Raw genomic sequence first — 65,004 nt, forward strand, 5'->3', positions numbered from 1 at the left:
ATGGATAACTCTCACAGAGTGTAAATTCACCAGAATTGAAGCAATTGAGTTTTGACCAGATGGCTACAGCTGGAATCTTGGTCATATAGCACCCTCACCCTGTACTTGGCCCCCTCTTTGACTACTATGCCACATTACATTACTGTTCTGTTTGCCGCAGAAGGCTGTCTTTCCCTCTCATGTATTTGAGAGATTATAGATAGATCAGGGAGCATGGTCACATTTAGTTACCTATGCTCCAGGAACCTGTGTATTTACGCGGGGTGTCACCATTTCCAACCCTTGACTTTGTATAACTTTGATATGGATGGTGTCAGTTCCTTATGAGCAGCAGAGCCATGAGCCTGAATGGAATGTTTCTATGGTTTTGGTTTTTGTAACTGGTGTGTGAATCAGATGTTGGAGAAATTGATAGATAAATTAGCAACTTGGCAAGATAACACAGTTGTTGTAGTTGTACCACATTATAAAGAAGTGTAGGTTGATGATTTAAGATCTTGGAGGATGAGTGGTACTGGTGGCCTGGTTGGGGTCATCATTTGATGTAGCTGGATGTCAATGAAGAGTGAGGAACCACAAGAAGCTATGGGGGGGCTTCCTATGCTTGCAGTAACAAAGTGCCCTTGGTATAACCATAATTAACTTTTCAATTAAATTATGATTGGGAATCAAATTGGTTCTATATATACAGACTGGTGTACAATAAAGAGTGAGTTGTTTTCAAGATTAATATATTGAAATAAAAATGTGAGCTTCTTGAAAATTCAACTTTGACAACAAATATGCAACTTGGAAATTAAGCCCAAGGTGTTCTGCTAGCAACCATATTTTTACTGAGTATATCAGGTAGGAATCATCAGGGTGAGCTTTGGAGTCCACTGGTACAAACCATAGACTTACAGCCCATATTGGTTGCAAATTGTCAGGTTGCAATTTGGACACTTTGTAGAGGACTTTTTTGTGATCCTGGTCAAATGCCACTTTGATTTTGAGCTGTATTTTATTATGATATTTTTATCTGAATGCACAGATCATTAGAGGAGTAATTAAACACAGGTGGTGGAGCAACTGAACATTGGATTTGCAGCGGCAAAGCCGCCTTGGCCTCTAGAACCAGGAAAAAAAAATAGTCACTTGATGGCAAGTGAAATGATGCAGCTTTGGTTTCTGCTCCAGAGCTACTCCAGCGCTCCTCCAAGTCTGCTCCACCATCACTTGTAGAGCTTGCAGGACTGCACCAGAGCACTCAATTTGGCACAGTCAGCTGATCCTAATTTTTCCCCAGGAACAGCTGATGCTCATCATAAGCTGAGCAGTAGGCATTGACTGAGGCTGGGCCAAAGCTGAGCATTGGCTGAGCCTGGGCCACAGCTGAGCATTGGATGTTCAAATCCTGATACAAATCCAAGTGTCAGCTGGACCAAGAATATTGCAAATCTGAGCATCAGCTTAGCAAATGCTGGTACAAAGCTGAGCATTGGCTGAGCCAAGGCTGTTCTAAAGCTGAGTATCAGATGTTTTGAGACTATTAAAAAGATTAATATCACCTGAGCCAAGGCTGTTCCACAGCTGAGCATCAGCTGAGCCAAGGCTGGTCCACAGCTGAGCATCAGCTGAGCCAAGGCTGGTCCACAGCTGAGCATCAGCTGAGCCAAGGCTGGTCCATCAGCTGATCCAAGGCTGGTCCATCAGCTGATCCAAGGCTGTTCCACAGCTGAGCATCAGCTGAGCCAAGGCTGGTCAACAGCTGAGCATCAGCTGAGCCAAGGCTGGTCCACAGCTGAGCATCAGCTGAGCCAAGGCTGGTCCACAGCTGAGCATCAGCTGAGCCAAGGCTGGTCCACAGCTGAGCATCAGCTGAGCCAAGGCTGTTCCACAGCTGAGCATCAGCTGAGACAAGGATGGTCCACAGCTCAGCATCAGCTGAGCCAAGGCTGGTCCACAGATGAGCATAAGCTGTTACAGGAGTGGTCAGACTCAGAATCTGAGCATTGGCTGGGCCAAGATTTATCCAAAGCTGAAAATCAGCTGAGCCAATACTGGTCCAAAGCTGAGCATTAGCTTGGCCAATGATAGTCCTAGTATGAGTCTAAGATGAGCCATGAGTGGAATAAAGCTGAAACGCAGCTGGGCCAGGACTGATTCTGATCTGGGCAACAAAGCTGAGCATGAGCTGGGCAACAAAGCTGAGCATAAGCTTGGAGCTAAAGCTGAGTATCAGCTGACCAGAAATGGGGATCAGTGGTGCCCAGTGAAAACTGAGGATCTCCTGTGGAAATTCTGAAAGTGGTTAGATGGTGGGTAGATGGTGGGTAGATGATGGGTAGATGGTGGGTAGATGGTGGGTAGATGGTGGGTAGCCTGCTGGAGCTGGCATGATGTCACTTGTCATCAAGTGACTATTTTTTTTTCCTGGTGTAGTTGTCTTCAATTTGTGGATATCTCATATTGACAATGCAAATCATTTGAACAATCAGCAGAGATCAGTCTTTGATCAGATCATCAATGCATGCTATTCAGAACAACCTGCTTGAGGGGTTGATATCTTGGGGCATAGGCTGATTTACTGGCCTAATTTTCTTGTCTATTGTTTTATATTTTGCCGCGTGCACTGATAATTCTGCCATGGTGTGTGTATTGTATATCAAATTGATGAATTTTTTTGTAGATTCTTTAAGTCTTGAGGCAGCTGAAAGGCTGGTTTGCAGTTTTTGGTCATACAGGACCATAAGAAATTCCTAACCCCTATTGTTTTGCCACATAACTGTGGCGGAGGCACTATCAAATGTGGTGGAGGCACTATTAACTGTTGCTGAGGCACTATTAACTGTTGCGGAGGAACTTTTAACTGTTGCGGAGGCACTATTAACTGTTGCAGAGGCACTATTAACTGTGGCGGAGGCACTATTAACTGTGGTGGAGGCACTGTTATCTGTTGCAAAGGTAATTAGTAGCAGATATGACCAAAAGCCCCAGCTGCCTCAAAGTTATTTTATGCTGGTGTGTTACTGCCTTGCAGCTAACCATTTGGGTACAGAGTATTTTATTTCATGATCTGAAAATTTGGTGAGCTTTGGGGCACTTTGGCAAAGGCTTTGGCGGATTTCCTTAGTAGGAAATGAGCCCCACAGTAGCACACCCCTTTCCTGGGGCTTCCTACTGCCAATAAGTTCGCCATGTGCCTTTCAGAGGCTTTTATGCCCACTGGAAAATTTTGGGGGGCTTTGGGGCACTGTAGCTAAGGCTTTGGCGGATTTCCTTAGTAGGAAATCCACCAAATTAGACCTACAGTAGCACACCCCTTTCCTGGGGTGTGCCAATGCCATGAAGCTCATCAGGTGCTATTCAGAGTGTTTTATGGCCGCTGTAAAATATTGGGGGGCTTCAGGTGCCCCAGTGCAGAGGTATAAATTTTTCTTCATTTTCCGTCATTTTTTGTGAAATTAAAATTCCAACTCCCATTCTGGAGAGTAGAATTAATTTTCCAACTCCCAAAATGCGCGCGGGTCAAACTTTGGGTACCGCGGACCGGGGACGGACGCCCAGAGGCGGTACGCACAACGTAAACAACTTTTGGGAGTCCATTTATTGATTTATGGGAGTCAATTTTCAACTCCCTATATTTATTTATTTTGGGCCCTGTTTGGAGCCGATATAATCCGGGCAATATTTGAGTTTTTTTGCCTGACATCCTATGTGACATCTGATTAGGTCCGCCAAAACTTGATCAGATGTCACAAAATTCCAGATTATATCACGCAATTATATCGGCTCCAAGTCTCCAAACGGAGCCTTGGTTGCACAAGCTAAGAGCATCCGCATCGGTTGCGGATTAAGGGAGGATTAGCGTAACTAATCCTCCTCGGCAACCACATCAGGTCCGATTTAATCGGACTAAACTCCTCCCGGGAGTACGATTTGGAGTAAGCGGGAGTAAAGTTACTCCTCGCTAATCCTGGGAGTAAGCGCTGCATGCATATTCACATGCATGCAGACACTCCTCCCCACCCAAAAGTATGCACCAAACACAGCTTACATAAGCTGTAGGTGCATACCACATACTTACACAGCTTTTTATCCCGCACCGATGCGGCTGCCGGCCGGGATTAGCGCTAATCCGGGAGTAAGCAGATCTGTTACTCCTCGAGTTACACCCGCACCGATGCGGATGCTCCAAAAGGCTGACTTCCGCAGCGCGCCTGGATCGCTCTTGTTCGCCGCGGCAGCTTTCACAGAGATGACATTTCAAGCGAGCTGCGCCAGGCCCGTCGAGCACCCGCTGCGTTCAAAGTAAAGCCCGCTCCGACCTCCACCCGCCGCTGTGCCACAAATGCCCTCCTCCGCCGGCCGAACCCACAAAGCCGACGTTCTGCAGTCCCGCGTCTTGCCGAGATTACACGTGCTGCTTTTGGTAAGTATTGATGATGTGCTTGGCTTGTCAGCGTGTTACTAATTTTGACTGTTGTCCTTTGTTTTCTCGGGCTCCGCCTGGTTTAGCTATTGTCAACCTCGTATTCTTTCATGTCACCTGAACCAACGGTCTCGATCACCGCGCGTTCCTCATGGTCCTCGGCGAGTCCCACCTGGTTTTGTTGTTATCCTGGCGGAGCTACATACACGCTGATTGTTGGCATTCAGTCACCACCCGACGTGGCTTGAACGGTTAACGGTCGCCTCCACTCGCCGTTTTACTCCTTTTGGGCCATCCGCTTCCCCTTGGCTTGCTCAGTCACGTATCTTCATGTCTTCTGGGCCCGAACGTTCGGTCCCACTGCGTGCTAATTCAACCATTCCACTCTGCAACCTTGACTAAGTCGACTCCGCGCCTCCTGCTACCAGTGTGATCAAACCCGACTTGTTGATCCTCCCTGCTGTCCAGCGGGACATAAAAGCAGCTTTGGTACGCTAGCCTTTCCTGCTTCATCTCGCTATCGCTTCAGGAAATGACTGAATACACTGAAGACTACATTATATTGTCTGATGATTCTGCGTCTACCGTATTTCTTGACGCTCCTTATGTCGCGGATACCCCTTCTCCAGTCTCTGATGACGAAGATCCATACTCTTATCACAATATTTTCATGGCCTCGTCCGACGAGGCAAGTGATGAGGCACCTAGCTCTGATGAGGATGATCAGGGTATGTTTTTGATCATGTCTTTGTACTTGTTGTGTTCTATGTTGAGTTTTACATTTCCACACCCAGACCTTGATATCCTCGCTGCCCATGCTGTGATTAATGATCACTTTGATACTCTTGACTCGGACATGATGGACTGCGGTGACGAGGGTGACAGCGAATCTGATAGCGGAGCCTCCAAACAATCTGATATTCCGGGTAAATTGGCCATCCTAGTCTATTCCGTTTTATGTATGTGTTGCTCATTGATCTTCTGCCATATTTTTCTCTAACTTGACTCCAGTTCCTGTTCTCAACGAGATGCGGACTTCCTCCCCGGACGTTCAAGCTTATCAAGCTTATCCTGGATCTCCCCATGGTTTCCCCCGTTATAATTATGCTGATTTTACTGTGGCAATGCTGGTTGATCCTTGTCTCCGTTATAATCTGTTCCGCTTGTTCCCCCAACACCAACTTCCTACTTTTCCCCCTGCAAGACCCAATGCTACTGTGACAAAAGTTCAAGGCTTCTTTTTGTTACCTAACCACCTGTCTTGAGAATCTCATAACCCAAATTGCCCAAGGCCATATGGTTTATAATGAACTTAACTCCGTTGAGTTCATTCTGAATGCTGCAAACAATTGGTATTATGTATACCAAGCCTTTGAGTTTGTCTTTTTTTCCTGTTAAATAAGTGGAATTTTGACTTTGGTTTTACCTTCTCTTCACTTCTCTAGAAATGGTGTTTATAATTGAAAAGCTCCTGTTCCCAATACTCAAAAAGAACTTTTTTTTTCATCACGTCTTGCTAGAAATTTTGTGAAAGCAACAACTGTCAGCTTTTTCACATTTTGTTTTTAGAAAAAGCTGACAGTTCACAAAATTTCTAGCAAGACATGATGAAAAAAAAAAGTTTTCTTTGGGTATTAGAAACAGGAGCTTTTCAATTATCAACACCATTTCTAGAGAAGTGAAGAGAAGGTAAAACCGAAGTCAACATTCCACTTAACAGAAAAAGAAAAAGAAAAAAAAGACAAACTCAAAGGCTTGGTATACATAATACCAATTGTTTGCAGCATTCAGAATGAACTCAACGGAGTTAAGTTCATTATAAACCATATGGCCTTGGGCAATTTGGGTTAGAAGATTCTCAAGACAGGTGGTTAGGTCACAAAAAGAAGCCTCAACAGTTGTTGTCGTAGTATTGGGGGTCTTGCAGGGGGAAAAGTAGGAAGTTGGTGTCGGGGAACAAGCGGAACAGATTATAACGGAGACAAGGATCAACCAGCATTGCCACAGTATAATCAGCATAATTAGAACGGGGGAAACCGTGGGGAGATCCAGGATAAGCTTGATAAGCTTGAACGTCCAAGGAGGAAGTCCGCATCTTGTTGAGAACAGAAACTGGAGTCAAGTTAGAGAAAAATATGGCAGAAGATCAATGAGCAACACATACATAAAACGGAATAGACTAGGATGGCCAATTTACCCGGAATATCAGATTGTTTGGAGGCTCCGTTATCAGATTTGCTGTCACCCTCGTCACCGGAGTCCATCATGTCCGAGTCAAGAGTATCAAAGTGATCATTAATCACAGCATGGGCAGCGAGGATATCAAGGTCTGGGTGTGGAAATGTAAAACTCAAAATAGAACACAACAAGTACAACGACATGATCAAAAACATACCCTGATGAGCCTCATCAGAGCTAGGTGCCTCATAATACCAATTGTTTTCAGCATCTAGAAAAGGCCTCCCTAACACAGTATGAACCAATCCTTTGACAATAAAAAGGTTTGCCAAGTGCACATATCCCGGAAATATGGTCACCGGTATATTTTCAGAAATTCCAATGATTGGTGTGAAATGCCCTCCAATTCCTCTTAAGAGCATAAATACTTCCGTAGTCAAAAGGACTAACTGGTCCGCAAGATGGTCAGGAATAATACTCATTTCTGCGCCAGACGTATCAACTAAAGTTTTAATTTTCCAGTTGTTGATAGACATTTCCACCTTGCCAATGGGGCAAGCATACGTAAGCCTTGAGTCTTGTTTGTCGCCTTCCATTTCCAAGCTTGTGGAACCATTAAAATTTACGTTGTTTACCCCCTTCTCTGCTGGATCCTGGTTTGCTAGACCTTCACCAAGCGTTTTGAGAAAGTGAGGTGCAATCTTTAAAATCTCCTCCAATGTAAGTGTGTACATCTGACGAAAAAAATTGTTTTGAATTGACCTGTCCATTGGGAGTTCAGGTTGCTCTCTTGGGTTTTCTTGACGGACGTTCTTGGTCTTGCTGATGGTTCTGTGGATGGTTTAGACCTGACAGGGACAATGACACTCTCATCCTCATTTTCCTCCAGCCACAATCCAGGAAAGCTTTTCCTCCTACTGGGTTCTTTTTGAGTTTCATGTGCTTTGGATTTGGGTTGACTTTCCTTCTCTGAATCCCTGTTTTCAACAGGCTTGCTTACAGAAGTCCCATTCTTCTCCTGTAGTTGCTGTGATTTTTGCAGGCCAAATCCTAAATTATTCTCCAGCTTGTCCTCCCCACATTAAACTGTGGTGGAAATCACAATCCCCATTCTTTGAATTCCACTATTTCTGAGGTTGGTTGACGCCTTCTCTCCATTCCCGGTCTCTGAAGAAGGTTTATTTTGTTCTTCCTCAAACCGCCTGACAAAATCCCTTACTGAGGAGTCTTTATCCATTATTATTGGATGGTTGTTGGGATAGTAGTGTGTTCTTTGGTGTCTGTATACATTCTGTACTTTCAGGTCTTGCTGAAGGTATTTGTTGGAATTCTGTCTCCAATCATCCCTAAAAAAACCCTTCTTCACCATCTCCGCTCACTTTATCCTCCTCTACGGGCTTGTTTTCAGATCAAAGATATCCAAAACTTATCCAAGTATATTAAAGCTTGAGAATCATGGAAAAAAAATTCAAGGGTTCCCCCTACAAAATACCAAAATCACAAAAAAAAATGCCAGGGATTCCCCTTTACAAAAAATCATAAGAAAAAGGCCAGGGTTTTCCCCTCATAAAATACATGGCACAACAAAGTCACATTACAACAATTTATTCAAAAAGGCAACCCGCAACCTGCCACCTAATCCAGCAAGCTGAGATATCGTGGCCCACTGTCCATCCCTGTCTAGCAGGGTCAAAAAACAAATCGGAGGATGACCCCAAGCGGTTAAGCAAAGGGGGGCCAACGGATAATCCCCGCCAGACTGCGCAAGTGCAACAGCGGACGGGGTGAGACAAAACCCCCGCTGGAAACGCAGCCAGGGGAGTCGCCTGGCTTTCATTCCACACTCCAGAGGCTCTTTATATACTCAACACCCGCACTCACACCACCACTGGTGTCTACGCCTCAATAGGCCTTGATGCGCAATACTCGGTTGCTACCTTGTTGAAAATTCCACGCCGCACCGCCCTTGGTCGTTATGTTGTTGCAAGTGCCACACCACATCATTGCCAACCGTAGCCAGCCAGTTGCCAGGGGCTCACCAGCCACTAACCCAAAGCTAACATGCCCGAACCTCCAACCATCCTTCCCTCCCAGCAGTCATCACAATAAACAGACCCTCAGCTCGACACATCTCACAACTCACCCGGCCCAGTCGAGACGGACTAAAAAAAATATCCAACTGATCCTCATACCGGTCGCCTCCCGTCTCGTCGCATGCAACGGCTCTCACAACAAAATACACCAAGCCACAACAATTGACCGCCTGTCGAAATCGCAACCAGAAATCTCCTTGCGCCAAGGTTCAGGCACCTTTAGCCGCACTTGGGCTACACCTAGCGCACGACTTGCGAACAAATCTTGGGATCTCGCTGAGTTCGATACTGTCCGTCATTTCCTCTTTATTTATTGTTTGTCTCCTCCAGGAGGAGACTTGGTCAATCAGACTAATGCTGAAGCGACTTCTCATCTTTATCTACCTTCTTTTTCCTAGAGGGTTGCTTTGAAATCAAACAGAGGCAAACATTACAAGGTACATAGACAAATACTCAAGACAAGAGAAACTCAGACAGATCGCCCGCAGAGCAACACTGGGTCGCTACGCTAACCATAGCGGTTAGCGTAGCGTAGCGCAGCGCAAATGCGCTATTTTTTAGCGTAGTGTTAGCGCAATTGCACGCATATGCGCTAACGCTACGCGCACGCGGTGCGCAGCTATTTTAGCTGATAGCGTAGCGTTAGCGCAGATGCGCGCAATTGTGCTAACGCTAAACATGCAGGGCGCAAAAGAGCGCGCGCTACGCTGCGCTACAGCGCCTTTAGCGGGAAAAAAGGGCTTTTTTTCCGCTAAAAGCGCTGTAGCGCAGCGCAGCGTAGCGTAGCGTAGCGTAGCGACTGTAGCGGCGCGCTAACGCTAACAAAGAATTGGCGCGCTGTTAGCGCCGCTGAAAATTAGCGTAGCGTAGCGGCGCTAACAGCGCGCTAACGCTATGCAAAATAGCCGGGCGCTTTTTGCCGCTACGCTAACGCGTAGCGCTGAAATAGCGTAGCGTAGCGTAGCGACCCAGTGTTGCGCAGAGGTAACCTTCCGCAACAGTTGTTGTGTTTCTGCAAGCAAGGCCGCTAATTATCATCCGCTTCGTTTGTTGCTTGCACAGATGATTCCCAAGATTGACACTGTATTCACCAACATTGAACAGTGTGAGATGAAAACTGAGTGGCTGACTGTAAGTCTTTTTTTATTTTCCTTGCGCCTTCCAATCTTTTTTAACATAATTTCTGTTTCAGTTGAGCAAGCTGGGCAAGGTCCTGAAACAAGTTCGGGTCCTCAAAGAACGGAAGATTCCATTGGAAGCTCAATACAACAGTCAATGAAGGCATCTGAGCCGGACGATGTGATGATGGATGAGGACAATTCAATGCCCGTCCAAGTGACCAACATTGATGAAGAGAGACTAGCGTTGTTGAGGCTGCTCGCGCCGAAGATGCCAAAATCAACAAGCCTGAAACCAAGGCCCCAGAGACGTCTCCCCCTCAAGCCAATGATGATCAGAATGCTATCAACTTTCAGTCCAAGCCAATCAAGGCTGAGCCCAAAACCAACACAAACTCACGAGATCCAGCGTGAACCGCCCAGTTCTTCGATGCCTGTGCGATCAACCATCTGCCGCCCACCTAGCCCGTGGCCGTCTGGCAGGCCGTTGGCACCAGTAAAGCTCGCCATTATTCAGTGCTCCATGGTTTCAACCCTATACGTCCCTGCTAATCTTTAAATATAAGTATACCCTGAACTACTGTTGACCCAATCATCACCAACAAAGAAAACAAAAGGGCAAATTGGACCAATAAAATGCCAAATCATCTCTTTTATTCCTTGTTATCTTAAAGAATGACAATTAGGGTTCTCAGTTTTTAAAATGTACAAATTTTGAGCCTTATGATTGCACCTTCCCTGTTGAGAAAAGTATATGAAATTTGTTCCTGGAGGTAGCTGAGGGAAAAGAGAAGATCACATTACACAAACATATATATTGAACATATTACTCTTAGTTACAGAGTAAATGATGAAAAGATTGCATGTCACCCAAATTTGAGAAGCCTAAATGTACATATGATGCTCCAGTCACAGACATAATGGGGGTTCTCAAAGTTGCAACATAGTGGCATATGTCAGGAAACAATACAACCTTATTTGCGGGGCCTGTCAAATGCTTCCCTGCAAAAACGGTGTGTATGGCAGTATGTCACATTTGTATGTTTTCAACTTTGAGAACCCTGAATGATGACTTAATGAAAGATAAGCTCTCCTCAGACTCCTCTTGGTGTGCAGTGATATCAGTGTTGGACCACCATTACCAGTAACAACAATGGTGACAGCCAAATACATTATGTTCTTGTTACTTTAAGGATTACCATAGCAATAACCACCACTGCAGAAAAAATTGTGTCCACCGTGAGCAGTTGGCACGTGGTAGCTTTGAGGAAGCTTCTGGTGTTACGGACAGTTAAATCAGCCTTATTGAAAGTTTGACTCAAACCAAGATTCAATGCACAGTGACTGTGCCAACAAAGGCACCTGTGCATTCAGGTGTAGCTAAAATGGCAGCTTGGCTTGAGTATCCCACATTTCAACTGCAAAAAGTTGATCCAGTTTTTCTTTGCAGTGCACCCACCATTGCTTATACTCTTCTCAGGGTGCAGATAAATTAGCTACCACATCATGTGATCAAAAAAGTTCTGCATTTGAGCTAACAAATACAATGTTTTCTTGCTGGCTTATGGTATATATTTTTCCCTGGAAGTTACAGCGGTGCATACTGGTAAACTGTTTCATTGATCTATTTCAAAGTAAGAAGAATAATGTACAAAATCTTGCCAGGAAAAGGCTCAAACTGAAATATACATTGATCAATTTTTCATATCGGTGTTTTGATATGCCTGTGTGACTGAACATGCAGCGGCGCAGCCGCCTTGGCCTCTAGTGAGTACATATATTATGGCCTGTTTGTATTTAGTGTTCATGTTTGCCCACCGTACTAGCCTTGTTGACTGAGTTCCTTACCTAGATTAGTTTGTCAAACTTTCCCAAATCCTTCTTATCCTCTTGTGTGCACACTCTCTGCTGGGGATAATGATGTACTTTTTGACATGTTACAATGAGTCAAGAAGTTTCTTACTCATTATCATTTTTTATTCATTTTACTCTCACCCACAAGTTGATGCCATGTACATAGTCTATATAACCATAGCCTAGTACAGAGTAATCAAATCATTGGTTCTCTCCTTATTCTTCCACTCCGCATCTGAGCCGCATCCGGTGTTCCATCCATCATCACCGCCCCTTTTCTCGAGCACCCTCAAGAGCTCTTCTCTTTCTCCTTGCCGGAAAAGAGTTGAAATCCCAACAGTATTTGCACTGAGCTACCAGTTGTTTTTCTTTACAATAAGAACACTCTAAAGGACCCAATCTTGCCCTCCCTTTGGGAATTCCTGGTGATGATGGCCTACCAAAATGTGGAGGAGCTTGCCGCTTCTGATTGTCCAAGGGTATGGTTAACTTTGTAATCTTATCCTCAAGTTCTTCTCTGGAAGAGGGTGGCTCCTGTATTTTTACCATCTTTCTTGCAGTTTCTTTGGGAACCAATGTCTCATCTTTGCCGTCAAAATCCACAATAACCAGTGCTAGTTCCACATAGTTCTTGAGAGTCTTTAGGTTTGGAGCAATATTCCTCCCATCTTTTGTTGTATGCAGCTCCTTTGCATGAGCTAACTCCTTAGTAACTTCCTTCTTTAGCTCCGTCGGAAGTTTCTTCCATAATAGGTCCCCACTTTCCAGGTTCAGGTTTCTATAGTCCATCCTTGTAAAGTAGTCCATGATTTATTTGTAAGTGCCCATAAATTTCTCATACTCTTGTTGGATACTGATTCTGCCATTTCCTTGAGCCTTTTGCACAAGTGTTGGTATTGCATCCTCCTTATAGCGTCTTAATGAAGGGGTGGGTTAATTTTACAAGGTAAAAGGCCTTGTAAAAAATGTCCTTGTGAAATTATACATTGGGGGGGGGGGGGGGTGATGTGTAATTTTACAAGGAGTTGTCCAAATCTTGACCTTGTAATGGAAGTCCTTGCAGAAAAGACCTTGTAAATTTCCACCTCAGATTTTCCATGTCAGAATCTGAGCTTTTCAGTCCGCTCACTTTCTATCTTCCCAGTTCCAGTTCCTGTTCCCTGTTCCTGTCCCAGTCCCAGTACCCATTCCCTGTTCCTGTCCCAGTCCCAGTACCCGTTCCCTGTTCCTGTTCCTGTCCCCTGTCCCAGTTCCTGTTCTGTCCCTGTCACTGACTTCTTACAGATGTTAGTTTAGTTTGTCTTGTATGTTACATGCTGTTAGGCCCCCTCTGGATCTTGTGCAGGGGGCTCTCTAGTTGTGTATACGTGTCCGCTCCTCAAGTATGAAATAAATCATCAAGTCTGAGCCAAAACAACTCTAGCCCCACCTGAGCCACCAACCTTCAGCAAAGCTCCTCTTTCAACCCCTCCTCCTCGCCTCTCAATCCCTCAGTCCTCAAGTGAAACCTCAACATTCCATGTGTAATTTCACAAGGTATATTTTTGCAAGGGGCGACCTTGTAAGAAAATGACCTTTCAAAATTGCACAATTTTAGCAAAATCTTAAATTTTACAAGGGAAATCTTGAAATAGTAAAACACCTTGCAAAAGCACCTTGTAAAAATCAATGACAGTGGTTAGCCAAGTTAAATCTACAAGGTTTCAAAAAACATTTACAAGGTCATTTTCCCCCCCACCTAAGGCTGTAACCCGAACCCATGCCCCGGGGTCCAGGGTTCGGGATGGACTCTGGCTATGCCCTGAACCCTGGGGCATGATGAATATGCTGGAGGGGGGGGGGGGAGCATGCGGAAATGGCACATGATTGAGGTTTTTAAGTTTTTATTGGGCTGCTTGTAGTCGTGTATGCAGATTATTGGCCATTGGGTGTCTATATACAATGTAGTTTGTGTTTATATGAGTGAAAAGGAGACAAGATGAGCAATAAAAGTGGCTATAAAGGCCCACCAAAGGCCTGATACCAGTCCTTGATGCACAAAAGCTGCTCGATGCTGCTTGGTGCCACAGCAGATCGCTGCCAAGAAACAACGCGTCGGCCTTTTGAAAACACGCGCTCGGAGGAGCAGCTTGTCGCAGGAATAGCGAGGAAGCGTCGCGCCATCAACACCAACTGGGGGTAAGTTTTTTGTTGTGTACGCCAGTAGTCGAGTATCTTGATTCCTTTGGGTTCAGGATCTTCATTCAAATAGCAAGATATCTCGGCTTGAATTCCATTTAAAGGGCCGGATCTGTTGCATAGTGATGCACCAAAAAAGGTTTTCTTCTTTGTTGAGGTCGACAGCATAGGTTCAGGACTCAGGGGAGTTGAAGACGGAAGGTTCTTCTCAAAATCGGCGGCGGTTCTGCAGAAAGTGGCCTGGACTGGTATGCCTCGGGGCTTGGGGCATACTTTGGGAAATTCGGGGTTCAGGGTGCAGGCTGAGCCTCATGCCCCGACCCGAACCCCGGGTTACAGCCTTACCCCCACCCCTCCTTTTTTTTTTTTTTTTCTTTTTGGAAAAACAACTTCAAACTGCAAAATGTGCCTAAGTTAACTGGGTGCCTCCCCCTGGGGATGACTTAGAGCCCTACAGGTAATGTTGTCCCAAGAGGTTGTAAGACCCCTGTGCAGCAATGGGTAGTTACAATACGCTACGATAACCAGCGTTATCTACGTAACAGAACTTCCATTGTTACTATCCACCCCTGTTAACGCTACTAGTAACAGTCAGATTTCTCTGTAAATGGTATTGTACCGCGACCCTATTTTCCTTTTAGAAAAAAAAAACTGTATTGTACTTTTTTGGTGCTGGTTAATGCGTTAACCGCGATAACTGGTGATGTGTTAACTGCGATAACCGGTAACGTGCTAACCACGCGTTACTGACACGTTACCAACGCTAACCAGGGGTGAAACACGCCAACCTACTACTTTATACACAGGGGTGAAACACATCACCTTTCCTGTATAGATCCTGACCTTGGGTTCCACGAGTCTGAGGCCTCCTTTGTCCTCTTGCTCCTTTTTTAGTGTCGCCCCTCTGAGTCTTATTGCTTCTAAGTTTTCAGTGCTGCTTTTGAATTACTAAGTGAGTCCCATGGCCCCTCAATTAACTCAGTCCAACCTCAACAAGGACAGTGAACCCCATGCCGGCAACATAACCAACCAATCACAGACACACCGCCGCCAATCGAGATGATCTCCCTCAATAGTCATTGCACCAGGCATGGTGCCTAAACCAACCAACCCTTGTGTAAAACTGACCCGGCCAGCTCCTTCAAAAAGGGTTTTAGATTCTTCACCTTCATCAGATTCCTCAGATCCGTCTGTCCAAGGAAAGAAGAAGAAAAAAACTAAAAAGCAACGCAAACGCAAATCTCCTGCAAAGGAAAACTCGCCGCCTTTGGATCCTGATCCAAGTGGGAAGACTCCCAAACAAAGCGGGACAGGGAAGAAGAAGAAGTTGGGAGGCGTCACAAAAATGGGTGCCAAAAGAAAGCTTGAATGCTTCTTAAAAGGATGGGACCTAATTTCTTCAAAGAAACTCATGTTTTTGATTTTGAAATGTCAATTATGTCATCAAAAATTAGTTATAATCTAGCCTAAGTTACCCAGATAACCAATTTTTGATCTTAAAATTGATATTTCAACATGAAAAATAGGAGTTTCTTGGAGCAAGTTAGGGCTCATCTTGTTAAGCAACCTTCAAGCTTTCTTTTGAAACCCACATATTCTATTCATGTTGTTATTCAAACCACATAGGACCTGATAACTAAATGACATCCAAGCAACCTGGATAGCATAACTTCCCATTTTTCCTCCTAGCTCAGCACACCCAACCCCAACTGACTTTCTCTCTGAACTAGGTGATCTTTCCAATCTTTTCTCATTCCCATTTTTCTTTTATCCAGTCTTCTATATAGCAGGGAACCAAAACCAACTGACTGTCTCTCCAAGCTAGACCTACATTGTAATTCATCCTAACCGTTAGCTTCAGAAATTGCCGAGACCCCATCTCCACTGTTCCGTTTTTACCAAAAGTCAAATCAATTTTCTAGGTAGTTGTGTGGCTCTGTTTGGATAGAACAGAAATAATCAGAGATAGCAGAATGGACAGCTGAACTAGCTTAGAGAGAAATTCAGTTGAGGTGGGGTCTGGTGAGCTAGCAATTAAGCGGAGGAGGGATCTGGGGATCTGAGTTGGGTCTTGTGGAAGTTTTATGAAACCCAAGGCCCAGGGTCTTACAACCTCTTGGGACTAAATAACCTGTAGGGCTGGTCTTACAACCTCTTGGAAAAAAATAACCTGTAGGGCTCTGAGTCATCCCCAGGGGGAGGCACCCAGTTAACTTGGCACATTTTGCAGTTTGAAGTTAATGTTTTTCCAAAAAAAAAAAAAACGGACTTACTTTGCGCTGGCCGGTGATGCTTTGCAGACAGTTGTGCCTGGCACCACTGGATGCCAGGCTGTGGCAGCCCGTCACCTCCAGCTGCAATATATCGCCGCTTGTAAATCCCACACCACCAGGCACCGCAGAGCCACATGGATTGTGGGTCAACCCTCAGAGACGCGATCAGCGCGCCATTTGACGTACTAAGAATGGTATCCCCGCCGCGCAACTGATGCTCACAATCCTCTGAGGTAAGCAGCAATCTCAAGTGGGCTCCTTGGCCCGCTGCTTGTCACCCTTCACACTACTTGGTTGCGCCCACTCGCCCAGCAAGATGTCCACCCTCTGGTTCGCCCGAACCAGAGGTTCGACACCACAAATTGCACCCACATTAGTCACATAGCACTCAATTTCCCCAACTCCATCCAAGGCCTACACATGTCCAGTCCTTTGCATGGATAAGATCCTAAGAGCATTCCCACCGCGGGCCCTAAATTGGGTCCCTATTTGGGATTTACCGACCCAACGCGACCCACCGCGGGCGCTAAATATGTCTTAAATTTGAGGCCGGCCCTAAATTTCGTGCCCGAGTCCCCACATGTAGGGACTCGTAGGGACTCTCCTAGGGACTCTCCCTCCTGGTCAAAACCTACTGTCACATGCCAGAGACAGTGAAACTCCAACCCGACCCATTCGATCTCACCCCCGATATCCTTTGATATCAATATCCGACCATGGACAACATCCCTCTCAACCCGGCGCTTGAAGCGCTCATGCCAAGCACTGACGGTGAGATTTTGACTAGTTTCTTCTGCAGAGTTCAAAGTTTTTATTGATTTTTTTTTGCTTCTCGCAGACCTGATGGAAATAGATGTACTCTCCGCTCCACAGAATGAATCGAGGAAGAGAAGCATCCCGTTGCCAGATGGTCAGTTGAGTACTTGATCTTCTTTTAACTTTTACTTATTTTTCTTTTTGTAGTTGCCGGTCCGAACCCAAAGAATGCTAGAAAGAAAACTGTGAAACCAAGACCCAAGAAAGCCGTCAAAAAGAAAAATCAAGAGCCTCCGGAGCCTCCGAACAAGATGCCGCCGATTGAGGAGGACCACCCACCAGCGTCTGTTGAAGCAAACGAACCCGACAGCGGAGACAGCAGCGAGTCCGAGTCTGACGGAGACAATCCCCCCAAAAAAAAGAAAGCGCCCAACTATCTTGAGCACGAGGATCTCCAGCTCTGTACCTCGTGGCTTGAAACAACCGAAGACGGTCGGAAGGGTACTGATCAATCTGGAACGGCTTTTTGGGAAACCGTAACAAACCACTATCGATCGAGGATCTCTGAACCCCTGCGACCCTTAAAGAGCATCAAAAGTCATTTCAGCATCATCCAGCATGCGGTAAACAAATTCCACGGGTGTGTCAACCAAATCAACCACCGAAATCCGAGCGGAACTACTGCAACTAATCGGATCAGCATGGCTCTCACACTCTACACCAAACTTTATGACAAACCCTTCCGATACATTTCCTGCTACAACCTGCTCTCAAAAGCGCCTAAGTGGATTGATTACAACGCAGCGATGAACAAGAAAGCCGAGCTTAAAAAGCCAGAAAAGGTGTCGGGCCCCTCCTCAAAAGTGAATACCTCTGTCTCCAGCCCATTGCCCGGCTCATTACCCAGCTCAACCCCCGCAGAAACTGCCCAGTCGTCCTCAGAAGCCTCCGGTGATGAGACAGCTTGCACTGGACCAACTCGACCAATCGGTCGAAAGAAGGCTAAATTAGCATATCAAGAGGAGAAACTGGACGCTTCAAACCACGAGCACCTCAAGAAGATGGCCGGTGCACATGTTGAAATAGCTGAAGTGGTCAAGAAGCAACAACTATTGTTGCAGAATGCCATGTCTGCTCAACAGAAGACCCTTGATCGCCTTGCGGACGAAGCAATCATGAATAAGGATCTCACTGGCGCTGATGAGGATGTTAAACGGTACTACTCTCTCGAAAGAAAGTGGATCTTAGCCCGACGTGAGCAAGAAATCGCGACACCGGCTCCAGCTCAGGGTCCAACAACCTCGTCATCTTCAGCTCCTACTCCTGCACCAGAGCCGGACCAATAGTTGTCTTTATCGCTCCTACTCCTGCACCAGAGCTGGACCAATAGTTGTCTTAGACTTTATCCTGACTTAAAAATACTCGGATCGATCTCTTTCCACTTCATATTGTCCGGTTGTTTTTCCTTGGATAGCCATGTCAAATTTTTACTTTCTCAAAACTGTCTCTCTTGCGATTTCTCCAAAAAATGAATGCATTGTTTGTTTCCAAGCTGAAAACCAGAAAATTCTTTATATATACATATATGAAATATGCAAAGCAATAAAATGATATATTCTCATCATAAAAACAGAGAAAAAAACAAATTTATCAAGAGTTGGAGTCGTCCGAGTGAGTTTCTTTTCCCTTCCGAGCCCACAGATGGGCAATGATATCGTTGCGGAGAGCGTAGTGCAAATCAGCATTCCTTATTTGCTGAAGATTCTGAATGAACGTTAAAAAATCGGCCCGACGCTCTGAGATTGGTTCGATAGGGTCAGTTGGGGTGTTTTGTCCTCTGGCTGTGTTCGGATCATAGATGTTATCGATATTAATGTTTCTCTCATCCTCCACAATCATATTGTGGAGGATAATACAAGTTTTCATTACTAAATGAAGCTTTTCAAGACTCCATGTCAATGCTGGCCGAGCGACTATTGCAAAGCGGGCCTGAAGTACCCCAAAGGCTCGTTCCACATCCTTTCGCGCAGCCTCCTGCATCTTTGCAAAATGCTAGATGTATTTGGTTGTCAGTGTTGTGTATACCAGAATATGATGAATGAAAAAGCAGCATACCTTCCTTTCCAGCCCTTCTGGCTGTGAGATTGTCTTGATAAGGGTTGAGTAGTCCGGATAAATTCCGTCTGCAAGGTAATATCCCTGGTGATATGTCGTTCCGTTGACTTTATATTCGCAGCGAGGGGTGACACCATTCATCAAATCGGTGAATACCGGAGATGAATCCAAGATGTTTATGTTGTTGTTGGCGCCGGGCATACCAAAAAATGCATGCCAGATCCATAAGTCGTATGAAGCGACCGCCTCCAAGACAATGGTTGGAACCTTCCATGTAGAATGATTAGACCTCATGCAAAATAGGCAAGAGCAAGCAAGAGAATGAACTGACCTTTTCTTTGCCTTGATACTGACCATGCCACTTGGTGGGACAATTTTTCCATTCCCAGTGCATGCAGTTGATTGAGCCCAGCATGCCAGGGAAGCCGCGTTCCTTCCCGATAGCCAACAATCTTTTAATATCGTTCTTGTTTGGAGCTCGGAGATACTCGGTGCCGTACAACGCAATGACAGCTTCACAAAATTTATAGAGGCTCTTCGTAGCCGTAGACTCTCCTATACGGACATATTCATTGGTTGCGTCAAATGATCCACCGTAGGCCAGGATTCGAAGGGCTGCTGTGATCTTTTGAATTCCTTGCAAGCCAAAGTTCCCTAAGGCATCGGCCCTGTGAGTAAAGTAAACGTCGTGCTGCTCGATGTCGTTGACAATCTTCAAAAATAGACTTCTGTGCATTCTGAAACGTCGGCGGAACTTATAATCGGGGTACCTTGGTGATTCGGAGAAGTAGTCCTTATACAAGAGCTGGTAGCCACCTTCAAAGTCTTGCCGGATGTTAGGGGCTCTTCCTTTTCTAGATCCGCCTCGTTTTGGTGGTTTTTTTTGATGTCTTTTTCTTTCTTGTCGGAGGATTTCTTGAGCAGCTGCCCCGCCACCTTGAAGAACAACTGCTATATGTTGTGTCGAATCGATTGTACTTGAGATTATGTTGTTTTGAGTGTTGATAAAGTTCCGGATAATCGCCAGTCAATCCATGAGTGGTGGTTGGATAGCAAATGGTGCGTAGGAGAGTTGTTGGCGGGGGAGTGAACCAGGGGGACCGGGGATGTGCCTTTCATCAATTTTTAGAGGCTCATATGGAGGCTAGCGGTGTATGCCGCAGCAGTTTCAGGCGCTAAATCTTGCTGCGCAGCCCCAAGCCGTGACATTTAGCAACCCAAAGATAGGGCCCGCGGTGGGAATGCTCTAACAATCCATGTGAGTTGTCCACGCTCTGCCACTGATCCAAGCGCCACGCCCAAAAAAGAGATTTCAGGACCGTCCACACACTGTACCTGAGCTGTTAAGGACTGCGCATGAGGAGTTTGTGGATCCAGTTTGCAGCGTGAGGTCGGATGTAACCGCGGTTATTGCGATGCGTTTGATATGCTACTGTGCACCCTCTGGTTTGCCCGAACCTGAGGGTGGACATCTGGCTGGTGAATACAACTGAGAAGTTTAATCGGTCACTAGCATGACAATCAGGAGCTCGCTCCAATTTCCTTGCTCAGAGAACAGCTAGCATTGTCCGCGGAGCAGGGATTGCATTGTCGGTCATATGGGGAGGGAGTGATTGGTGCCTGTAGGGGTCATGTCCTCACATAGCACCAAGGTTGAACTTGCAGGACCACACCACCTAGGTTACACAATTGCTGCTAAAATCACTACATAGACCACCTCCCCCACGGACTTTCAAGCTTAATACGCTCGCAGCTGGATGACACAATCATCATCAGCTGCCGCATCCTGCTCAGTGTGCGGCCCCATTGATGCATCAGTGCACATCCTCTCAAAGGGGAGTATGAATGTGGCCACACAAAGGCCCTCTGCGGCGGGTCCCCAAAAAGAACCACCAACTCATTGCCTGCTCCCCACATAAATACTGGCCCCTTGCCCCGTCTGTCGCTTGCTTCCATCTTTCTCCCTCGCCCTTACAACTCATTGCTCACCGCCGCTTCAGCAGCGCCAATCTCAACATGGAAGACCCTCCGCCCCCCACCGATTCTGCCCCACTTCCCTCATCCAATGCAGAAAGAGATTGCAACACCCTGTCCCAGACTCCACCCCCAAGTAAGTAGGCCCCCCAGACATCAAAACTGGCTTGTGTTCTGATCTTCTCATCTGTTGTAACAGCCGAACAGGACATCACTCGGAACTTGCCCAATGGTTCTCTCCCTGCCCCATCCTTTGAACAGTTTGTCCTTCAGAAGGTCCCCTCCGCGCCTCCTGCCTCCCTTGATCCACTTGAGTCTATTCTCCCAACCAAACTTCAGGAAATTACGGCCGAGGAGTTCGACCGAAGCATTGCAGCAGCAGAGCGATCAGCTCAAGCAATCCTTTCCCTAAAGCTCCCCCGCAGCTGCAAGCGCAAGGCCCAAGACCTGGCCTCTTCTCTCACTCAAAGCAAACGAAGTCAGTCCTTTATTTTCCCTCCCTATCGCCTGCGCGACCAGCTTTGCACTGAACGGGACACTCTGGCCCTCCTTCAACAGCGTGGGTGGAAACCGGGATTGTCCCAGACGATGAGGACATCAAAATAGCCCAACCCACCAGCCCCTCACGTCCGCCAGTCTCCATGGGGAAGCCCTTTGGAAAACTTCAGACCTCTCGAAGAACCGCAACAAAGCCATTGGTTAAGCCAGTTGATCTCCTTCACAAGCCTCCAGCATCCACCAGTACACTCCCAGCCCTGAATCCAACTCATCAACCGAGTATCCCAACCACCAATGAGCCCTCTCCCTGGGCAGACGGCCCGCAACCAGCCAGCAGCAACGTTCCATCCTCTAGCACACCTGGCATTCAGCAGCCCACTATGGACATCACTAGCACCAAGCAACCACCCAAACACAACAGTGAACAAGCCGGGCCCAATGTTCCCCTTCACCGTGAGTGTCCACCCGCCTTCACCGGGGCTATTGATCCCACCACCTTGTCCGCGACTCAAGAAACGGCATCGGCCCCCGCAGGCACCAATGCTCCACCACGCTCACCTCACTCCGATCATGGCCCAGCTGCACCAACACACCACACATCTAGCCAACATCATACAACCGGGCCGATCAATCATGACCAATCCTCATCGGGCCAGACTGGCGGCCCTGCCAGAGTTCCACAAGAGCCTGCAACCTGCAACTCCAATCGGCCGCAAACTGGATCACCCCTAGCGCGAGAGATTGCTTTGCAGCCCCAGCTCACAATCATCAAATCCAATCAAATCCGCACTCAATTACATCTGATCAGTAAAGAATTTTCTGTGACTAGACCATCGTGGTCAAAGTATGTCGCCACTTGGGAGGCACTTGCCCCTTTGCTAAATAACTGCGCCCGTGCCTGCCAATATCCACCTCCAGCCCCTGACCCAATTTGCCTGCAACGTACAGCCTGCTCCTACGCCACCTGGATCCAGACAATTCACTCTTTGGGTGAGTTTGCCCCCTAGCCAAACCAGAAAGACCGTCTACGCCAACTGACAATATCCACCCTCCCCTACAGGTGATAAATTCCTGACCTACTTGAAGAATGAGCAATGGTATTGCCTGGACTTGGTTGAATTTCCATTGCTGACAAGTTTTGGTCAGAAAGACGACAGTCTCCGCCCAGCATTGTTCATCCCCACTACCATAAAGTCGGATCACCCCGAGTCCGCCCTTGTTTGTTGCCTGTATCAATTGCATTCCTGTCCCCAGCACATCACTTCTGATTGGGCAAGGATTGTCGCCACCTCCGTCAAACTGATGGCTGACAACTTGTTCAACCCACCACCAGTCCGCCCCAACCCCACTGATGATCAGATCACCAGAGGTGTTCAAGCTCTCCTGTATCTCGACACTCTGAAGAACTCATCATCCAGTTTTGATCAAACCTCAGACCAGTCTGAGCCGGGCCAACAGCAGACCCAGCGCATGCACTCTGTTGACGTGCTTCATGATTTCCGCAACGTCATTATAGATGTCTTAATGGCGTATATCATCCTTCAAACCCACTCCCTCAGCGAAGCGCCATTGAAAGCGGCAAAGAAGAAGGCAACCAAGCGCGCCAATCAAATCTCTCCCAGCAACTCCAACCAGACCGTTTCTGATGTCAATGCATCTTTGTCCGCTATCAATACCGCTCCGCCAGACGCCACCCAAACCCTGCAGAAATATCAAAAAAAAAAAAAAACTTCCAGCCTCTTGTATACTTCATCCTTGGCGGAGTTCAAGGGCTCTTCATCACATCAAGGGACCACCGGGTTGCTGGAGTCACCACCTGTATGTCGTTCATCCAAGCCATATCCCTCATCAAGCGGCACTCCACCACACAACACATCTGTGAAGAACCAATCTGGAAAAATCTCTTGGCATACCTAGTCAAAATGTTTGCTCCGGTATTTCAGTCTCCAGATAAAATTTGCTCTGTTGACCTCGTCAAAGTCCCCAGTCGATTTGAGCTCGCCGAAGCGATAACCAATGACTTCATCAATCAGTGGAACACCCTCAATCCAACCTCTCCCTTCCTGATCCCTCAGACACCTGGGCCAATTACAGGTCATTGACGCATTATACAGCTTCACAAGAGGTTCAGTCATGTTATGCTCCCGAATGTGGTTGTGTGAATGCTTGTATTCACCATCCGCCCTTCTTGTCTTAGCTCTCCTCCAGTGTATCCCACTCTCTTCTCCAAGCTAAATTGGAACACTTTCATGTTTGTAATACAGCTGGTGCTCTTCAGCTGTGTCTCATGAGCAAGAGGGATGTTTCATCCATTTTTAGCCCCGAAAAACACGCTTCAACTCTTGCAAACATGGTCTGAGCTCGTCCTAAATTCAAGCTTCCTGGGTACAAAACTATAGGGGCATTGTTGTAGGTGCTTTATCCTTTACAAGAGTTCCCGGCAGCGATTGATAGTACATGTATTGAAGATTGATAGTACATGTATTGAAGCTCAGAGTAACACAAGCGCACATTGGAGATGGCTTCAGGGATAAATCTGTGAAAGATAGTACTCAGATGGTTTTCTAAGCTACAGAACATTGAGATTGTTAAACTACATCTAACGGTGTTGGAACTTTTTTTGTTGTCTGGGTTTCTGGGATTTCTTCCAATCCTTCACGAGAAGTTCGAAACGCTTTTTTGGGTTTTCCCTCAATCTGTATGTGGTCTTCCCCAATCTTTCCAGCTTCCGAGAATGCTCAACCTGAAAGAAACACATTGAGTCAGACGTTGATTACTGGGGATAACCTGAACCATGTACACCTAGGGAAAGATTTCTGTTTCCGGCATTCAACATGGCTTTCGCCACACCACCAAATCTGATGGTATCGCCTTGACAAAGATCCTGAAAACACTCATGTGCTTGTGCATGTGTAGCGACAAGCTCAATGTGACCAAACTTGGCCTTCCATACCATGTCAGTGCATCTTTCCCCGAAAAGCCATCCCACGGCAGAGCTGACGGATTGTAGGAATACTGAGTTGAAGAAATACATACTGTCTTCATTTCTGGATCAACAACTTCCACAGACCCAACACAACCTACGATGTGATTGAGGTGTACCCGAACCACATAGGCCGTACCAAACGCATGGGTATCTTGAAATTCAGCGGCCAGCGGAAAGTGTCCCCGGTGCACCTGCCATTTGAACCGTTTGACAAGGATGGTCGGGGGACTTGAATCCGCATGAACAACTAGTTGGCCGGTAAAACAAACTTGAGTGCAGAAGTCGTACAGTATGGCTGGTACAGGGGCCCAGGTTGACTTGAGCACAACATTACACTCTGGGTAGGCTGAAATGGATGCATCGGGGGGAAGCTGATAAGAAACTATACAAGTCTTAATTTGGATCTCGTCTCCAGTGCTACGTATATTACCAGGTCTGGTGTTGGACATATGAATGTTTCCGGCAACCTCAATCATGATCCGGATTGAAACTGAGGTGTGAGAGGGTTAACAAATCCAGCCAACGTGGACAGATGAAGCCAAAAAACACAGCCCAGGTATGATCAGTACCTCGGTATCAGTATATAAGCCCAAGGGTGCTCCATGCTGCCTCAGACAGTGGACACGACATCAAAGGGAAAGCTGGTGTTTCTCGTCAGATTATGGTGTACGTCAGCAGTCAGTTATCTTCCCTTTCTGCAAGCAATGCAGCGAGGCCCTAATGCCCTTTGAATCACTGCACACCCTGCCCCACTTCACAGGATAGTGTTGTAGATTGGTCTTGTTTGACAGTAATTTGTTGATTTGTTGGTTGATGTTTGGATTTCCTAGATTCCCCGTTGGCCCCACATTCCTTTCAGGGTGGAGTATTAAGTGTGGTCTTCATGCCTCGAATTAAAGACCTGCCGATTGGTGGTATGCCTTGCCATGTACGGCTTTTGGTTAAGGTCAGCATCTGTTTCTGAACCAAATAGGGACTGCTGTGTAACGGATCCCATGGAGCGCTGGAGTTTAGCCACCCCGGAGTTCCATTACTGCCGGCTCACTCAAAAAGTCACACATTCCAACCCCCCTTGAATGGAGCAAATTGCCAGGCAGGGGATGACACAAGCTGATCATGATTTAATTGGCTCACCAGAAGTTGTAGCCCTGCAGCATCCGGGGCACTTCCTCTGGTTTGGGTATTCTGATGGGGACCTTGGTTAGCAAGCCCAGGCTGAACATAGTCCTGCAAGTCTCAGTGCCTTTGCTGGAAGGCAACATCTGTTTGCCCCAGACCTCAAGTGCTCCTCTTCCAACATTCCATCTCCAAAATCACACACAATGACATTACTGGGTGTGGTTAAGAGACTCATACATAGATCTCTACGCATCTTTATATGCGTGAAAGGCCACCTATGTATCAAGATTTCCCCTTGTGGGCGCGACTGTTCTGAGCCTTAAGTGCAGAGGGGCCCACAGCGTGGGCATTGTTATGTTCATAGCTGACTCATGTTTTGGAGGCACTCCAAAAGCCCTCCCCTACCAGGGAAGAGCCCTGGTGTCACCATTGCCACTCCAGTTTAAGGCAGTCTGGGCTGCCTGGATAAACACCCGCATCATCACCAGGTCCTACCTAGCCAAGTATGCATGTACGGGCCGCATGTCTATATCTACCTTTACCAATTGTGCTTGACCACCCCTCCTCTGTTTTCTTCAAGCCCAGTGAGGAAAGTTGAGTAGCAGATAGTGTTGAGGTGATTTGGAGGTGGATGGAGGTGGAAGGGATGAAGTACAATTCAGACAGGTGTTGTAGGTGGAACTGACAGCAACCTCTTTACAATACGTCACCAAACAGGTTGAATTGAAGCAGTTGTATGAGCAGATGGCCAATATAAATCTGTAAATGCAGGCTCAATGTCAGGCTTGAGACCTTCCAAATGAGCAGAAAAGCTGTATTTTGGCCATTATGCCACCCTGCCCAGGGTCAGAATAGGTCACAAGCTCTTGAAATTCTATCTTATTGTGATAATTCTATCTTATTGTGATAATCTGGGGGAAAATGAATGCCACATACATCACCAGGAAAAATCAGTAGTCACTAGATGACAACTGACATGACACCTGCTCCAGCTGGCTATCCAGCCTCTAGTGCAATTTTCACAAGCTGATCCTCAGCTTTGTCCCAGGCCCAGCTGCTGCTCAGCCTTGGCCCAGGCCCAGCTGCTGCTCAGCCTTGGCCCAGGCCCAGCTGCTGCTCAGCCTTGGCCCAGGCCCAGCTGCTGCTCAGCCTTGGCCCAGGCCCAGCTGCTGCTCAGCCTTGGCCCAGGCCCAGCTGCTGCTCAGCCTTGGCCCAGGCCCAGCTGCTGCTCAGCCTTGGCCCAGGCCCAGCTGCTGCTCAGCCTTGGCCCAGGCCCAGCTGCTGCTCAGCCTTTGCCTGAGCAAGAACGGGCATTGATAAATGCACACCCGTCCCCCGGGGGCACGCCCACGCCCACCCCCTTTGAAAAGCTTTATCAAGGGCGTGCGAGGGCGTGCACGCCCCCACATAGGCGTGACAAGCGTGCACCGTGCCTGCTCGCCGAGAGCCCCTCGGTGGGCAGGTGCATGTACATACATATACCTGCTCGCCGAGAGCCCCTCGGCGGGTAGGTGTATGTATCCCTGCTCGCCGAGAAGGATAACTCTCGGCGAGCAAGTATACAAACACCTGCCCGCCAAGCCTGCTCACCTAGAGCCCCTCGGCGGGCAGGTACAGATCCCACCTCGCCGAGAGCCTTGCCTGCTCGCGAGAAGGATAACTCTCGGCGAGCAGGGCATGTATACCTGCTCACCGAGAGCCCCTCGGCGGGCAGGTGCATGTATACCTGCTCGCCGAGAGAAATTATCGGCGAGCAGGCATACAGATCCCACCTCGCCGAGAGCCTCTTGGCGAGAAGGTATACATATACCTGCCCACCAAGCCTGCTCACCGAGAGCCCCTCGGCGGGCAGGTGCATTTATACCTGCTCGCCGAGAGGAATCCTCGGCGAGCAGGCATACAGATCCCACCTCGCCGAGGGCCTCTCGGGAGCAGGTATACTTGAACCTGCCCGCCGAGGGGCTCTTGGCGAGCAGGCTCGCCGGGCAAGTGTTTGTATACCTGCTCGCCGAGAGTTATCCTTCTCGGCGAGCAGGCAAGGCTCTCGGCGAGCGGGGATATGTATGCCTGCTCGCCGAGAGGTGTATGCCTGCTCGCCATGGATTTCTCTCGGCGAGCAGGTATACATGCACCTCCCGCCGAGCCCGCTCGCCAAGAGCCCCTCGTCGGGCAGGTGCAAGTATACCTGCTCGCCGAGAGGCTCTTGGCGAGGTGGGATATGTATGCCTGCTCGCCGAGGAGGTATAAATGCACCTGCCCGCCGAGGGGCTCTCGGTGAGCAGGCTCGGCGGGCAGGTGTATGTATACCTGCTCGCCGAGAGGCTCTCGGCGAGGTGGGATCTGTATGCCTGCTCGCCGAGGATTTCTCTCGGCGAGCAGGTATACATGCACCTGCCCGCCGAGGGGCTCTCGGTGAGCAGGTATACATGCACCTGCTCGCCGAGAGTTATCCTTCTCGGCGAGCAGGGATACATACACCTACCCGCCGAGGGGGGCGGGCAGGTGTTTGTATACCTGCTCGCCGAGAGTTATTCTTCTCGGCGAGCAGGCAAGGCTCTCGGCGAGCAGGTGCATGTATACCTGCTCTCCGAGAGGCTCTCGGCGAGGTGGGATCTGTACCTGCCCGCCGAGGGGCTCTCGGCGAGCAGGTATACTTGCACCTGCCCGCCGAGGGGCTCCCAACGAGCCATGGTGCACGCCCGTGAACGCCCATGTGGGGGCGTGCACGCCCGTGAACGCCCATGTGGGGGCGTGCACGCCCTCGCACGCCCATACAGCGGCGTGCATGCCCTTCGACTCGCACACCCTTGATAAAGGGCGTGCGGTCCACCTGACCGGTCCGCATATTCCCCCCTTGAAGGATTGTTCCCGCGCGCGCGGGAGACATCCTTCAAGGGTGTGTTACACCCAACCAGCGCCACACGCCCTTTTCGAAGGGCGTGGGCGAGGGTGTGCCCCCGGGGGACGGGTGTGCGTTTATCAACACCCGTTCTTGCTCAAGCAAAGGCTGACTCAGCAGTGGCTTTTCCTGTGCCAAGACTGAGGGGCAGCTGGGCCTGGGCCAAGGCTGAGCAGCAGCTGTGCCTGGGACAAAGCTGAGGAGCAGCTTGTGAAAAATGCAAGCTAGAGGCTTCAGCTGTGCCAAAATGGGCACTGAGCTGTGTGCCAGCCAGCCCTTAACTAGCAGATGGAGTAGCTTTGGAGCTGAAACCAGAGCTGTGTTATGTCAGTTGTCATCAACTGACTACTTTTTTTTCCTGGTGCATGCATGTGCAAAACTCGTTGGTCTGTGGCAGTGTGAGATTGGAACCCTTCCGCAGGCCACACTGTCAGTCTCCCAGATCTCCATGCAAACAATTGCAATGGCAGGAGCTTTTGCAAACAATGTTTTTCTCATGCGCAGCTTCTCATGTAAGTCCCACCAAGTACATATATTTGCTCTTTCAGCCTGGGCAAGATTTGGTTGTATGGTCACTCAGGATCCAGGCTAGGCTGGATGAATGGGGTCAGACCAGGGATCCACCATAGGGGCAAGTGCAGGTGCTGATCTCTTTAGCAGTCCCTGCTAGCACACATTCACATACAAATAAAGCATTTGGAGAAGTTGATACTTGCCATGGGGTGGGGGCACTGCTTCATCTGTTCTGGAAGGAAGCCACATCTGGGACTTGGGAGAGTCCCAGAGGTATGATCAGGTAGGTTGCATGTAAATAAATTTGTGGACCATGGTTTCATGGACAACATGGAATCACATCTTTCAGACCATCAGCTCCCGCATGATCCTCATGAGGACAACTGACACAAAGATTACCTGAAATATATGCCATTGTAATGAGTGGGGAACTTGGAATATTGTATTTACAATGAATAAAATTCAGAGTGGATGTTTTTTTGTTTAGGGCAGGGAAGCTTTCAGCAAGAAGCAGGTAATTTCAGCTTTCGATCCACAGCCAACAGAGGCAAAGATAAGTCCCCATGTATAGTGGGTGTCACCAAATCGCCAGTGCTTCATGTATGATCCTCATGATGCATCTTTTCCTTCCTTATAGCTGTTGGAATGTATGGCAGCTTCCTCAATAGGGAGCCTGGAGTGAGGGCAAATCACTGCTGGTGTTGAAGAAAAATAGTACTTATGTTTTTACAGGAGGGAGGGTGTAAATTCAGTCGAGAGACAATTCACATCAGCCTGGGCATTTCATACCAGCTGCCAATCATGATTTAGAAAAAATCACAAGAAAGCAACATGCAGATTTTCCCAACCTGGGCTGTTGAACATTAGACTTTGGTGCATGTGGACATGTCGTGCATCCACCCTAGTTTCAGACTCATTGAGTCCTGAGGATATGATGTATCCTAAATCTTACCAGGTCTATAATGAGGATGATACTATCAGTGTAAATTTGTGTCATTGAATCATTTCCAAGGTTACTTTTAGAAACACCTCAGATACCTCAATTACTGTAGACAAAAGCCAAGAAAAAACTTTCTAATACCTCAAATGAATTCACTCCCAACATTTTCCAGGATTACCTTGCACATGGTGATATGTCCAACCCCCTGCTGGGATGACATCCACTACTCACTCCAAGAACATCGACTTTGGGGGTGATAGCAACATGCCCTTTACATGGTCTTGTGTTCAGTTGAACCCCCAAAATCCCACCAGATTCAGTTCCACAACAGATGTAGATGGCTTGAACAGAACCATAAGGCTGGATCTCCTTTAACTTAGACAAGTACCAATGGATCACTTATGGCAGACTTGCAGAAAGAAGTTACGATCTGGCACTCTCTGGAGAGTGCGACCATTCCCCCCCTGGTGAAGAGGAGTACTAACCAGCAGTTTTATCATGCTCCATACCTGGTTGGAATCCAATGCCTTTCATAGTCCCACTGAGCATTGTGGCAGGCTTGATGGGGTATCAATTCTTACCCATCAGGTGCAAGTCTTTTACAACTTGCCGGAGAGCGTTGACAACTGGATTATCATCTTCAAGGTTGTGGAACTGAGCTAAAAACAGAATCTGACTTCCCATGTTGTCTGTTGCCACAACCTTCTTACTTTCAAATGCATTGGCATGGACTCGGATGGTGTTCAGTGGCTCTTGATTCAGCCTTAGCACGTACGGTTGGGTTTGGTCTTTTGGAACAAGTGGAAACGTCTTGGTGTTGATGTTGTGCTGAACCTTGATGTTCTTTTTTTGCCGCTCAGTGAGATGATGTTTGGATCTGGAAGGCACTTTCAGGCACTTGCTAGGATAATCTCGTGGTTGATCCTCAATTGGCAAGGTGCCACAATGGCCCGTTGCTGATTTGGGGTGGTTGGATCTTGATGGTGATTGAGAGCGGTTGCGAGAATAGTGTCCAAGTTCTTGGGAGCCATTGCTACAATTTTTTCAAGGTTGATCCTCAATCAGCAAGGCACCACGATGACCCCTTGCTGATTGCAGATTGTTGGATCGGGAGCGGTCGCAAGAGTAGTCTCCAAGTTCGTTGGAGCCATTGCTACCATTGTTTTGAAGTCGATCCTCAATCAGCAAGGCACCACAATGACCCCTTGCTGATTGCGGATGGTTGTATCAGGAGCGGTTGCGAGAGTAGTGTCCCAGTTTGTTGGAGCCATTGCTACCATTGTTTCAAAGTCAATCCTCAATCAGCAAGGCACCACAATGACCCCTTGCTGATTGCGGATGGTTTGATCTTGACTGTGATCTGGAGTGATGGCTAGGATGGTATTGAGGTTGATTCTCCATCCGCAACGAACCACTGTGAACCCTTGCTGATGGGGGTTGGCTGAATCCTGATTGTACTGTTGAGAAATCAGTAGGAGAGCAATGATTGCAACGATGGGGATATTGCCATTCAGCCAAAATTGTCCAACACTTGATTTTTTGTCCTTTTCAGAAACCAAGGGGAATTACAAAAATTCAACCTCAAAGGTCATTGAAGTAAGAAGAATGAATGAGATTCTGACATATACGGCGAGTGCTTGATCAGCAAAGAGGAGAGCGACCAATTGAGCCGCAGGTAGACACGCCAAAGTGAAGGCAAGCTAAACAATGACGAGGGGGTTGAGTTGATTGAATATCCAACAGGATCCCATGATTCTGGTGAGGATGATGGTGTTGGTCTGGCCAACCAACGAAAACGCAGATCAATCAATGACTTGGCTGTTGAGTTGTTGTGGTGAAGATAGGGGTACAAAGAGCTGGGCACGGCCAGGACTAGAAACAGCCAATAATGAAAAAGACTCGGTTTTGAGATTTGATAACGTTTGTCAAGGAGTTTTTGTGAGGAGAAGACAGCAGCAATGGGGGGGAAGGTGATGAGGGTCCGGAGGATCCAAGTGACACGTTGAAGGTTCCTGAAAGATGATGATCTTGACCAAGTGATCAAGCAGGACGTCAAGAACAACTTGGGGAGAAAGATTGAGTGGGATATTGAGGATCCCTGGAAGAAAATGGTGCTCAATTGAGCGGAGGAAAATGGTGTCAAGCGAGCAATTGAGTGGGATGTTGAATGTCCCTGGAAGGTGATGGTCACAAGTGACCCAAGAGTGAAGAGCAAGTGATTTTGTGTGGTGTTGGAGAAGGATGTGACCTGCCGCCTCCCACGTCACAAAGTCTGTGCCACCAGAGAGGCTCTTGTATCAACGGCAATCAGTCTCTCAATATGTCTCCCACCACCGACCTTGATAACGAACTACCTGCTCTGCCGTTCTCCGCCCCCAGTCGGTTGAAGTCGTCCTTGAGCATCTGGTGGAGACTCTGGAGCTGGCCGAGCTCCTCGTGGAGCTCGTCAATTGGGGCCTGCTTGGCGCGCGCATGTCTTGTTGTTTTCTTGCCGGATCCCAAGCATCCGCTGCTGCAGCTACTTGTTTTCTAAGCTTGAAGCACGCGAGCTGTTGCGCAGAGACGAGAGCTGCTGGGTGAGTTTGTTCAGCTGGCCCTTCATCTCCTCCCACATCTCCGCCCCGTCCACCGTTGTTGCTGACGGGTCCGATCTTTTGAGTCCCACCAACTCGGCTTCAAGTGTGGCCATCCGGTCCTTGTACTTCACCAGCTCGTCCTTCATCCTGCGCAGCATTTTCTTGGCGCCCTTGACGTACTGGACAGCCTTACCTCCAACGCACGGTGTTTCTCCTGTAGAGCCTGGAGCTCCTCCTTGACCTTGTTTGAGCCCTGCTGCTGGCCCTTGACGGAGGCAGGTGAGACCAACAAGGCGCCGCCCAAACGGAGGCGCTGGACTTCCTTGACCAGCAATGCCCCTAAAGTCTTGTCTCAAGACTCTAGCGCTCTCACCAACGGTGCGCTCATCAACAATGAGGGCCCACCTCCACACACCATCCCCCAGCCCTTCAAGTTCCACCCATCATTTGAACCCCCACACCCACCCACGTAGTCCAGCCTGCAACACTCTTCCCCATTCATTCTGGCCTCATTATGTATATAGTGAAGTTTTCCATGACCAGCTTGAACCTGTTTTGATATTCAATATATAACCCAAGCCACAGGCTTAATCCAAGTTCAAAATTGACTAGGATGCTGTTGTGTAAATCACAGAGGGGATCAGACTCAGCTTGTGCGGCATTCATGCCGGACGGGCCCAAAAAGGCCTCCTTGTGGGTGCTAACTGGTGTTAAGGCTTCCAGCATGATTCAAGACATGTGTGTTTTGCCCTTCCCAGAGGCTGCAAACCCAGAATTATCCTCCACATCAACCAACCTGACAAACAAGAGAAAAGAGGTATAAATTGAAGGAAGGGGATAATGGTAGTCTTGCTTAATCATCCCACCTAAGGAGATGGCTAAAAGATAATACAAGTACCATGGATGACTGGTCAGCACTTTTTCTGATTGAATATTGACAAGTGTGAGAATATGCTTACAGGCTACAGTGAATGACAGGTAATTCAAAATTATTCAGCTGGTGGAGTATTTTCTGAACCTTCTTCTGAGGAGGCATATTCCGGTGATGGGGTGCGGTAGAAATTCTCTCCAAAGTGCTGCTTAAGATGTGGCAACATGTGGTGAAAAACATGCCACACATTCCCAACATTCATTTGATCAAAAGTGAAGCCCAATCCCAACATAATTTGTGTTGCAACTTCGTGGAACCAGCCAGGTGTATGAGTAAACATTCACATCATTTCTGGGTAGTCTTCTTGGAGCATGGATTGGATGCGTTCATTGGGAACTTTGACTAAATAATCCATTTTACCATAGAATTCTGGTGTTCCATATGAAAATTCTGGACTGCATGCAGTTAGGGTTGATATTGAATGGTCTCAACGCTTTTGAGAGTTATTGTTGATATCAACCCAAATGTCAACACTAGCCTGGAAAACTGGAATCCACAGAAAAAGGAAAAGAAACCTATTTTTGAAGGGGGTCAGTTCAATTTTGCAATCAATTATGCATATCCATCCACAGACCTTTGAATTTGGTCTTCCTGATCATAATTTCCTTCATCAATTTCATCAATGACATTTCCAATTATTGATTGATTGTGTTGCTTCATCATCTGAGACCAAAGTGATTCAATACGCTGGTTTCTGGTTGATTTGGTCCAATGCATACAGGCTGTTGCTTCTTCCACTGTGAGCTGTCTACCTTCAAAACTTGCATATTGATGAGAAAGATACATCATCAAGGTTCCCATGTTTCCAGTCTCAGTTCCACTGTCAACCGTCACTTTCAATGGAATGCCACCAATCTTTGAAGCAAGGTGGAGGAAGTAGACACCAATGTGGCGGGGGTCATTGTTTGTGACATGAACAAACATCCCCAAAACCTTTTGATACCAGGCATCAATGAATCCATAGACAGTGATTCCATAAGGCTTTAATTTATCGTGGCCATCACAAGACCAAATGTGATTAGGGCCATAGGTACGAAAAACACAGTGTTTGCATGTTTGTTGGAGACGAGCTTGCGTTCCTTCAGGGTCTATTTCTTTGAGGAAGCCGGCCACCATCTGCCTGTTTTGGAATAAAAAGCTCTTCAATTTGGGCTTGAATAAAATCAAGGTAAGGTGACTCACCTAGGGACATGGATTGCATATTGTCTCTTGAGTATGACATTCATTCTCCGATAGCCCGCATTTCCGTACCCTAGAAATTCTCGTGCATGTGTAATTGCTTCATAAACTTGAGGTATTGTGACCTTGCCGTTCAGGACATCATTGATCTCCAGCTACAAGTTGAGCTCTTTCAGGTATCTTTTGACTGTCCAGCAGTGAAAATCAACATTGGTCTCTTTGGCTAGGCGCGCTTGGATCTCGGCAACACTCAGTCCTTTGGAGTGAGATGAAATCAGGGATGCTTGAACTTGGGGAGTTATTACTGAAGCCGGTTTAATTTTGGGAAGATCACGTTGCTGAGGCCCCATTCTCAACATTTGCGTGTGAAGGTGCGTTCATGCATTTTTATACCATGATTGTGCAATATTTCAAGTACTTTTGGCCCTTTGAGACCCTTTAGGAGGAGCTTCTCAACAAGATTTCTTGTGAAACTTTCAGGTTCTTCATCCGAGCTGAAATCACAGTAATCAGAACCCAATTCGTCATCAGGACCAGAAAGTTCATTGTACTCTGAAGTTGATATTTCTTCTATGGAGGGCAATAGCAACTAGGGAAGGATAAGTGGGGGTTATTGCGATCACCAGTGCACCAAGGGTGAATGCAACAATTCATTTAGCAGGTTCCTCAGGTTCTGTGTAAAGGGAAGCCGATGCAAGAAGCCAACTGTACTTGGAAGATGTTTCGCCTTTTTTTGGTAAAGGTGAGAATGTCTCTCAAGACAAGTCTCGACGCAACTGGAAATCAGTTATTTTGGTGCTGTTTTGCTTGAAGAAAAGTCTTGACGCAACTGGAAATCAGTTATGTTGGTGCAGTGTTGCTTGATTTGTGTTTCACTGGTCGAAAATAACAGTTCTTTTGAATGTTATATGTAATTCTAGGGAAGCCAACGCAACTTTATGTTTCATGAAATGAACCATTTGGAAGGTATGTACATATGATAATTCTAGGGAAGCCGATGCGACTTTGCGTTTCATGAAATGAACCATTTGGAAGGTATGTACATATGATACATGTCTTGTGCATCTGTATTTTGCAAAATCACATTTTCCAATTTTTTAAATTGGTAGCCGGATGCGTATCCCTCTAGGGCTTCCATAGTTCATAGTGCAGAGCTTGGTGCAGGCACTATTAATAGTGTGGAGCTTGGCGGAGGCACTATGAATAGTACATGAAATATGTCATTGGGCCGCAGTGGTCACACCCTATTTTGTTGTGCGCAACTGTTCCCACCAAAAAAATTGCATTCAACATGGTGCACACCACTTTTTGACTAGATGCACGCCAAAAAAGTGGTGTGCAAAGCCTGTACGCCAAAAAAAATGGTGTGGAGTGTTTGTGCACGCCAAAATTCTTCCAAAAAAGAGTATTTTTGCCGTGCAGGGCTACGCACGCCAAACAAATGGCATGCACTGCTCCTGTACGCCATTTATTTTGGTGTACAGGCATGCACACCACTTTTTTGGCGTGCATCTAGTCAAAAAGTGGCGTGCATTTAGATTGACCCTTTCAGATTTTGCAGGGAAATCTGAACTCTGGAACTCTGGATCACTTTGGGGATCTTTGGGGACCCAGATTTCCCTGGGAAATCTGGAACCTGGCCGCCCAGATCTGACTTTCCAGATTGGCAGGAAGTCCTCCAGTGTTGAGAACCACTGGGATTTCTGGATCAACCAACATAATTGTTGCATCTGTAGATTGCAGCAATTGACAAGCACATGCCAGGTGCATGTACTTAAAAAGGATAATCTGAGTTTGGCTTAAAGTTAGGGGGGGACACTGCTACAAGTGCCACCTCCCTGTGTTCAGGAAACCTTGAATGCAAGGTTTGCCTGAAGTTTGTTGCAAAATGTAATTTTAGGTTAGATGCACTACAAAAGGAGGGTGTTTGGAAAAATCCAAGCATTCTACATAAGAATCTGGATAAAAATACAACAAAATGTATAGTCTATACAACACAATTCATAGCCTATACAGCAAAATGTATAGCCTATACAACATGTGTATTGCAATTGTTGGGCTACTATTAAACCATTTCTGATTTCTTCTTCTCAAATCTCTTCAAAATGAATGCAGGGCCATCCATCCAAGTGTACTTCAAAACACAATAATTTTGCTTATGATGGCTGTTTTGCAACAAAAAAAAACAAGTCACAAATTTCTGGCCACTGAGCTTTGGAGGAGTTGAAGATGTTTGGTGATTGAGTGTATCCGTGAAAAGCAAGCTATGAGGGTCATTCCAACGGCCATAAATGCAGTTCTTGCCAAATTTTGGATGATTGAACTGAATCAGGAGTGCTTTTAGTATGCAAGTGGTTAACAGAGCTAAAGAGACATTTCCAAGCTTACTCATACGCCCTCAATAGCCGGAACTCAAACTGGATCCAAAGGAAGCCTGTCAGGATGAATGATCTCAAGGATTGAGAAAAGCAGGAGAGGAGTCTGACCTGATCAAGGAAGCCAGCTGGTGGCTGTTGAAGTTTGGCTAGTAGTTTGGTTGACCATCTCTTGACTTCAGTTGCGCGTCTGAACCAGATTGATGAGTGGTGCTGGTTTTTGTTGGAGTAGATCAGTCTTGAGAGCAGGTTGACTTCCTCCCTCAGTGGGGCCTCATTCATCTTGATTCTTCTGTGAAGAGTGACAGTAGGCAGTTAATGTTACAGCACTGTTTTAATAAGCCAGCAACTGACCTATTTATTTTCCTGGTTTCAAACTTTGCTGTAGTGCGTACTGATTGGTTGTTTTGCACTCTGATGTAGTAAGGCAGGAGTGAAAATCCCCCCTGGCTGAGGTCAGAGTTGGTCCACCCTGCTCAATTAGAACTCATGCTACAGAACTCCACCTACATATGTAAACCACATACCTCACACCTCTGCCTCCAAATCCATACACCCAATTGATCAACATCTCCAGCTAACCCCAGTACCCAACTTATCAAAGTCCCTCTCTCCGTTTGGGGGAGCTCATGGGGGAACAGGAGAGTTTTGTGGGAAGAGCATTTGGCTGGTGGCAAAGCCACCTGTTCCAGAGGGAAGGGATAGGAAGGAATGACTGTTGAGGTGGGAGAGCACACACCAAAAAGTGATGGAAAGGTACTCTTTGAATTTTCCAGTCTGCAGCTTCAAAGCTGTCCCTCCCATTATGAAAGTTAAGGTGATACATATTTATGTAATGCTCATTTTAAGCTACCTTATCATCAAACCATGACATTTTTTTGTATGGATTTTTGAAAAAGGCAGCAAGCCAACCACCCTCTTATTGGGTTAGCCCCGGCGGCGCACGTCCGAGCGGAGAAATTTTCTTTTCTCTTTTTTCTCCTTTGCCTTTTTGTTCTAGTGACTCTCTTCAGAATTGGAGTGGATAGAAAGACAGACAAGATGCATGCGCATCCATCCATGCCTGGATGTAAATATGTAGCTCGCAAAACAAGCGAGCTACAGGCTCTCGAAACTGAGCCAGATCTTCACCCGACGCTCGGCGAGCACCCCGGCGGCACTCTGCTCTCCACTCAGCCCCGCAGAAGGACTTTGTTCAGTTAGCATAGTATCAGATGCACCTGGCCACCCTGCAACGATGACCCGACTCGAATGTTTATGGTCGAGAGTGGTCTCGATCAAAGCAGTAAGCTTCTTTTCTTCTTCGCTCGATGATGATATCCATCTAATTAAACACTTGTCTTACCTTGACTGGATTTCAGCCGCACCCTCATACGATTCATGCCCTGTCTGCTCGTGGCTCGTTTTGCCGGTCAACCATCGGATCAGGCAGTCGTGTGTGGTTCTTTACCCTTCACGCTCCTCCAAAGAAAGTCACTGATTATTATCTCCATTCGTGAGCTTGCCCAGCAGGAACGTGGAAACCGATCTCCAGTCTCAGGGCCCAACTCTCGCTCTACTCCACCGCCACCCCGCCACCCTCGTCTCACTCCGCCGGCTCACTCGAAGAGCTTCTCAACCCAAAACCATACTCGGAGCTGATCGCCCAAACTCAGGCCAGCTCACAGCACTCGGCACAGCTCATCCAACGGCTCGACCAACTCTTCAGCCTTAGCCATCAGCAACTCAGCACCCCACAGCAACTGGCGCTTGTCGGCCTCCTCACCGACCACCGGCTATGGTCTGCGTACCTCCATGCACTCATCCAGCAGTCGGACCAGCCTATCGGCCAACTCACCCAGACCATCCAGCTCAAGTCTCAACGACGTCAAGCCATCCTCGATCAACTCAGCCCCTGCACCCCTTCCTCATCGCCCCCTCAGCCCAACGCCCCACCAATCCAGTCGGACCAGAATACCCAGAGCAGCACCAACACAACACCAACGACCGCCACCCCTGACAGCAAACCGCACTCGATCGCGGCCTTCCTGGCTTCCTTCAAGCTCAATCCTGCCACTCTGATCTCGGCTCTCTTCAACCGCGCCGGCACCAAAGCTACCATCCAGAACATCAAGGACTCCGAGCTTCATGCTGCCAATCGGGACGCTATTGCTGCCTCCCAGCCTCGTTCCCAGTCATCGTCCCTCGATTCACAGCTGTTCCCTAATCTGAAATCGGACACTCGTGCTAATTCGGAAAATGTCGGAACCATCAAGGTGGTTGTGGAGGAACTTAGGGGGAACCCTATTCTGCGAGCCCTGCGCTTCCTTGCAGTCACCTTGGTCTATTCATTTATCGTCAGTAAATCTCCTACGATCACTCCCACCTATTCACCATCATTCTGGACTTTTTTCAATCGAACTAACTCTTCATGAAATTCGAATTTAGATGTTGACTTTGCTCAGTTTGGTGATGGACTCGTCTGGATTGCTGAAAGCGACCTCCCCGACTGGCGGACCCACAGAATTCAAGCCACAAGGCCAAAAACCAGTCACAGTCAGCTTTCTTCCCCTCTGGTTTCTCAGTTTTTTCTCTTCTTTTTGGCTATTACTCAACGACTCTACCTCCGATTTTCGCAGTTTGGTGATGTACATGGCTGTGACGAAGCTAAGGAAGAGCTGAAAGAGGTCGTCGATTTCTTGAAAGATCCTCTGAGATTTGCGAGATTGGGTGGACGTTTACCACGAGGTTGGTCACACCTTTCCTTCCCTCCAGTTTCATTACTGCTATATCTGACCACAGATTCTGGTTTCTTGCTTTGAACAGGTGTCTTGTTGACCGGTCCTCCCGGAACTGGGAAAACGTTACTAGCTCGAGCTGTTGCGGGTGAAGCCGGAGTGGTAAGATGAATCCCCCTTCCTTTTCAACTCAACCAATCACGGCACACTCTTCCTCTCACTAACAACCATGCAATCGACCTCTTAGCAATTTTTCATTGCATCTGGGTCGGAGTTTGACGAGATGTATGTTGGTGTTGGAGCTCGTCGGATTCGAGAGCTCTTTGCTGCGGCCCGAAAGGCAGCTCCCGCGATTATCTTCATTGATGAGCTGGACGCTATCGGTGGCAAACGATCACCGAAGGATCAGCATTACATGAAACAGACCCTCAATCAGCTTTTGGTTGAACTCGATGGCTTTCAACAGAGTGTAAGCAATCAAAGAGATGTTCTACTAGTTGATCTTCCAAGGCTCTGAACCTCCTCTTTGCGCGTATAGGAAGGTGTTATCTTGATGGCAGCCACCAATTTTCCAGCTTCCCTCGACAAGGCTCTCACACGTCCCGGAAGGTCAGCATTCACAACGCTCTTCTCACACGAAAAAATTGCATGATCATCCGACTGAATCTTTTACTCTCACTCCCATTTCTTTTGCCTCATTGCAGGTTTGATCGACACGTTGCAGTACCGTTACCTGATGCTAGAGGGAGGATTCAGATTTTGAAGCATCACTCTAAGAACGTGACCGTTGACCCAGGTATGTCTCATACCATCATGACAGCGATTAACAAAGACGTTTTTCCGATTTCCAGACATATCCTCCGTTAGTATATTGAATGTTCTTTTTTTTCTCTCTTCTCTTAGCCCTTGACCTTACTGTTGTCGCCAGGTCCACGCCTGGCTTTTCTGGAGCCGATTTGCAAAACTTAGTCAATCAGGCCGCTGTCAAAGCCTCGCGAGAAGGTGCCCAGTCGGTTCGGGCCCTTGACTTTGATTGGGCTCGTGATCGGATCATGATGGGAGCTGAAAACAAGAGCTACATCACCACTGCTGATGTGAATGCTCTCGATGATCAGTCTGGAACAAAGAAAAAAAAAGAATTCACCGAAGTTATGCTGATTGGTCGATTATTCTTGTTCCCTCCAGCAAAAGAAATTAACGGCCTACCACGAAGCTGGACATGCGTTGGTCAGCATGTATACTCCTGGTGCCACTCCGCTACACAAAGTCACATGTCTTCGCAGAGGGCACGCACTTGGAATTGTAAGCACACATACTTTTTTGCCCGCTTCTCAAAGAAACAACGTTAAACGCTACAAAATTATCACAGACACATTTCTTGCCGGAAATCGATAAAGTCACGGAAAGCTACAAGGAGTGTTTAGCAAGGTTAGTTCAACTCGGCTTGGAAAAAATACCTGCATTGCATCCGTTTTTAATTCCATCCTTCTTCTACTTCTAAAGACTTGATGTCGGTATGGGGGGTCGTGCAGCCGAAGAGATTTTGATGGGAAAAGAAAAGTCAGTCTCATCTTATTTTCCTCTCTTCCGATCAACCCCCTGTCGCTTGTTTCTAATGCTGCAAGATTGGTTGATATTTGAAACATGAAGCGTGACGTCGGGTGCATCGTCGGATATCGATAATGTGACCTTGGTAGCCACGGCGATGATCCGAGAGATGGGATTCTCGACCAGGTTAGGCCCCCGTGCGTACCGAACCGATGACCAGTTGGCGCCGAACACCCTAGCGTCGATCGACGGTGAGATCCAGGAGATGGTTGAGGCCGCCGCTTCGAGAGCCCTCAACCTCTTGCAATCCAAACGGGATGAATTGGATCGGTTGGCTTTGGCTTTGATCGAATACGAAACCCTTTCGGCTGAAGAAGCTTGGAAAGTGGTGAAAGGTCATAAGCTTGAACGAAATACTGTTTGAACACTTTCACATAATGGTATTTCACCCGATATCTCAACTTGCCCCACCCCCCCTCTCTGATCTCTATATATAAAATGTGAGATACCTGGCTTCACCTCTGGAGCAAATAGTGAATGAAGAATCACAGAACTTGAATCATTATAGAAGAGTGTCCATGGTTGGAATAAGCCTTTTCCTACTGGCGCAGCCCCTCTACTGAGAAAACAGGCTAAAACATAGACCCGTGCACTGCTTCTGCTTCTGCCCACCACATCGGGGGATTGAGAGAGGATTATGTAAGGGTTGGTTAACTTAGAGCTGTGAAATCTGTAGAGACACCCCCAGCCGAGGCCCTTTCACAGCCAGCCAAGCTGCCCTCGACATGAGAACGGTCAACAAAGGCAACAAGGAAACGAGAGGTTTGCCCAGGAACAACGACCGAGAACGCCCCAGGAACAACGACCGAGAACGCCGAAGCCATGGAACGAGCAGACTGGATGAGCCCTGGAGGAAGACAGAAATCAAACTCAGAGACTGGCACTGGCCCTGGCACCGGCACTGGCAGACATCACCAACGACACACTCGATCATCAACGACCTCATCATCGAACATCGGACTACAGCGAGCAGCCAAGCACTCATCCTCAAACTCAATCAGCAAGCTCATCAGCAACAGACCACCCGCCTCATCCAGCAGGTACCCATCACCCTCACAATCCTCAATGACCAACCAACCAGCCACACAGGTCGTCAAACAACTCGTCATCAGAGCTCGTCCTCATCATCCTACATACCCCTCAGAACAGTCACCGGCTGCGACAACCTCAGGTGGATTACAGGTCATGATGTGCATCAGAGTCAGTCAGCTGTTTCTTTCTCGCATTTACATTCAAGATAACTATGAGAATGACATCCACACTGACTGCAATCTGTTTACATAGCTCGCCATCCCATACTCCTCCATCCCACCACTCGGCTCGCCCGATCTTATCATACCCTTGATGTCTGACCAACGACTACGACTTGCTAAGCATACCATCTTCCCGATCACCCGCCAATCAATCAACTCAAGGCCTACCATCCAAGCCTCAAGCCATCCATCACAGGCCAAACTGGCCGCATCACTACTCGATCTATCCAAATCTTTCAGAACCAAACCTGCTAATGAAAACCTACTTCAGCCCCCTCCGATCAGCGTCGTCGTCAGAAACTTCTCCATCTCTCTCCTCATCCCACCCTCTCCTCCGTCCCCCATCAGTCTCGATCACCCCTCACCACCAATACCAACGGCCGAATACGCGATCGTGTTGGACTGTCTATCCTTATGGGCAACCGTCGGCCCAGAATGGCCTTTCTCGGTTAGTATCTCCTTGACCGATTCATCTTCAACTTACCACTGACACTTTTTTCGTTTGCCTTCAGGTCATCTTGCCAACACCACCCTGCCTTAAAAACTCATTCAGGTTGATCTTACCACCCGAGTCATCCGATGCACTCTTCGAGAATTCTCCAAAAGACGCGCTATCACCTGCCGTTCATCTCAACACCTTCCCAGCTCTTAGGCGTGAACGCATGCGTTTTTCAAGCTCATCAAGGAATATCCTTAGTGCGCCCAAATTATCATCGATCTTTCATGATGACGACCTACGCCCTCTCTCAGACGAGTCAGAACCTGAGGGAATCAGCCTATCAGATGAAGAAGACAAACAAACCCGTGATCGTCATCAGAACTGGCCTCAAGATGAACTCTCTCCTCGATTCGAAGGCGTCTTCCAAAGTACCAGAGAATTATGTATCCTTCTTGGTCCCTATCCTTCAACAACCACGACTCATACCCCGCTTACTGCCAAGCATGCATCTAGTCAGCTTTCAGTCTCTATTCACCACACACCAAGCACCCTTGACACCAGCCCTGACCCCACCTCAATGGATATCAGTTTTCATCTCGATCTTCAACACGTCAGCACACAGTCCATCAATGAGAAAACTGCGTTCGTCTTGGCCATACCTGATCCAGTCGCCAAGGATATCGTCTCAGCCCAGTGGTCGCCGTTGAACGGCGAGGGCGTCATTGAAACTCAGCTACCATTGCCGGTTCAATCAATAACCCCCATCTTACCTTTCAGTTCACCTCCCGCGCGTAGTCCACAGCTGGCTGCTTGTTCTGTTTCGACAGGTCATCATCCCTCTCTGGCTCCGTGCCCAGGATCAGATACGTCTTCGCTCGAACTTGATCTTCTAACTACCGCCGCTCCATTTTTGGATTCAACGTCTGAGATACCCGCCGAGATCATTAAAGACGACTTTGATCTAGAGCTTGATTTTGATCTCTCATCTTCAGCAGATGAAATTACTTGTAGTCCCAAAAAAACTAATCGGGCCCTTATACAAAGCTCCCGATCCACTACCCCTCATCAGTTCATTGCTTGGATTGATACCGAATGGCTTATCCGACGTGCAGCAACCACTCACAACTCAGTCCGCACACGACTCGTCCTAAATCTAAGAGGACAGCTTGAGATTAGAGCCAACTCTCTCATCTCGACCCTCGGCGAACCTTGCTCAAAATCATTCCCAATACCCTTCTTAATCCTACCGTCTGTTGAGGAACATACCTGTACATGTCGAATTTCCACCGATTTCCCATCTTCCCCAAATCTACAATTCACCCTGCCCTCATGGGCTGATTTGGTCGAACAATCCGCCGACGATCAATCTCAGCAGCTTCGACTTTCCCTGCCTCAAGATCAATCAGGTCTTACCGAGATCATCATAGCCCGTCTTGATCAGCCAGACTCTTCTCCGCAGCTTCCTGAAACCGTGTCAATAATCCCTGAAAGTCCTTCGAAGCAAGTGCCCTCATCCCCCCTCACTCGACTCACCGAACCGAGCCTTTCGATCAACCATCTAGTCATCAATTCAGGAAGCCGTGTTAAATACCATAGTCGTCGATCCACAATATCTCCTTTGAGTTTGGTCAAGAAACGACCTCGGCTTTACGGCTCCCTTAGAAACAAATCGAACAAACCAGAACCTGTCCTGGAAAACGAAACCCCTCAGTCCACTCCTTTTGACGAACACCCCAGAGCCAAGCCCTCGATCCGCTCAGTTCAAGCTGACCTGGTGATTGATCGCTCATCCGGAAAGCAGTCGATCATTTCTCAGTATGCTGAAATCTGCATCACATTCTGTTGCTCCTCAGATCATGTCGACTCGAACCTCAATATACTGTTTCCAATTGGGTCTGATAGCAGAGATGCCTTTGAGATAGTAGGTCTATGGATCGGCGAATGGAAGCTGATCCAAGACCAAGGTTTCCAAGTATCGGGACCTTCGGATGCAGTAGAAGACGACCGACTAGAAGATTATGTGCAGTTTGTGACTATCAAGGTCGATGTGAGCAGTGTCCAGATCTCGAGGAAGGGTGACACCAGCAGCCCGTTGCCAACTCTTCGAATGATTGTCTTACACAAGAAGATAATTCCCACTGCAGAATCTGAGGCGACTCGGGAAGGCAGTGGCACATTCATCTGTCTATTACCTTCCGTCGAAACTTCGGTTGCTGCTTACAAAGCTCTACTTCGAGCCTCTGTAGGATTCCAGATCCAAGTCAAGCACTCTGACATGATGGTACCTGAAAACTCTCCAGAAAAGATCCAATTGGTCCGCTATGATTTACAAGCTACCACGTCCCTCGTTACCTCCGCCTCAATTGAAAGCTATCTACCACTTCTGACTGGTCCGAAGCAAGTCTCCAATATACCCGCCATCGAGCCTCGAGAGTCCGAGGATCAAGCCGACATGCTTGTTGAAGAGAGTGAAGAAAGTCACAGCGGTCGAAGTTTAGCTCGGTGTACATCATGGGTCGAACAGTCTGTGCTCAAGTGGGGCCTCAATTGGAGGACTGTGCTCTTATGTTGGCTGATTTATTTGGTGTCGTCGCTGAGCGTCCAAGTGGAGCAAATGGGCAGGCGGCTCGAGCGGATGGACAACCAAGTGACCGCGGGAGGACTTCCCATCGAATTAAGCCAGACACTGCTAGAGCAGACGGAAACGGAGTCAGTGCTTAACGATCCCGATCCGGCTTATCCAGTCGAGGAGGAGATCGACCAATCGGATAAGCCCGGCCGGCCGCAGCTCATGGACATCAGGCTCAAAGCGGCCCTTCTGAGGTCCATTCTCACTCCGCCCGACTGTGCCCGTTGCGGTCCCGCGTTCAGCACCGAATCAGCACCGGCCGGGCCCGCTGGCCCAGCGGACCCAACCACCAATCCTGCCGAGCCTCCACCCCCACGCTCGCACACCTCCTCGCAGACCACCCAACAACATCACGACACCCATGCTTCGGGCGAAATGATCAGAGACTTCTTGGGCTTCTTCGATAGACTCTTCTATCTCTCCGTCTCTCAACCACTCTCGAAATTGGCTGGCTCGATCGGCTCCTTTCGTCAAAAGTTAAGCTTCAAACAACGTCCTCCTCCTAGGCCCGAGTTCTAATTGTAGTTTTCTTTTCCTTCTGTTTTCTGTTTCTTTTTTTTTTTTTTTTTTTTTTTGTCTGTCCTGAGGATTTGAATTAGTGGATCTTAATTTTTTTTATCTTTATCTATTTTTATTTGTCTCATTGGATGTGTTTACCTCGTAGATCTGTATTAATCCATGTAGAGCATACCCTTCGGGTAGGACCAAAAAGAAGAGGGAAAAATGATGCCTAAAAATTGGGAAAATAACTCCTAAAGTTGGTTTGATGTCCTGGGGACCCTTGGCTGATCCCTCCCTGACGTCTAACCGGACCCCTTTTTGGGTTGTGGGCATTTTGGGAGTGGTCATCCAAATTTAGCAGGCATTTGGGAGTTGTTTACCTCATTCTTGATAATTGAAGAGAAAAAAGAGTTAAACAAACTTCAAGCCCACACCAAATGAATTAGTATTTCCCAAGCAAAAAAGATAGGGGCTTAACTGGTTGACTTACTCCCAATGCATCAGACGTCCAGGAGACCAAGACTTGTTGTCCGTCCCCGGTCCCCAGGCCTAAAAATTGACCTGGGGTGAGTTAGAAGTCAAATAATCTCAATGGCGTGTACTAATCCAGTACAAGAAAAATGGGTCGATCTCTCCTTTTGGCAACCGTTGAAAGCAGTATGCACCGCATTATGCTCCGTCACAACACCTGCTATGACATCTTTACTCACCTCTGCAGCCGTTTCCACACCACAAGCAGGGCTGAACAGATGCTTGTCTGGGAGAAATTAAAGAGCATGAAGATGTCCGACTTCTCCAGCAGCTCCGACGTGATTGCTCTAATCCTTGAACTCTTGGACAACTAAATGAAATACACAGGCTATGGGAGGTCTCCAGAGCTGCCCCTCGCTGCCCCTCGCCCGCCCTCTCCATATACATGATAAGCAAGCTCCGAGCTCGGAACCAAGGTTCCATCGGCTTCCATGACTGCGTGGACCGCTGGGCCTCGCAGCACTCCGCCTCCCCTATGTGCATACATGCACATACACAGTATCGTTTTAGGCTGCCGGTCACTACCGGCCGGCCACATCCAACATCGCCCATCATCTCCGGCCTCAAGCGGCCGTTCAACATCATCCAACGACTAGGCCACCTCTGCGCGGGAATCCAATCAAGCGGCCGACTCAAAGCTTGTTGTTTTTCTTCGTCTTCACGAATCTGTCGATGGCCAGGGGCGGCGGATTGGTGATGGATCAAATGGGGCCAATCCAAGTTGACTGACGCTTTCATATATCTTTTTCTCCAGGAAGCCGTCAATTGCCCAGGGCGGAAGGATTTGTGGTGGATCCAATGGGGCTGATGCGAGTCAACTACAGTTTTTCGAGCCGAGGAGACCATCTGAGGGACGGGCAAGGATGGATCACCTTCCACAGGCACTCTCCAACCAAATGTGCTCAGCGTCGACCAAAAAACAGTCCTATTCTCACCATCTTCAAACAACACACAACCGCCGCCACCACTGCTGAGGTTTCTGTCAGTCTGTTCCCCTTGACGGGCTTCATCACGACCGTCATGAATATTTGTTCATACAACCATCATTCACAGTATCTTGCCCTGTGTTAGCAAATAAGCTCTAAGAAAACAACTGGTGTACTGTCAACCGTTGGCCTAATTATGCACTGAATTCCTTCCCCTTCAAATTCTTTGTTTAGCTCATGTGTAGCTTTTATGAGTGGTTTTTGTTCAGTTCAATTTAACAGTATTCAATTTCTGTAAACACTAAATTCAGATGCTTGGGCTAAGCTTTATTTGGGACACCATGAAAAAAATGATGTGAATAGGTGTCAGGTGACATTCAGTAAAATATGCTGGAATTCCAGTGGCACTCCAGCATTACTCCCCTTGAATAACAATGGCCCCTTTGTCATCATCAGGGGGTCCTACCACTTTTCCAAAAGTGTATGGTTGGAGTTAAGGCTGGAGTTAGCTTCACGTCACCTACCGCCTAGTCCCCTCAGGTCTTTCATGGTGGGAGTTGTGGCTTGGCAAGGTTTGGGCAAATCTGGTGTAAGTAGGAGAAGATTTCACTGTAGGTCCTCTACTACTTGATGGCTTAGAACAAAAAATTGGACAGTGTAATCATGTATTCTCCATCAAACAAACTCAATTTTATCAGCCCTGGGGAATGTCTGATTTGGGAGTTGTGGCCTTGATCTGTCAAAAGGCTGAACTGGTAGGAAGGTAAATGTGAATCTGACTGTAACTTGTTTATTACTTGAGAGTCTGAGAAAAAACATGACAGCATCAAGTGATCCTAACTGGAAACAAGCTTTTAAATTTTTACCTTTGTGGCATGTGTAACTGAGTAGTTGCCTTGGTAGGATCTGACAAAAGGCCGCAGTTACCAGTAGGAGTTTGGGAAATATGAATTTGGCTGTAACTTGTTTATTACTTGAGAGTCTGAGAAAAACAAAATGACAGAATCAATTGATCCTCACTGGAAACAACCTGTTAAATTTCTTACTTTGGTGAATGTGTAACTAAGGAGTTGTGGGCTTGGTAATGGTAGGACCTGACAAAAGGATTTAGCAGGATTTGGGAAATATGAATTTGATTGTAACTTGTTTATTACTTGATTGTCTGAGAAAATAAAATAACAGCATCAAGTGATCCTCACTGGAAACAAGCAGTTAAATTTCTACCTTTGGGGCATGTGTAATTAAGGAGTTGTGGTCTTGACAAGAGTTGAGGAAAAATCAAGTTACAGGAAAAATTGATTCTATTCTAACTCTGCTCTAACCAGGTGTTTTGAAACAAAGATTGGAAATAAGATGTTGATGTACAATTTGAAAAGGCTGCAAGAATCTTATGCTTGGTGCATTTCAAACTGATGTGTTGTTGTCTTGGCACAAGAGGGGAGATATACATGTATTTGTAGCAGAAAGAGATTCCATTATTATTAACATTCTCTTGCTTCAGTATTTGAGGAAAAAAGTGGGTTGGTACTCATTAAGGACTTGTAGCCATGGAAGGATTTGAGGAAAAAAGTGGGTTGGTAAGAAATGTGGATTCCCTTAAGAACATTGTGTTCTTGGGAGGTGCCAACAACACAACTCCTACATTAAAAATGAAACAAAGGAGATTAAAAGATTCAAAACTTTAATCTCCTTTTGATTATTGATCAATCAATAATCTCCAATTTTGGTTTTGATAACTGAAGTAAGAGAATGGTAATAATACTGGAATCTCTTTCTGCTACAAACACATATATTTTTTCTGTCTTTTGCCAAGACAACAACTCACCAGTTTGAAATTCACCAAGGATAAGATTCTTACAGCCTTTTCGAATTGTACATCAATATCTTATTTCCAATCTTTTTTTCAAAACACCTGGTTAGAGCAGAGTTAGAATAGAATCAATTTTTCCTATAACTTGATTTTTCCTCAACTCTTGTCAAGACCACAACTCCTTAATTACACATGCCCCAAAGGTAGAAATTTAACTGCTTGTTTCCAGTGAGGATCACTTGATGCTGTTATTTTATTTTCTCAGACATTCAAGTAATAAACAATTTAAAATCAAATTCATATTTCCCAAATCCTGCTAAATCCTTTTGTCAGATCCTACCAAGCCCACAACTCCTTAGTTACACATTCACCAAAGGTAGAAATTTAACAGCTTGTTTCCAGTGAGGATCAATTGATGCTTTAATTTTGGTTTTTCTCAGACTCTCAAGTAATAAACAAGTTACAGCCAAATTCATATTTCTCAAACTCCTACTGTAACTGCGGCCTTTTGTCAGATCCTACCAAGGCCACAACTCCCAAATCAGACATTTCTAAGGGCTGAGAACATCAGGTTTATTTGATGGAGACCATCAAGTAGTAGAGGACCTGTAATGAAACCTTCTACTACTAACACCAGGTTTCCCCAAATCCTGTTAAGCCACAACTCCCAAATAAAGCTTAGCCCAAGCACATGAAGTTATGTTTACAGCAGTTGAAAAATGTTAAATTAAATTGAACAAAAAGCACTCATAAAAGCTACAAATGAGATCAACAAAAGATTGAGGGGAAGGAATCTAGCACATAAGATTTTTCCTTGTACGCACAGGCTCTGAACAACGGCTGAATGGAGAGGAATCTTGTGAAGGTAGCGACAATTCTTACCGAGGGGGTGACAGCAGCCTGAGCCCATGGAAGCTTGGTTGGGGAATGCCAGTGGTGCCGGCCTAAGGTGATCCATCCTCACCCGTCCGCCAGGTAGTTTCCTTGGCTCGGAAAACTGCTAGTTAAGTTACACCTTCTTGGACCTCTCGTGGACATGGCCAGCCCCAGTCATTAACCTGTCACACCCCTCAAGTCACCTTTCCCAGGTATACACATACTCAGAGCAAGTCAAACACATACTCTTTTCTATCCTTCTTATCTCCACTGCCTATGCAGGGGACCAACCCCACTTCTTCTGTATTTGAAATGTCCCCGTTTCATTTATGCACCCCCTTGCAGTTGCATGCAGTCTTCTGACCCCATTTCTGCACTCCTTGCATTAGTCTGACACCATTCATGCACCCTTGCATGAGGTACCCCTGTATTTGACATTTCCCTGCTTTGTTTATGCACTCCTTGCATTAGTATGACATCATCTTTCATTTCTCAGCCCACTTTTTGCCTGTATTTAGTATCTTCTGACACCACTTGTACGTAGGCCACCAGCTAAAATCCCTCATCCAGGTTCCACCTTGTAGCTAAAATCCCTCACATTTGTCTATATAAGGAGCTCTCTCCCCCAGTTGTTTTTCCCTCAGTTCAGTACCCACCAGTTATACAGATATCACCCATTAGCCATTATCATCATCCATACACTTTTTATAACAAACCATATCATCCCTCTTATCTGCAATAACCACTGAGCTCACTCTCATATTCTCATACTCTCATATCTCTTGGTTGGCATATCACGTACCTGTCACGAGCTACCCGGTTCCTGGTTCAACTCCCAACTAAGACATATACCCTTCTTAGTCCAGACACTCTTCTGAACTTTTTATATCACCCTCTCAAGGACCTGTGTTCAACCCCCACCGGAAACATCAAGTCAACATTCACCCTTTTCACCAGGGAAGAAAGTGTTGCACTCTCTAGAGAGTGCCAGGCCGTAATTTTGTATGTAAGTTAGTCTGATGTGAGTTCAATGTTAAATTTAAGTCTTTGTTCACTTTCTCCCCAATACCAGTGTAACTGTAGGTCAAGTGTTTGTGAAATGATCTATAACTCAATGCCAACCCACAAGCATCTCTCTGTTGAAGTTTTGTGTTTTTTTCATCATTATTACAATTGCACACAAACTTTGCCAAGAATGTATGAATCTTTATCCTCAAACATATCCTTAGCCGACTGCCAGGTATTTTTTTGAATTGCAGATTTTTTCATTCAAAACACACATAAAATCACATTATGGAACATACTTGTCAGATATAGCAAATTCAGAGGATCTGCACACTGGTGGATGAATCCTTGTGGCATATTTCTGACATTTCAACTCCCATATCAAATTGGGAGGAACGTGGTTTGACATAATATTTCTGTTCTTCAAGTATCAAACCCTTACCACACCAAAGCTAAGAAGACCTGTTTCATATGCAATTGTACTCCAAGCAATATTAAATGTGAAAATAGTGGATTCAGTTTTCCCTACCATTTTTACCAAGGGATGAAACATAATTTTGTAATTTTTCAGTGCCAATAGCTGTTCATTTTGGAATATGCATCTTGCCTAGTACAACAATTTTGTAAATTTAACTACAACTTAACAAAAAATGTTGTCTAGAATCCTAAATAAAGCTTCTGAAGGGAAAAGGGGTAGATTGGTGGATATTAACAGGTGCACCAATATTTCCTTGCTTCTGGAACAAGCTGGAAAAATAATTCAACAGCTGGTCTTAGAACTCCAAAGTGAACAGTGGAGGACTTCCTGTCACATCTGGAACCTTCACAGCTTTTGAGTTAGACCCAAAAATTCTGAATTTTTGCAGGAGAGTCTAGATTTTTGGGCTCTAGATCACTTCTGGGAGACCCGCAGATCTTGACAGGAAGTCATCTAATAAATGCTTAAATCCCCACGCATATCCCAGTGAGGTTAGAACCATTTGTCTTGTAGATTGATCATCTTGTATCTTTTCTTCACCAACCATTTTCCATTAATTTTCTTTGGTGTAGCATTATTTCATCACAGGTATCCATGTCTATGATGCAACAACGTGGTGTTGATTTCTCTCATAAAATGGTGCTGATGTAGCACCTGCTGTCAGTTGAGAATTCTGCACTGTGGTCAGGCTGTATCCAGAACACTCAAAATGATTGGTCATGGGCCAGCAGAAGTGCCACAAAATTTGTGAGGAAAAGTGTTAAAACAATTTGTGTATGTGGGTTTGAAGTAGAGATCGCCAAGTGGACCCGCGCGCAGGTACCCGGCACCCGTGAGCGGGTACCCGCCAAATGGTGTCGGGTACCCGCGCGCGGGTGCCGTGTACGGGTCCGGGTGCGGGATTTCGGGCAAAAAAGCACCAGGTACCTGGATACCCGCCAAAAATACCCGCGGCAGGCGGGTCTTCCAGGTGCCCGGGTACACGCTGTTACGGTCACCAAGGGGGTTGATTCCTCGAGATGACCGGGACAGATCCTGGTCATCAAGGGGAATCAGCCCTCTCAATGACTGGGACAGACCCCGGTCATCGAGAGGATTAGTGCAGCCCTCTCAATGACCGCATCAAGAAGAATCAGCCCTCCCGATGACCGGGATCTGTCCTGGTCATTGGGAGGGTTGTTTTCTCTTGATGAACGGGACAGATCCTGGTCATCGGGAGGAATAAACCCTCTCGATGACCGGGACAGACCCCGGTCATTGAGAGGAATTGAACCCTCTAGGTGACCCGGACAGATCTCGGTCATCAAGGGGAATCAGCCCTCTCAATGACCGGGACAGATCCCGGTCATCGAGAGGAAACAACCCTCTCGATGACGGGGACAGAACCCGATCATTGAGAGAAAACAACACTCTCAATGACCGGGACAGCACCCGGTCATCGAGAGGAAACAACCCTCTCGATGACCGTGACAGAACCCGGTCATCGTGAGGAAACAACCCTCTTGATGACCGGGAAAGAACCCGCTCATTGAGAGGGTTGTTTCTTCTCAATGACTGGGACAGACTCCGGTCATCAAGAGGAAACAAGCCTCTTGATGAGCGGGGTCTATCCCGGTCATCAAGAGGAAACAAGCCTCTCGATGAGCAGGGTCTATCCCTGTCATCAAGAGGAACCATCACTCCTGATGACCAGGATCTGTCCCGGTCATCGAGAGGAAACAACCCTCCCAATGACTGGGACAGAGCCCGGTCATCGGGAGGAACCATCACTCCCAATGAACAGTCTGTAGCTGTCATCGAGTGAGGGTGTTGGATAAAAAAAAGCACAAGTACCCGCGGTACCCGCAAAAAGTACCGCGGGTGCCGTGTACGGGTACGGGTGTCTGAATATCACAAAAAACACCGCGGGTACCCGGACACGCGGCGGGTACCCGGGTCCACTTGGCGATCTCTAGTTTGAAGGTTGGCACTGTTAGATTATGAATCTGGCAACTCAGGCTTTGTAGCTTAGTGGTAAAGCAGGCACCTAGAGTTAGCCCAACCCGGGTTTGAGTCCTGGTGGAGCCATTTCTTTTCTGACAGATTTACAGTCTTGAGCTCAAAGAGCCAAGCGTACCTGCAGAGGAGAGAGCACACCAGCGGGTCTAGGAGAGCCTTAGAGTATCCATATTCCGGGAGGATGTTAGATTATGAATCTGGCAACTCAGGCTTTGTAGCTTAGTGTCAAAGCAGGCACCTAGAGTTAGCCCAACCCGGGTTCAAGTCCTGGTGGAGCCATTTCTTTTCTGACAGGCACAATTGAACTATGGACGCGTGGGGAAACACAGATTGGCTTAGCATCCCCCTGTTTCCCAGGTGAGGGTTTTTTTTTCTGTTTTAATGTCCACGCTCATGTTTGGGCAAATGTTGGGGTGGAATTTCCAAAAATATCACACATTTACCCAGACTCAATGTGAACAGTGGGTGCTGTTCATCGCGCTGGAAAATTTGCCTCTCAATGGCCACCACATGCTGGCCATCCATTTGGGCTTTTCTGAGCTTGATGGGCAGTGTGTACTGCCTCAAAAGATCAGAAATGCTGGCGCGATGATCAGTACTTGCTAATAGAGCTCCCCTGAATCGGGGACCCCTTTCATTTTTCCATGGCATTGTTCGGCCGTACGTTACGGTGGACAAGTGCAGTGTACATTTATCTGCTGCGTCCCCGAACCCAAATAAGTGCTGGTCATCGCAATAGGGCTCCCCCGACTCGGTGACCTCTGTAATTTGTCCACCGCAAGGTTTGGCCGTACGTTATGGTGGACAATTGCAGTGGACATCAATCTGCAGCCTCGCCAAACCCAAATCCAATGACCAGTACCTGATGGTCATCACATAGAGGCCCTAGCCCGATGAACAGCACATACTGGTCATTGAGCAGGCCTTCCCAAGCTCGCGAGGCAGTATATAATGGCCACCTAGCTCTCCAAAGCCCAGCTGGATGGCCAGCATCAGCATGTACTGAGCATTGATCCGGGACTTCCCCAGCGCAATGTATAATTCTTCCTGGTTTGTCAATATGAGAAAGGCCCTGCTTGATGAAAATCATCAACTGGTCATTTAGCTGGGTGTTTCAAAGCCCATTAATGTGTAATCAAGTGGAGGACATCTCCACTCAATGGCCAGTATACACCAGTTATTGATATGAGAATCCATTAACTCAATGGCCATACACAACAGTCATTGGGTGAAGGATGTCTCCGCTCAAATGCTGGGATACATGTTCATCAACTGGAGGATGGATGCACTTCATGGCCATTACACAGCATCATGGAGTTGGGAATCACTCCACCTGATGGCCATCTAAACCAGTCATTACACGGAGGTTTTCTCCACTTGATGGCCATGCAACACAGTAATCAATTGGAGGTTGTCTCAAATTCCTGGCGGGTACACACCATTCAGTGGAGAATATGTGTGTGCAATGGCAGTGGAGTGGAGAAAGCCATTATACAAATCTAACTCACCGAATCCAACAAGATTTGATACAAATAAGATCAGTATTAGTTGAGTATAAACACATGGCCAACCCACAACTCATTTGCACATGGGGAAATGGCTCATATCTGGCAGACTTCTAGACAAAAATTACGGTCTGGCACTCTCTAGAGAGTGCCACACTTTCTTCCCTGGTGTTTCCATCATCATAAACCCTCACATCTCTTACATACCTGTCATCAAACAACTTCATCTGGAACTAGACCAGACCTATCACTTGATCAAAACTTGCCAAGCTTAGCTTGGTGGGTCTTGTTATCTGATAGTATAGAAGGTCAGAGTTTGCACCTCCATCATCCCCTTCTCCATTCAGCAAAAGGGTTTCTCAACCTCTTTTGAGTCTTATAGCCTCAATTGAAGTCAGGGAGCTGTTGATTTTCATAGCAATTTCTGGAGCTGACAGTGAGTCAAGAACCGCAAATCCCGGTGGTGTACAAATGGCAACACTTGCTTTCTTAAACTTGTTTATTTTGGTGCTTGATGGTGCCATTGGTATCTTTTGCCCCTTACTCTGGTTGTTTTTCTTCTTAATGTTATCTCTAGCTACCAAAGCCCAGGTTGCAGGTGGAGGAGGAGCTGTGACCATTGCTCACCATTCTATCCAATCTAGTCACTCGAGTATCTTGCCTAAGAGTTCAGGTTCTGATTTTTTGTCCTTGTCAAGTGTAATTTTCTTGTTTGCTTTGCCGGGTTTGATATTTGTAAGAGCTGAATGTATCAAGCATACGTTTTGTAAGACATCTGACAAATACTATTTGTTCCAAATTTAATACCTTAGGCCCCGTTTGGCTGCCGCGTTATACATCATAAATGGTCAAATTTATGACGCGCAACCCCCGGGGGTTTCAACGTTTTGGTGGCAACGGGGGGCAAACTTTGGGTCGCGGCGTCATAAATTCAACCATTTATGACGTATAACGCGGCAGCCAAACGGGGCCTTAGTCAGATTTTTGCTTGACTTCGCCTCATCAAGGAAAACCATGAGTTTTTCAGTGATCTGGGTGGCCGCCTGGATTGGAGTCTCCCATAAGGATACAGTGGGTGGAGGGGGTGGATTTGTGGCTGGGGATGGAGACATGCTGCTTCATTTGATTTCTGGCTCAGAGTGAGGTTTTGGTTTGAGGCAAAGTTGACCCCTTGATGACTGGTCCAGATAGGTCATAGACATACTGTACTGCATACTGAGTCCCCTCTTTAGGCCCTCGAGCTGACCTGTAACCACTCGTACAAGTGTGTACAGGCCAGCATTGTATCTGCCCAGGCGCAGCACCCTGGCAACCAAAGTGCAAAGCATGAGGACCCAGGTTGTGTGCAGCTGGGTTGGATACTTAAAGGGTGTGGGGGAAGCTGTTTTTCCCCCAGGGGATATGGTTTAGTCCCACCCCCTCCCTGGAGCCCACTAATCGCTTGATTAGGGCCTCCTTGATTACATTTTTGACCAACCTTTTTTTGCCTGTTGCTCTGGCACGGGCTGGAGGGTCAATCAGAGGTGCCCTCCGGGGTGTTTGGGGATTAATTTAAACTTTTATGGGATTTTTTCCAATGAGCAGAGGCAAAAACTTTGATCTTGCCTTCTGTGTTTCTGTGATTTTAATAAACTGGGATTTTTAAAAAAAATTGGAAGTTGCGCTGGTTGATCAATGATCAGTATTGCCTGCTGCTGTGCCAGTCTGCATCTTACCAAAATTTTATAATTCTGGTCACAAAGACCTTAAATTAACACCAAAGTTTTGTAAAATTCAATTGTGAACCCCTCTACTAATACAGTTGCAAAAGGCATTCTCCTGTTACACTTGTTTCTGGTCCCAAATGTCAGGGGGCAAGATTTTGTGGGATTTTTTTCAAGACTGTTTTTTTGGGTGTGGACACTCCAAAATTGACCCTTTATGAGGGTTTTTGTAATATTCAAGCTTTGAAGTCCCAAAAAATGTATTTGAACAGTGGTTAGGAGCTGTTGTGGGTTCAATTCCCAGGGTGATCACACAGACTTTGCTCATTGAATGACACAGGCTCACTTTTAATCCAATCTATGGGTTTTGGTCATGGCAGTATGGATTTAGAGATTTGTATGGGCCATGAGAAGTCCATGAGTATGGACTTACAGCTATAGGTCCCAAAACTCTTGCGGAAAAAAATCAGAAAAAAAGAACTGCTGAGCCAATGGCTTAGCCAAGTTAATTCTGAATTCCCCCAGGTCTGAAACCCACAAAAATGTGGTGAACTTGGGCTTTTGGCCCATGGGACCTCTGGCTGGATGGGCCGCGTGCAAAATGTAAATTGCAGGCACGTGCAAAATGTAAATTGCAGGCAGGTCAGTACAGGTTATTGCCTTTCGCAACTGTAGCACTTGACAAAAAAAAGCTGACCCAGCGTGTAGGTCTGTGACAGACTTGTGTTATGTCCGGGTTACGCCTCGACCCGCGTGACAGGATGCTGCGGCACAGCAATAACTGCCACAGCCGCATTTGTTAAACCGGCCGGATGCATGTGAACCCATTTTTATAAAAGTTGACCTCCGAGCCCAAAATCATCCGGCCATCCCCGCCCTTCACTGCGAAAGTACTGCTCGACTCGAAAAATGTGTACGTCAGATCTTTCTCTGAACTGTTCTCCTTAATTTGAGTCATTGAACGAGTCATCATCCACAAATGTCCATTCCACTAACAAATATCATTCGTGTGGCATTCAATTCAGGCGGAGTTATAGGTCTAATTTTGGCAGATTCAGAGGGACAGGCGGCACCGGATATCTGCGAAGGTCTCAATCTTCTCCAACATCGTGGCCAAGATGCATGTGGTGTGGTGACCTGCGGGACGAAAGGACGATTCTATCAATGCAAAGCAAACGGGATGGTACGGGACGTCCTCGATGCCCACAGCGTAGCCAGTCTGGTCGGCAGCATGGGCGTGGGCCATGTTCGGTACCCTACGGCCGGAAGTGCGGCACACGCAGAGGCTCAACCCTTCTATGTTAACTCCCCCTATGGAATCGTCTTAGCACATGTGGGTAATCACCTATACTCAACTTGATTTTTCTTTGGTTGATTGACCTAACCTTCTCTTCCTCCTTCTTTCCTCTCATCAACCCGGTGCAGAATGGAAACCTTATCAACACCTCTCATCTACGATATTATCTTGATCATTATGCTCACCGACATATCAACACCGACTCAGATTCCGAACTCCTGCTCAACATCCTCGCCGACAACCTGCAAAAAACAGGAAAGTTCCGGATCGATGAGGACGATATCTTCCGGGCAATTTCGGGATTGATGAAGCACTGCCACGGTGCCTATGCCTGTGTAGCCATGTTGGCCGGCTTCGGTATCATCGCCTTCCGAGACCCGAATGGTATTCGTCCGCTTGGCTATGGTCGTCGCAAATCGAGCGCGCATGAACGAGTAGGGAACCCAAGGGAGCAATGGGACTACATGATCAGCTCAGAGAGTGTAGCCTGTGACGCCAACGGCTTTTCGGACTGGGTGGATGTCAAACCAGGCGAAGCACTGATAATCACCCGAGACGGTGTCAAGACTCGTCAGGCAACCCAACAACGGTCATTTACACCCGATATCTTCGAATACGTCTATTTTGCTCGTCCCGACAGTGTGATCGATGGAATCAGTGTCTACCGAAGCCGAATGGCCATGGGCGATGCACTTGCCGTTGAAGCCCGGCGTATCCTTGCTGAATGCAACATCACTGTTGATGTGATCATTCCTGTGCCTGACACGAGTCGAGTTGCAGCCTTGCAATGCGCCCAAGGTCTCAACATTCCTTACAGGGAAGGATTCGTCAAGAACCGTTATGTAGGAAGGACTTTTATCATGCCTGGTCAACAGACGAGGTGCGTTTAATGCTGTCCATCACTGCCCAAATGTCTCCAACTTACCTTCATCTTATTTTTTGTAGACGCAAAAATGTCAGGCGCAAGCTCAATGCAATGGCGATGGAATTTGAAGGGAAAACAGTGATGCTTGTCGATGACTCCATCGTGCGAGGAACAACATCGAAAGAAATCATTCAGATGGCCCGAGACGCTGGCGCCAAGGCAGTTGTTATGGCATCATGTGCTCCACCGATTCGTTTCCCAAACGTATTTGGTATCGATATGCCATCCAGGAAAGAGCTTGTTGCTCACAACCGGACTGAAGATGAAATTGCTCGTGATATTGGGGCTGACAAGGTAGTTTTCCAAACTCTGGACCACCTCATCCAGAGTTGTGCCGCATTCAACCCCGAAATTACCCAGTTCGATTGCTCTGTCTTCAACGGGCAATATATTACCGGTGGAGTAGATGAAGAATATTTGGAAAAACTAGAAAACAAGCGGGGCGATTTGAGATCCAAGAAAGCTTGCCAACCAATCACCGCCTCCAGCTCCTTCGTATCCGATTCGATGCCTGGAAACAACTCATCAGTATCTGCCAACAAGAATCAAGGAGCCACAGTCGTTTCATCTGGCCCGATGGATTCAACATCGGTACCTGCGGCCGATGCAATGGGCTTAACCAACGAAATACAGGCCTTATTGATCCAAAACGATGTGTGTGTCGGCTTACCGAATAGCAGCAACCATGCCACCGGCCCAAAAAGTACTCGCGGAAGTCGTGGGACAAGCGTTAGCGTAGACGATACCCCTCAGCCCGTAGCCAGTCCGAATTCCTTCGAACCCAATCAGGCCGAGACTGATGCGTTTGAGAAACCAATGAAGGACAGTCTGCGTATCAATGGTGCTCACAAAGACGGTACCGTTGGGGGAATGGTACATGACGATGGCGGGCACAATGTCAGTACACCCGCACTTTGAACAACTAATCCATGTTTGCTTGAGTACTTACAACCCCTCTTGACACAGGGCTACATCCCCAATACTCCCAATCAGTCACCCATGAATTCCAAAATTCTTTGATGCCTCCCTTCGACTAGAATCACTTCTCGCACGAGATTGCTTTCAATAGATCTCTCCTTTCGCATGTCTATATTAGGCTTTGTTCCACCTCCAATGCAAACCAAAAACAGAAAATCACACCTTGTCTCTGTTTCTTCTCCCCCAGATCTCGGAATATAGAGTGTCGATAAGTGTTCAAAGCCCGTGATTTGTTTTCTTTCTTGATATCTTAATCGAGCTTGGGTCTTTTTCTTGTGTTTTTTGCTCGACTGCTATATGGTATCATTCTTTTTTTTTCCTTTCGAACACACGTTCTTATCATCAGCGTCATCATCCATCATCACCGCCATCATCATCATTTTTTCTTCCTCCTTAGGTTTTGGCAAAGCATCCCCATCCGCTGCCTCAAGCAGATTATGTACCTTCAAGAAGCTCGTTGTCATGATCCCTAATTTCTCTCTCCGACATCATCCTAGTATAACTTTTTCATCGTGTACAAAACTTTTTGGAATCTCTCAAGTCTCTTCTTCCACAAACGAAAAACAAAAACACAATGAGCATCATTGGTTTCACTTTTTTGATGTGTTTTGTCTGGAGCTTTGTCAGCTGGTGATCTCTCGTAGAGATCTAGCTGGACAAAAGGTCTTAGTAATTATATATTTATAATTACTAAGTAGGCTAGGTACAACAAAGGAAAGAGAGAAAAGTGAGAAAGGGAGATAGATATTGTGACTTGTATACGCTCGTAGCGGTCACTTTTCTAGTCTTTGAAGACTGAGGTAGCCGGTCGAACCAGGCCTCTTCAATAGAAATCTATTGAAGGATCGATCTGAGGATATTTTACTGATCGTGTTAGTTTATTGTCGGCTATTTAGCGCGAACGGGTTTTTACTAACAAACCCAATATAATAGGGGGGTTCACAATTGAAATTTGTAAAACTTTAGGACCCATTTTAACCTGTTTATCAACATATTTTTAAAAAGTTGATCATTTGCACTGATTGATCAGTCACACCTTTTTCTGGACATCTTGCCAAAATTTTCAAATTATGTTCATAAAGGCCTTAAAATAACCTCCAAAGTTCTATAAAATTCAATTGTGAACCCCCCTAATAGATTATTTTAATAATTATTGTTTTTTTTTTATAGAAGGGAATATAATGTTACGGTATTAAGAAGATAGAGCGCGAGAGGTGGTATGAAAGGATATGGGAATTAGGATTAGATCGTTGAATCTAGCAAGTCTAGAGGTTTTAAGCTTACGCGGTTAGGAATGTTCCAATTGGTTTTTTATAACGAAAGCGAGAAGTCACGGTCAAAGATCTAAAGTAAGAGAAAAGGGAGTCTCTGCTCAGTTCAATAGGGGGGTTCACGATTGAATTTTACTCAACTTTGGAGGCAAATTTAAGGCCTTTATGAACAAAATTTTAAAATTTTGGGAAAATGCCCAGTAGCAGGTGATACAGATCAATCAGTGCAACTTATCAATTTTTTAAAAAATGTTTATAAACACCTTAAAATGTGTTCCAAAGTTTTGTAAATTTCAATTGTGAACCCCCCTAATCTTTAGTCGAAAGATACTTAGAATTAGTAAAGATCCTAGTTAGGTGAGTCGGATACTTGAGTACTTATTAGGGGGGTTCACGATTGGATTTCACCAGCAACTTTTTATCACCTCACCAGTAGAGATGCGCACGCTGCGCAATTAAATTTTTAGCCTCACACCAGGAGGATTTTATGCTGGCTGAGCAAAGGAAACGTACTGGTGCCCATCACACCATGAACCTGGGCGCGTCAAGACCGGCCATCAATCTCACACACCTCACAATCATGGGGTCAACAAACACCCATACATGCACCCCACTCGATGACCAACCTGGTCTTTGGGTGGATACATACTCCACTCGATGACTTTGGGTCATTGAGTGGATCACCACTACCCGGTCATCGAGTGGGTACGCACTCCACTCGATGACCGGACCGGGTCATCGAGTGGAGTAGTTATCCACTCGATGACCGAGCCGGTCATTGAGTCGGGTGTGTATCCACTCAATGGCCGGACCGGCTCATCAGTGTGTATCCACTCGATGGCCGGACCGGCTCATCAGTGTGTATCCACTCGATGGCCGGACCGGGTCATCAAGTGGATACATACTCCACTGGATGACCGAGCCGTCATCGAGTGCACACACCTCACTTACTCCACTCGATGACCCAGTCCGGCCATCGAGTGGATACACACCCCACTCGATGACCGGCTCGGTCATTGAGTGGATACACACCCCACTCGATGACCGGCTCGGTCATCGAGTGGATACACACCCCACCCAATGACCGGCTCGGTCATCGAGTGGATAACTACTCCACTCAATGACCCGGTCCGGCTATTGAGTGGATACACACTCCACTCGATGGCCGGACCAGGACATCGAGTCGAGTAGTTATCCACTCAATGGCCGATCCGGTCATCAGGTGGATATTCTCTCCACTCGATGTCCTGTTTGGTTCATCGAGTGGAGTGTGTATCCACTCGATGACCAGGTTAGGGGTGTTTGCGTGTGTCCAATCACTGGTGTTGGGGAAGAGTTGAGTGTGTACCGGACCCAATGACCGGTGTTGAACAGCCATCAGATGGAGTTATGCATTCCAGGTGATGACTGGTATTGACCGGTCATCGGAAGGGGTGCCGTAAAATTTTGCTGGTCCCTGTTTGATGACCAGCAAAGTTTTACCATTTCTGGTGGTAATTTTATGGCCCAAATTGTGCACCAGCAAGGAAGATTTTATGGGGTCACCAGGAGCCAAAAATCCAATCGTGAACCCCCCTATTACAGTAGTCAATAAGGAGTCACTGCTAAGTAGTAATATTACCTTGTTCTGTATATCGTTTTCGGCGAAAGGAATAGAATTGATCTGGGATTGTTCTCTCTCTCTTCCAAAGCCGTCCTTCCACTCTGGTCATTGGGACTCGTGTCCTTTCGTCGCGGACTTTGGCGATGATTCTGTCATCATACTGAGACTGAGTTTTTTAGTGTTTGTCTGTTCGCTTATCATTCTTTATTTTATTTGTTTGTTTATCATTCTCTATTTATAGTATTGTCTTTAATTATGGTCTAAGGAATAATGCTTATTCATTATGTCTATCTTTTAATCAAAGCTCTTTGCGCCTGCGCTCTGGGCTTTGAGATATTATTCGCTGTATTTTAATTATTTTGAAACCCTTTTGGACATGTAAAATGTCTCGAGGGTTGACAAGCTTGGTTTCTTATGTTTTGTTGGAAAAATACTCAAACTGCATTATACCCAGAAAATCCATGATCTCAAACCAAGCTGTGTATTTCTTGTGTGTTGATTTGGGTTTATGAAATTGCCCAGCCATCCGCCAACTTTCACACTTGCTGTCAATCAAAGAAAGTATTGGTGTTTTTCACGGTGTAAAATTAGGGCGAGCCTATATGTACGCCAAAAAAAACCCACGTGCACGCCAAAAAGTCCTGCACGCCAAGAATTGCCGGCGTGCACTCGCAGACATGCCAAGGAGATGGCGTGAGGCAGGCCAGATGCTAACTTAACACAAGTCTCCCACTTCGGAGGGCCCTGGTACAGCCTCGGCTGGCGCGAAGCGCCCTCGCGCGAAGCGCGACCTCCGAAGGAGGGACTTGGGACTAATGTCCACATTTTGGCCTGAGAGATTCCGTTCTTCCAAATGTTTTTGCAGGCAATTTTGTGCCTTTCAATTTTTGAACCTGTTCCCAAAGGGCCCCAGGCATGCCCTTTGGATCATGAAACTCTTCTCACTCTTCCCTATCTTTTGCCGCTACACATGTTCCTGGAAGTCCAACGATTGTTGCTCCATGGCCCTTCAAAGTTATGTATTTTCAAGTTTCCTTGAGCTGTATGCTGTGCGGATTGAACTGACCACGGAAAACAGTATGGTTTCTCAATTCAATTACACAGGATACTATCATTCCTCAACCTTCAAAAAATTTTTGAGATAAATATTGCATTTTTTGATATTTTTGTTTAATTTTTGTAGGGAGTTGAAAAATTGACTCCCATAAATTAATTAATTGACTCCCAAGAGTCGTTTATGTCGCGCGGACCACCTCAGGACGTCTGTCCCTGGTCCGGAGGACCAATTTTCAACCCACGCCCATTTTGGGAGTCGGAAAATTAATTCCGCTATCCAGAATGGGAGTTGGAATTTTAATTTCACAAAAAATGACGGAAAATAAAGAAAAATTTATACCTCCGCACTGGGGAACCTAAAGCCCCCCAAAATTTTACAGCGGCCATAAAGCACTCTGAATAGCACCTGATGAGCTTCACAGCATTGGCACACCCCAGGAAAGGGGTGTGCTACTGTGGGTCTAATTTGGTGGATTTCCTACTAAGGAAATCTGCCAAAACCTTGGCTACAGTGCCCCAAAGCCCCCCAAAATTTCACAGTGGGCATATCAGCCTCTGAAAGGCAAATGGTGAACTTCTTGGCAGTAGGAAACCCCAGGAAAGGGGTGTGCTACTGTGGGTCTAATTTGGTGGATTTCCTACTAAGAAAATCTGCCAAAGCCTTTGCCACAGTGTCCCAAAGTGCACCAAAGTTTTGTATCATGAAATGAAATACTCTTTACCCAAATGGTCAGCTGCAATGCAGTAGAACACCAGCATAAAATAATTTTGAGGCCGCTGGGGCTTTTGGTCATATCTGCTACTAATTGCCTCCGCAACAGATAATAGTGCCTCTGCCACAGTTGATAGCGCCTCTGCAAGAGTTAACAGTGCCTCCATCCCAGTTAATAGTGCCTCTTCCACAGTTAATAGTGCCTCTGCCACAGTTG

General features: G+C 46.8%; 9 protein-coding genes across 9 annotated transcripts in view; 6 read left to right on the plus strand and 3 right to left on the minus strand.

Moving 5' to 3' along the window:
- Window positions 1–10,265, plus strand: part of PtA15_9A174 (uncharacterized protein) — a gene marked incomplete at both ends in the record, with an annotated part of 21,129 nt that extends 10,864 nt beyond the window's left edge. The window contains 2 exons of the mRNA XM_053172355.1: window positions 8,684–8,972; window positions 10,224–10,265. Coding sequence (XP_053023604.1) covers window positions 8,684–8,972; window positions 10,224–10,265 — 331 coding nt within the window. The remainder of the gene's footprint in view (window positions 1–8,683; window positions 8,973–10,223) is intronic.
- Window positions 10,266–16,821: 6,556 nt separating this feature from the next.
- PtA15_9A175 (uncharacterized protein) lies at window positions 16,822–18,251 on the plus strand (the record flags this gene model as incomplete). Its single annotated transcript, XM_053172356.1, has 4 exons — window positions 16,822–16,876; window positions 16,944–17,015; window positions 17,069–17,246; window positions 18,146–18,251. 4 exons carry the CDS (start codon window positions 16,822–16,824, stop codon window positions 18,249–18,251), a joined length of 411 nt encoding a protein of 136 aa, XP_053023605.1.
- A 2,741-nt stretch (window positions 18,252–20,992) lies between these two features.
- On the plus strand, window positions 20,993–22,180 carry PtA15_9A176 (uncharacterized protein; the record flags this gene model as incomplete). Its single annotated transcript, XM_053172357.1, has 3 exons — window positions 20,993–21,086; window positions 21,764–21,888; window positions 21,962–22,180. 3 exons carry the CDS (start codon window positions 20,993–20,995, stop codon window positions 22,178–22,180), a joined length of 438 nt encoding a protein of 145 aa, XP_053023606.1.
- Window positions 22,181–30,475: 8,295 nt separating this feature from the next.
- On the minus strand, window positions 30,476–30,938 carry PtA15_9A177 (uncharacterized protein; the record flags this gene model as incomplete). The annotated part of the gene is made up of 1 exon (XM_053172358.1): window positions 30,476–30,938. A coding segment is annotated over one exon (463 nt), but the record flags the coding sequence as incomplete, so codon positions are not given.
- Window positions 30,939–32,212: 1,274 nt separating this feature from the next.
- PtA15_9A178 (uncharacterized protein) lies at window positions 32,213–32,627 on the minus strand (the record flags this gene model as incomplete). Its single annotated transcript, XM_053172359.1, has 2 exons — window positions 32,213–32,381; window positions 32,428–32,627. 2 exons carry the CDS (start codon window positions 32,625–32,627, stop codon window positions 32,213–32,215), a joined length of 369 nt encoding a protein of 122 aa, XP_053023608.1.
- Window positions 32,628–36,975: 4,348 nt separating this feature from the next.
- Window positions 36,976–37,248, minus strand: PtA15_9A179 (uncharacterized protein; the record flags this gene model as incomplete). The annotated part of the gene is made up of 1 exon (XM_053172360.1): window positions 36,976–37,248. One exon carries the CDS (start codon window positions 37,246–37,248, stop codon window positions 36,976–36,978), a length of 273 nt encoding a protein of 90 aa, XP_053023609.1.
- Window positions 37,249–38,203: 955 nt separating this feature from the next.
- On the plus strand, window positions 38,204–41,655 carry PtA15_9A180 (uncharacterized protein; the record flags this gene model as incomplete). The annotated part of the gene is made up of 14 exons (XM_053172362.1): window positions 38,204–38,251; window positions 38,328–38,400; window positions 38,476–39,302; window positions 39,394–39,501; window positions 39,585–39,693; window positions 39,772–39,845; window positions 39,931–40,152; window positions 40,222–40,292; window positions 40,388–40,479; window positions 40,587–40,777; window positions 40,869–40,985; window positions 41,053–41,111; window positions 41,187–41,243; window positions 41,334–41,655. 14 exons carry the CDS (start codon window positions 38,204–38,206, stop codon window positions 41,653–41,655), a joined length of 2,370 nt encoding a protein of 789 aa, XP_053023610.1.
- Window positions 41,656–42,356: 701 nt separating this feature from the next.
- On the plus strand, window positions 42,357–46,131 carry PtA15_9A181 (uncharacterized protein; the record flags this gene model as incomplete). Its single annotated transcript, XM_053172363.1, has 3 exons — window positions 42,357–42,491; window positions 42,576–42,992; window positions 43,057–46,131. 3 exons carry the CDS (start codon window positions 42,357–42,359, stop codon window positions 46,129–46,131), a joined length of 3,627 nt encoding a protein of 1,208 aa, XP_053023611.1.
- An 11,723-nt stretch (window positions 46,132–57,854) lies between these two features.
- PtA15_9A182 (uncharacterized protein) lies at window positions 57,855–60,187 on the plus strand (the record flags this gene model as incomplete). The annotated part of the gene is made up of 5 exons (XM_053172364.1): window positions 57,855–57,858; window positions 57,971–58,278; window positions 58,371–59,122; window positions 59,188–60,064; window positions 60,134–60,187. The coding sequence occupies 5 exons, from the start codon at window positions 57,855–57,857 to the stop codon at window positions 60,185–60,187; spliced, it is 1,995 nt and encodes a 664-aa protein (XP_053023612.1).
- Between the last annotated feature and the right edge of the window lie 4,817 nt (window positions 60,188–65,004).

This window comes from Puccinia triticina, chromosome 9A (genome assembly GCF_026914185.1).
Source record: "Puccinia triticina chromosome 9A, complete sequence".
Taxonomy (NCBI): Eukaryota; Fungi; Basidiomycota; class Pucciniomycetes; order Pucciniales; family Pucciniaceae; genus Puccinia; species Puccinia triticina.